Source organism: Solanum dulcamara, chromosome 3, assembly GCF_947179165.1.
Source record: "Solanum dulcamara chromosome 3, daSolDulc1.2, whole genome shotgun sequence".
NCBI lineage: Eukaryota > Viridiplantae > Streptophyta > Magnoliopsida > Solanales > Solanaceae > Solanum > Solanum dulcamara.
The window spans coordinates 80,129,646-80,191,640 of NC_077239.1; the positions used below are offsets into that span (position 1 = coordinate 80,129,646).

Genomic DNA, 61,995 nt, shown 5'->3' on the forward strand with positions numbered 1-61,995 from the left:
TTAAAAAAATAAAATAAAATAAAGGTATATGAAATGTGTTATATATTGGATTAACTATGCGTTTACATTAATTCAATGAATATATGATACATATTATTACTAAATCATATTTCCTCTATCCCAATTTACATATCACAGTTTGAAAGTTGGAAACTGGAAATTTTGAGAATCAATCAAAAAAAATTTATTAATTTTTTTTATATGTCTTTTAAATATTTTAAGTTGTTAATTTAACTATTTCTGACTGCAATCAGAAAACATTATGGTCAGGCATATTTGCCTTTCGATGATTGATAATTAGTTATACAACCCATATGAAGAAGGAATATAATTGATAGTATTATTTATCCCCCGTCATTTATAAGTTATTATAGGTTTTGTCATAAAGATATTCCCCTCTTTTCTACCAAACACCTCTTTCTATTGTGATCTGTAATACTTTTTACGTTATTTTTAAATATACAAATTTTATTTTTAAGAATATAAAGTTTCTATATATAAATTTATGGTCAAAGTTTAAAAGTCTGAATCTCAGAATTTAAATTGTGTCACATAAATTAAGTCAAAAAGAGTAAATAATTAGGGGAAGAATGTGGAATTTGGGTTGTGCACTCTCTCTCTCTTTAATTTGATTCATGATCTATATCTTTAATTTTTGGGTGTGTGTATGTTATATATCTTTATAATCGGGACCTCTCATGCGAAATTGCATCCTTGAGTTGTGAGATGTGTCTTTACCATTTATCCGACATTATAAAATATTTTAATCCCATCACAAAAAGAAATTAAAGTATGTTTATATGATTCTATGGATATTACTTGATTTTCAAATCAACCCAATTTTTATCGCCCAGTCAAAAAAAAAACATGAGTCATTAACAAAAATATTTGAGTCAAGTGATCAATCATTTTTATAATCCCTATGTCATCTTCCCATAAAAAAATACTACTACTATTCCAGGAGGAAGATGCTGTCGAGAACAATTAGTGAAAGACATATTAATCTGTTGTAACGATCCGAACGTCGTTAGTTAAGATTAGAAGAAATCGCAAGAAATTTTACTCAACTGGTCTCACCATCCCTCCAGAGCGGGACTAGCTTGGCAGCGCCGCCATAGCGAGAGGATGTGGGTTAGAACTTAAGTCGCGATTTTCTTATTTCCCCCCACTTTCCCCAAGTGTAAGTTAGAGGCGAGGGGTACTGCAAAAACCTCCAAAGGCTGCTCCAAACTTGAGAAGAAGAGGGGGAGGAATTTCAGCACCAGAAGGCTTTCAACCGGTGAAATTCAATCCTGCCTTGCTCGTAGAACATCTGGAACCAAAGATTTGAGCAGCATTGTCCCTCCACAGTTGCTTGGCGCCCAAGTAGGCTAGGATTCTCTTTTTTGAGTAGTAAATCTATACCTATTGTGTAGTATAGAAGAAAACTTAATGAGAAATCGTATAACTAAGTTGTGGTCATGGGTCATAGACAAAAATTCGGTTGTGTTAGGGTTTAATTCGAATATAACATGGGTAAAAAGGTGTTGTAATTATGGGGAAGTTTATTGGTTGTGATATTATTGTATATTGACGGTTATTTTATAACGAACATAGTATTATGTACAGAGATATAAAGCAGGTAGGTATTAAAGATAAACCTTAAGGGTTTGGTAGTGTAGGCGATGGCTTGTTTCTCAGAATTGTCTTATTGTAACACCCCATAAATATTATTGATTCATGGATCCTTTCTTTCATGAAGTTCAAATAAATTATCAAAGTTTTCTATTTAATTCAAGCATGAAACTTTATGGATTTTTCATATCATAATTCCAAATGCATAGATTATTAAATATATAAAATTTAATTACCTATCTTATATTAACTTATATTGGCTTTTAAATGCATTAAATTATTGATTTATCAAAAGTCCTTATATGAAGGCATGAAAAGATTTTGATCATGTTCTAAAGTATTTTGATCATGTTCTAAAAGTATTTTGATCATGTTCTCTCATGCCTAAAGATTTTGATCATGTTCTAAAGTATTTTGATCATGTTCTAAAAGTATTTTGATCATGTTCTAAAGAATTTTGATCATGTTCTAAAGTATTTTGATCATGTTCTAAAAGTATTTTGATTATGTTCTTTCATGTCTAAAGTAATTTGGGTATAACTTTTCATAGGATGGTCCAAATTAGGTGATTCAAATTTCTGAATAACCACAATATCATTACCTACAACTTTCATGAGAACATATCTTAAGATTCGGATTTTAAGTAGATCAAATAAATTGATCTTTGCAAGACATAGTGTTGTGACGGAATGGAGTGTTTGTAGAATAAAATTCATATCTCGATATAGAATGCTCCAAATTGGATGATTCTTGAACTAACTGAAACTAGACTTCTATATCTACAATTCTTATGAAGACACCAAATTCTAATAAGGAATTTATCTTATTCAAACGCAGCTTTGAAAATAGATATTCCGTTAAAAGAGATTTCATCTCACCTACCATAGAAAGATCTAGAACCATTTGACATCATCCATGACATCAAAATTCTCCATTGAATTTTCAAGATCATCCTTTATGATTATGTTTATTTATTGTTAGGTCCCTCCTTCACACCTATAAATACCCACCTTATTTCCTCATTTCATTCACCAAGCTTTCTTAAGCAACTCTTCTCTCTATATACTTCTTTACTCCTTCTCAAATATAGTTTTAGTTTTAGTAGTATAATGATACTACTCTAGTGATTCTTATACTCCGGGTAGTACACAAAATAAACCGGCGAGAAGAAAAGGCTAGGGGTCCAAGAGTGTTCCAATTCGTAGTAAAGCTTCCGATTTAAGGTATGTAAGGCTTTCATAGCATTGGATTGAGTTCGTCCATGCGCCCAATATTTAAATTTATTATAATTGAGTTATAGTTGAGTTTTATCCAAATCTTGAATTCTAAATAAATTAATTCTTTTTCTATTGAGTTTGATATATTTATGCATTAATATTATTATTATTGTTATCTCTCATATTATTGGAATTATTGTTCATGGCTACTTTCCCATGAATCCTAATTGATTTGATATTCATGAATATTTTTACACATGTTTTGAGTAAAGATGTTGGCTTTTTAATATTTTCATTGATAAAAAGAGTGATATGAATTAATACTATATATGTATTTTATTGAGTTTTGAAAGAGCAAAAGAATTGAGCTTAAATGATGTTTTTTGAGTAAATGATGTTTTGAGCAAGATGTTTTGATGAGATGTAAATGATGTTTTCGAAGTATAATAATTGATGAAGAGGTAATGAGATGAGTTTGATGATTTAAATTAAAGTCCAATGAGACTAGATGATGAGTTTAATATGAGCACATATTTTGGGAGTAGTATTGAGCACCGAGTTGGGTAAGAGTTTAATTGACTCAAACCCCAGAACTACGTAGCCAGCGTAGGATGGAGGCTATGCCTCTTAAGTCCCAAAAAGAGGACTTTGATGAGTGGATCCAAGATGGTGATGTCCTTTACCCTGACAAGGTATTGGATGGATGTGGCAACGACATCGCTTCGTTGTATCATCGCTAGCTCATAAGTGATGGTTGTCGGTTAGAGAAACTCCCAATTGAGTAAGCATTGCTTGTTACTATTATTTTTATTATTATATTTTAAACTTGCATTACATATTGATGTTGAGATGATGTTGAGTTCTGAGCTGAGTTTTCTTGAGAGAAGTTTCTTGATATTTGTCCTTACCTTCCTGCCATTTTACATACTCGTACATTCCACGTACTGACGTCATTCGACCTGCATCGTTTTATGATGCAGATACAGGTGTTAGAGATCCTCAACAGGCGCTTCGTTGAAGATCATTATTTTTCAGCTATTTGGTGAGTCATTCTTATATTCGGAGGAACTCTTTATCCTTTAAGTATTGTTGAGTATTATGTTTCTTTTAAGGTAGCCATGGATATGTCATTGGCACCATCTAAGAGTATTAGAGGCTTCATAGACAGGGTTTAATGATGTAATTGGAGTAGTTTTCCTTTGAAACTACTTCTTCTAAAAAAAATTCTTCTTTCATTAGATGTTGTTAGTGGAGAGCCCATATAAGTATTCTTATTAAGTCTTCCGCTGATGAATGAATAAGTGATGAGACCAAGTGGTTCTCTCAGAGGCCAGAGATGGTTTCTGAGTGCCGGCCACGCCTAAGGTACCCTCTCGGGGCGTGACACTTATGTTGTATTTGAGTTACTTATGATATGCCTAGATGTGTACAGATAAGAGAAACATATTAGTATCTATACAAATGATCACTTGTTGACTTATTTGTGATGAACCTGTTCTGTTGATATAATGTAATCCATTGTTGATTGTTTTGGTTGGTTTGCATAATTGGATCGGGTGTTATGTTTTGACATATATATGAATTGGGTGTCACATTTCGATACTTATATGAACCATTTCACATTTCGACACATTCTTGGATCACGTGTCATGTTTTCACACAAATATAATTGAATTGGGCCCTTGAGAGGGCCAAATATGTGTGTGTTGATGGTCCCATGAGAGGACCTGATTATAATTGTATTTTCATGTAATAACAATGTTAGTGATAAATGAACCATGGATGAAGGACCTATGAAGGGACTCTTGAGTTGTGAGGTGTGTTAGTTATAGAAATATGTGAGTATGTATAAATTCATTATGGTAAAAGAATGTGTCGTATTAGACTTGGTGTGAAATATGTGTTATATGAAGTATTCTATGATCATAGGCTTAGAGGTGGAAGTTGCTTGATCACAGACAGTTTTATTATTGAGGTGTCCATGAGTAACTGTGGTAATAGTAGTGGTTGCCTATGACTGGGTTAGTATGGAAGTGTGGTTGTGGAATGGCTATGCCCTATGTGGTGGGACAATTGGACTAGAACTAGTGGTGGCTGGGTGAAATCATTGAGTAGTTAAGGTTGTTAGGCGGGAACTGTTGGGGTGATAGAACAATAGTAAGATGGGCCCATAACCCACATGTCATAAATTGTAACTAGAATGAGTAGTGAATCTTTGGAGCGTAGAGTGATAAATACCTTAAGGGTGAGAGTAAGGAGTGTACCTATTGAATAGGGTGGATGAGATAATAAAGTTTAATTATTATGATCTCTCTTATTTTTCTATTCATATACTATGCGGTAGATATCAGATTGTACGATAATGCCTACCAGTACGTATTATTTGTACTGATACTACTCTTACTATGCCACTTGGTATAGTCTGGTTGCAGGGCTAGTGGAGTTTCTTAGGCGAAGGCGAAGTTGATCTTCCGAAAGCTCCCACTTTTCCTTTCCCGTGGTTGGAGCTGTGTCTTTCACTTATATTGTATCATATTTCTGTAGAGCTCTTGTACCTATTTAGACTAGTATCCTTATACTTTGTGGTCACATTTCGACACATAAATAGGATTAGGTGTCATACTTTGACACATATGTTGGATCGAATGTCACGTTCCAACACATATATTGTTTAGGTATGAGTTCTATAAGAGAACCATTATGTGGCTATCATCTGTGAATTGATCTTAACTATATAGATGATGATAGAGAAACATGCCAGATTATAATTGAGCATGCACATTCTGTGTAATAATTGATATGAAAGGACCGAAGGTCCAAGTGTTACCATTGACTGTTGTATCTGAGATTTACACAGTGAAATTGTATAATACCCTTGAAATAAAAAAGTGAATTCAATACACAAATTTCAAATTTCAAATTGACGAGTGAAAAAAAAAAGAACTTCGAAGGACCTAAAACTACTATTAATTATTTTTTACTCATTTGTGGGTATGGGTTAAATTAATTGTTACAAAGTGTTTGAGCATACCATTACTTGCTTTTTCTTACTCCTACTATAGAGTATGAGTTGGGTCTTTGATTTCGGGTGGACCATCAAATTTTTGACAACCATATTTGACACCCCAAGTTATGTCCAAACTTAGCCCAAAATTTCATAAATAACAATAATTCTGAGGCGTAATGATTAAATATAACGATAGTTTGGCTAATTGCGATTCATAACTATTATTGTGGAGTTGTATATATTTATTTGGAGTTTTGTATTTGTTCATTTTGTATCTATTTGGTCAACCTATTAACACATAAAATTATGTTGAATGCATCGCATTGAGAATTGGAGAGTGTAATTACCCATGCCAATTGCAGCCAATTAAGAAATTATCCATGCCAATTGCAGCCAATTATCTGCTGATCAAGAAATTTTATCAATCAAATATGCCAAACTGTGTAATTATAGCAAATCACACCAAATTTAATTTTTAGAGTGACTTTCCAAATAGGCTCTTAGTCTAAAATCACAAAATCCAAAAAATCTTTTTATATTTTTAAATTTTGTGTTAAGTCAAAATAAGACAAGTAAATTAAAACAGAATGAATATAATTCTTAATTAATCATTTATATATGGATGTACAATTTAAAAAGCATCTTCAAAAATGAAAAGTGGTACTCATTTTTAAATATAGCAAGCAAGACCTCCTTTCTAATGCGTTGGAGAAGCTGGTATTTTGGCAACATTATAGCAATGATTTTTATTCTAAAAATAATTATTAAATATTTAACTTTCATTAATTTGAAGGACGATTACCATACGTTTTAATTAATTGAGAGTTTAATATGCTCAATCAAACAATATAAGGACTAAAATTGCTATTTACCCTACAAAGAAATCACAAAAGTTGCTTGTGTAAAACATTTAGAACTCAAATGTTTGCAGAAGGGTAATTATGGAAATTCACATTCCCTTGCCGCCCTTTTCATCTTCCCATTTCCCGCCAAAATATAGCAAGAACACTTTAGAGAGAGAAAGAGTCAGAGATCGCAGAAGCAATGGATATGGAGTTTCCAGATGCAGCAGAGCTCGAATGGCTCGAAGCCAACGCTACTTACCCTGATGAAGAAGACGATGACCTCGAATTCGAAGACGATTTTCTTCAACAACCTCCATCACCACCCGTATCTGAACAGATTGCATCCCAACCCGACCCGAAACCTACTCTCTCACTTCCCACGAAACCCTCACTACCGAAGCCCCAACTTCAGATCAACTCTAGGAAACGGTTCCTGCCCGATGATCCAGACTCGTCGTCGGATGATAGAAATGTAGTAGTCATCACTGAGGAGAAGAGGAGTAGAGTTGAGAGATTGGAGCAGGAGGATAATGATGAGAATTGGCTTAGGTATTCACCTCCGAAGCAGCCTGAGGAGGAACCCATGGTGGTTGAACCTGAACCGGAACCGGAAGAGAAGATTTTAGCTAAGTATGCTTTGGAGATTGATGGAGATTGTACACCAGTGACTGGTTTGGATGGTGAGAGGGTTTATGCTAAGATATGTAGAGTTGAAAATGAAAGGGTTAAGAAACTAGAGATTAAGGGATATTCTACTGGTGAGTTCACTTTCTATTGTTATCTGTAAATGTGACATTTTTCTTTATACCATGTCAGGTTAGCATCAAAATTTCTTTATTTTTTCCCCAATGGTTTAGATGCACCTGTAGTTTAGTATTACTTTGTGCCGTGATTGTTGGATGTCTGAGTCATGGCATAATGGTTAAAGAAACATAGATTTTGGGTTAGAGTTTCTGCTGTAGGTTTGTGAGGGAGTAAGCAAAGAGAGTTGCCAAACACAAAAGAAAGTGTGGATAAGTGAATGTGACTATGGTTAGAATTTTTATGAAAAGGAAAGGAATCGAAGTGTGTTAGAATCCCACATTGGTTGGGAATGGACCGGTGGTATGCTTATATTGACTTTGGCAATCATCCGTATGAACTAGCTTTTGGGGTTGAGTTAAGCCCAAATGTCATATCGTATCAAAACCAAGATCATCCTTGTTTGGGCTCCCAACTTCTCCATTTTGGCTTGGGTGTGAAAGGGGGTGTTAGAGTAGGTTAGAGTTCCACATTGGCTTGGCTGAGCAATCGACTGATGGTCTACTTATATGGACGTAGACAATCCTCCCTCATGAGTTAGATTTTGGGTTGAGTTAGGCCAACATGTCATATCTTTACAAAGTGTAAATCGATTGGTTTTCATTCCCATACTCCCTTTGTGCTTACTTTTACTAACTTTTAACTTTTTACCTGGTTCCTTCATAGTTGTCCTAGTGTAATTAGATGATTACAAATGCTGGAGTTAATCAAGCATTTCATTACCTACTGTAAAAGCTTATGAATGTGAAAGTACTACTCCAAATCATCTTTGTTCTCTGCATAATAAGCCTCCTCTACATTTTGTTGGCATGCTCTGTGCTGTTTTTTCCATGTTTTGTTACTCAAAACTCCAAATTTTATCTCTGAATATCTAAGAGAGTGCAAATGTTATTCAGGTCTTATTCAGGAACCTGTCAGGGTCCTAATGCAAAGAGTGGAACACGACCAATTCACGAAGGTGCGGTTTCTATTTGGCCATCCATGCTCCACTATCATTCTACTCAATTTATCAACTATGCCTCAATTCATAAGCTAAATTTACGGAGTGATCCTGTCGAATTGAAACAGAAGAAAGATGAGAGGAGAAAATAATTTGAAATTCTCTTTGACATTTACAGATTCCTCCGAGGTCCATGATTAGAGAATAATGAATTCATACTTATCAACGGAATAAGTAATAACAAGTAGTTAATAAATGGAAAAGGAACACGGTCAGTTCACAAGAGTTGAGTTATTGATAAGGTTTCCTGAATCTCTGAAAATATAGCAACAGTCCTGAATTGTCTTGCATATTAAAATGGAGGAAAACAATTTGCTACTATAAACTCCTTTTAAGAAGATGAAAAGAAGGTATTTGTCCGATCCTGTCAATTATAGTTCTTTTGAAGTCCTGCACTGTTTTCCTTCTTTCTTTCGTTCTCCTTGGACTATTTTATTTTCGGTTCTTTCTTTCTGCCCGCGTTATTTGAGAGTCAGTGTACTAAATATACTTACATACTTCCTCATTTCATCTCGACTCCACTTTTGAAGAAAATATCTTAGTTCCCCAAGCCCTTTTTCTTAATAGGAGGGATAATATCTTTGACGGTTCACTGGTTGTCTCTGTACCTCATTTTCCCTCCCCAGTTTTCCTTTGGATGAATTGGAGATTTTGTGAAATGAAGCATAACCTTGTAGCTAAAGTTTCCAACAATTTTGTAAGTGCTTTTTACTTTTTTATGTATAAGTTCTTTGTTCCTCCTTGAAACCTTTCCTCCTTTGTCTTGAAGGCCCTGGAAGCTAGTTCTGAAGATCTAAGTGAAGTTAATCTTCCAATAGGAACTGTGGTGAATGAGCAACTTTGGGTGGATAAATATGCCCCTAGTTCATTTACAGAGCTTCTCAGTGATGAGCAAACAAATCGTCAGGTACTGCATTTATTAGCAATTTATTTATTCTTATAATGGTTTCTATTTAATACAACAAACAACATATCTAGTGTAGTCCCACAAAATGGGGTCTGGGGAGGGTAGAGTGTACGGAGATCGTACCCCTCCCTTAGAGGTAGAGATGCTGTTTCTAATAGACACTCGGTTCAAGAAAAACAGTCCAAAGCACATGGTTTCTACGTATTATATTTCATTTAAAAATTTAAGGTATTTTCACCTATCAAATCTTTTTAGGTGTTTTCTTAGAGATATTCTTATTTTGGGGTCTTGACTTTCTGGTCACTCTCCTGTAGGTACTAATGTGGTTGAAGCAATGGGATTCCTGTGTTTTTGGGGTTGAAATTAAGAGTACTACAGATGATGTCTTGTCTTCTCTGAAACGGCATTCGTTGGCTGTCCAACATCCAAGACGTTCTTCCAAGAGTTCTTTTGGAAATAGTAGAGAACCCAGAATAGACCATGAGAAAGCTCATAATGATTTGCATCCAGAGAGTAGTGATTCGGACAGAATAAAGGACCTTTGGGACAAGAAGCACAGAAAAGGTGGTCCTCCAGAACAGAAGGTCTGTCAAACTGGCCCTTTTTCCACTTTCTTTCGTTGATGCTCGAACCCCTAACCTTGTAGTTGTAGGTGGGTGATCCTTGCCAGGCTATCCCTCCCTTGTCAATCTTATAGTTTGTGTTTTAATTGCTTGCCTTGCTCTGATTTTCTTGTTTAAGCACATGATCAAAGAGTTGATTGTTGTCTCTTTTTTTTTTTCATTTTGCACAATATTATTGTAGGCACTGTTTATCTCTTTTCTTTTGAAATATTCATCTTCTCAAATATTAGCACCCAAGGGTGAGGCCTAGTGGTCAATGACGTGGCTGAGAGCCATGAAGTCTCAAGCAACAGAGACAAAAATATTAGGTGATTCTTTCCATCTGTCCTATCCTTGGTGGACAGAGTTACCAGGTATCTGTTGATGGTGGGAGGTGACAGATATCCTATATAATTAGTCGTGGTGCGCGAAAAAGCTGGTCTAGACACAGAAAAAGAATGTAATATTAGTAACTATAAAATGCAGTCAACAAACAATGAAACCAAAGATTGTAAAATCCTTAGGGGTCATTTGGTTTGAAGGCAAGTTATGATGAGATTAGTTATGCAAGGATAAGTTTTGTTGGAATTAGATTAGTGTTCCAGATGCCCCATGATCTCTCATTATGCACTTTCATAATTTTGCATCGGTGGTCATATCCCCATTATCTGAAGTTTGCTACTATTCTCCCCAATCCTTTATAGTACATATTGCACATATGGAAATAATGTTAGTTTTATACTCATCGCCTGCTTGTTCACTGTTTTTTAGTTCCTTGTTTCTTTCTTATTTTTATTTTAATTTTACTAAATTGTGAGAACCCAATCGCTTGCAGATTCTTTTGCTTTGCGGTCCTCCTGGGCTTGGGAAAACAACACTAGCACATGTTGCTGCTCAGCATTGTGGGTATCGAGTGGTTGAGGTCTTGCAATCCACTCATTCCAAACAGTCCCATATAGTTGTTCATTTAAACTTTTATCTCCTTTTTATCTTATTATCACAATCATTGTCAAAGAGGTCTGGTGAGAGATTGTTAGCACATTACAAGTCACATTGATGAATTATTTTGTTACCATGAAGGATCTGAAAAGGTTATTTAACTTGCTCTACTCTTTAGTATGTACTAGAATAACAGTACTTGACTCCACGCTTAAAATTCTACATATATCTAAATCCCTGGGAGCTAGTAGTTTGTCTCTTATTTTGAATAATTTTTTTTCCGTGAATTGCATGTTCTTTAAAATCAGTTCAGATGAAAAAACAAATGTGCAATTCAATTCGACCTACATATTAGAAGCCTGAAACCGACGGACACCCTACCCTGTACCTACATTCTAGTGTATGCTTGACTTCTCTCGAGTTTCATGGAGAAGTTGATGACAAAACTTGATTTCCCTGCTCAGTATGAGCTACACAAACTCAAAATGCCTTCAAACCTACCACCAACCTTGAATATCCTCCAAATCAAATTAATATGGAGTAATAGGTATCTGTTTATCTGTTGATTGAAATGCTTCCTTTGCAGATTAATGCAAGTGATGATCGATCATCCGCCAGTATTGAAGCTAAAATACATGATGTGGTTGAAATGAACTCTGTAAATGCTGATTCAAAGCCCAAATGTTTGGTCAGTTTTAAGTTCTGTTTTTGGGTTTTAAATCTTCCTCTGATGATTAAAACCCAAATATTTTGTCAGAATATAGTTGTGATTTTCGGTTTCAAATATTTATCAGTGGAATCTACAATTTTTTTCTGAACCATGGTTCATCTTTTGCTGTTCTAGGTTATTGATGAAATAGATGGGGCTCTTAATGATGGAAAGGGAGCTGTTGAGGTCATCCTTAAATTGGTAATATTCGTATTTGCTTTTGATTTGTTTCACCCTGGTAATTTTAGTAATCCCAGTATGACTGGTAATAAATTATAGCTGTAGGAAAACTATATGTGAGTCTTTTGTAATGCTACGGTAATATTACTGGCTCCATCATTTGAGCTAAGATTTGTTAATAATTTTAATTTGGACATTGATAGATCGATTTCAAGGTCTTATGTACCTACTGCTGATTAATTTTCAATGGAGTGTATATTTTGCCATTTTTCTATTTTACAGCTTGAATGATACATATATGTTCAACTTTATAAATCAACTAGTCACTCCAAAAGTGGGAGTCGGACTGTCCTTTTTCTAGCCCTAGCTTGTTTTATTAGTTCACACAGCTTATGGCTCACAATTCCTTAAAACGCCTTGGGAGAAACTTCCACTTGGTACTTGCTTACCACAGCAAGTTGGTCTGCTGGAACTTCTTTACTTCATAGAAAGATAATATCAGTAATATGGAGTACTCTGGCACCATATGTTTTTCATAGTAATTATGAAGTGAATTTCAACCTTTGGTTGGACCTCTTATTTTGACAGTATGTATGTTTCTGATAGAATAACAGTGTGTGCTTTATCAATGCAGGTTTCTGCTGAAAGAAGATTTCGTGCAGGCAAAGAAAATGAACCTGAGGGAGGAAATGCTGGGCAGAAGTCGTCAAAAAAGAGGCATCAAAAGACATCTTTGCTAAGACCTGTAAGAGTGAAGTTGTCGAAAAATGTTCATTTGTATATTAACTTGGCTGTATTCATGGCATTCTCAAATCTCAACTTGTGTGTTTAATTTGCAGGTTATTTGCATTTGTAATGACCTTTATGCTCCTGCCTTAAGGCCTTTGCGTCAGGTAGCAAAGTAAGTATTGCTTAAATTTTGCAAGACATCAGATTGAAGTGCATAGATTAGCATCTAGAGATCTAAATACTAGGTCCATGAAGAAAGCCGTAGACTCAACAATCACTTTTATATGACATTGCTGGTTTCACATGGATTGTATAGAACTTGATTTTAAGTTTGTTAGGTTTATTATTGCTATGCACTCGCGTGCCTACCTCAGTTGTTCTATTCTAGGTCTATGCTTCAGTTGGTTCGATTTTTTGGTTTTGGTTCTGTTGGGGCTTTAAGCACAAATTAAGTGTGGGCTTTAATGGAGAAAGACACAAATAGAAAACAAATATAAATATATATATGTTTAGTCCAAGACTAATAAGTATAAGCATGAACAACAAATATATGGACAAAAAAATTGTAAAATTTCTACGATAAAGTGAAATACCAATTGTTTAGTGTCTCCTCTTCAGGGAACACCCATTCACAAGGCAAAGTTTGTCTTATACCTTAGTGACTTCACTGAAGTGCACATTAAGCGAGGCGAAGCGCTCAACATGTTTTGAGCCTTGCTTCAGCTCTTAAGCGTGCTTTAAGAGCGTCTTTGACAACACTGGCTTGTATACTACTGGTGAGCTCATCCATAACTAGGGCAAATAGAATGGGTCAAGCTTGATCCATAGTGTAAGCCCACGGTTAAAGAGAACTCATGTTGTATCTCTGTCCACTGTTTTCTCACGCGTGACCGCTCCCTCGTACATATCCTTTTATGTTATTTGTATATTTGACATGAACTCTTTCTTCCCAAGTATCCAAAGTACTTACTTACCCAATTATTGTATGCCTTCTCTAGGTAGATGAATATCAGTGGGAGATTCTTCTTCATATCCCTAGAAATTTCCGTCAATCTTCTTAACAGACTAATAGCCTTTTTTGTAGATCTACCAGACATAAATGCAGTTGGTTCTATGTCACCCTTGTAATGTCCATAAGTCTATATTCTACCACTCTTTCCCAGAATTTCATGCATGACTAAGTTAATACATCCACAATAATTTGCCTAACTTTGAATGTCACATTTATCCTTATATATTGACATCTATTCACTTAGTAAATGGAATAGTTTGGTGATCCATACCACTTGTACCTCTTCAAGGTACTTCCAAACTTCTATTGGGATATTATCTGCCGAATAATCTTTCTAATTCATATTCTTTCCAGTATCTTTTATTTCACTATACCTAATTTTACTTGTGCAGCTAAGGTTTTTGTCTGTTGTGGATGTATGAAGATCTATCAAGTTATCTTTGTGATTTGTGTTAAGCAATTGTTTGAAGTAGCTTCTCCATCTCTCTTTGATCTTAAACTTGTGGAGATCTTTAGTTCACTTAACTTGGTTCAAGTATTTACTACTCCTCTCCAATAACTTGTATTTCTTTTTTCCTATCTGCATCCTAGCTTTTGTTACAGGTTGCTTAGGTTCTGTTCCGTTAATAGTCGGCTTAGTTCCTTGAGTTCCGTTAATAGTCAGCTTATCTCCTCTATTTGTTCTCTTATACTATTCAAAAGCTTTCTATCTTCTGTTGATGATAACTTACTGCACCACTCCTGTTTTCATTCAATAGCTCATTGCTCCTTCTCATTCCACCACCATGATTCTTGTGGCCGAGGTCATAGGTTTCTCGACATGTGTCTTGATCTAAAAGGTTTCTAGACATGCTTAATTATATGTGTTAGTTTGTAAGTCCCCATGCAACTCCCTTCAATAGCTTGTCATTAAATGCTTTTGGTTTTACCTTTTAATGTCTATCATCAAATTCTTATGCCACTTTTCTTCCTTATCGCTTCATTCCTTTGCTTCATATCTAGGACCAACAATCTATGTCAGGCAATTAGGGCTTCTCTGGGTATTACTTTATAGTCCTTGTATGTGATCCTTTCACTGTTTCTGGTATTGGATGAAGTCTATTTGTGTATTGTAAAGAAAAGACACCTGGGCTTAACTCAACCCCAAAAGCTAGCTCAATGAGGGGAGGATTGCCCAAGTCCATAGAAATAAACCACCAGTCCATTCCCCAACCAATGTGAGACTTTTTTTACCCACTCTAACACCCCCTTCACGCCCAGGCCTTACTGGGCGTGGACTGAGAGCCTAAACGGGGATGGGCCTGGATCTTTTACCATGTAAATATATGGCACCTGGGCCTAACTCAACCCCAAAAGCTAGCTCATGAGGGAAGGATTGCCCAAGGCTATATAAATCCCCAACCAATGTGGGACTTTTTTACCCACTATAACATGTATGATCCAGATTCCCTTTTTAGTCAAATGTTAACACTATATGTTGGACACTTTTCACATCTTACCTATATTATAGCTAATTACATAACTAACAAAGTACTTATTTATGTGGTTGGAATTGCAGGGTTCATGTATTTGTCCAACCAACAGTAAGTCGTGTTGTTAACAGGTACTTACTGCTAAATTATCAGACGAATCCCCTGGAATCTGTTTTCCATTTTCTGTATGATTAACTGCTTGGTAGAGTATAGGGAAAACCTACAGGGAGACTGGATTAACATCCAAGCATAAGCCATCTTTCAGATTTAAGTAATGCAATGCTCCAACCGATTTGTGTGATTTCAAATCCTTAGGAGATTTGTAACTTGTAACTCACCAAAATCCTAATAATTCTCCCAAGTTGACTAGATAAAATAATTAAAATTCAATGATTGTTTGTCATACAGTCACAAAAAGCAAGGATTTTGAGTCAGATAAAATTGAGGATAATATCTGAATGTTACACAAAGCTTAGACATTAACAAAAGGATTTGCATCTGATTTAATTTTATGGCCTATTGAAGGATTTCAAGTTTCACTCAAATAGAGTTTAAAGATACCGCAGATTAAGGGGGATAATTAAAATTCAAAATTGCAAATCAGAATGTTTTTTCTGCTATATTACAGTTTTTATTTTGGGAGTCCTATATTTTATATGGCTTCTTAGCCTATCATATTGACAATCGAGAACTCTATTTTCCATTTGGTGTAGATGTCTCAAAAGTCATGCTATATTAATGACCTGTATAACTATTCCTGTTGATGCGATTGGAAAGTTATATCTAAGCTGACAAGATGATTGACAGAATCTGATAAAGCATCAAACACATTCTGCCCATTCACTTCTGCTTTGTGTTCGTATTTTCTTGGATATGATCAAATGGGTGATTGACATTTCCATATTATAGCTCAAAAAGTATTGACACTTTCATGTACTCCTGAATCCTTTATGTTTTAAGAAGTATGCACATAATGGAAGAAGCACGAATCTTGTTCCAGTTTTCAGTTGTTAGGACCTTGCTTTAATTTAGACTTATCATAGAACAATGTGTTTATTTAGCAGAGATAGTATCTTCACAAGATATTTCCAAGTCTAACAAAGCCTAATTTATTGCATAATTGTAGGCTCAAATACATATGTAACATAGAAAGAGTGAAGACTAGTTCCATTGCTCTTACTGCTCTAGCAGAGTATACTGGTGAGTGCCATTCTTTCGTTTTGGTTGAAGACATCACTTATTAAATCTGAATTTCTCTGATGAAATGTGGTGTAATCATCTGAAACTAAAATTATTTGTGTCGTGAACTTGAAATTTTAGTAGTAGCATAGGAACTTTTAGTAAAATATTTCATGTGCTTTGTCACCAAAATTCTGTTAAAAGGAACAATGTAAGCCATGTTTCTTATGCTATTTATGCTATAATTGATATATGCTTAGTTCAAAGCATGCAAAAGTAACACATCTAAAGTGCTAGAACCAAACGTTTATCTTACTGATTGTCAGGGCAGTTAAGCACATTTACCTGCCTATTGGCCGGCCTTTAGAACTGCAAATATCGTTTAGCTGTTGCAAGATAAAGTAGTCATTAGAACCAAATTGAAATGATCATGCTAGGCTGCAATTTCTTCAAAACAAAAAGTTTTTTTGGAGTACTGGATGCATGATAAATTATTGTAAGTGGAGAGGCTTCCAAAAGGACTATTGAAACGATGTATACACTTGTCTACTCACATATGCAAATACCTGCATACACTATCTTTTTTTAAGAATGGTAACTTTACTTCTGTATATCCACAAGTATACTACAACAAAGTGTTGTCCCCCATCACAAAAGTTGTCACTTTACAAAATCCTGATAATTCTAGTTACAGCCAGTCAATTGCATTAAAAGCATCTTCTGTACTATCTATAACTACTTGTTTACACCAAAAATAATAAAAGTCTAAGCAGTCTGTCTTGATCTTGTGTATATTGCTCTTTTTGCCTGCAAAACACCTCTGGTTCCTCTCTTTCCAAATAGTACACTGTCTGAAATTTACCTACCAACCTCTTTTGGGGCTGTATTCAGGGATTAAATGTATATGTTTGATGTTAATTAGTTTGAGAAAGATTAGCAGAAGAGAAAATGGTTAAGGAGGCAGAGTTACTCACATTAGCAGTCTTAGTATTGCCCCTTCCTATCAGCCAACGTGGCTTGGTATGAAGGGTCTGAAGAAACTAACTCAAAATTTTCTGGAAAATGGTTATTTTGGTCTGCTCATGAGTTAGATGGATAACAGGTGGAGGAACTTGAGTCTTTCATCCTTCTTTTTAGGATGGCTGCTATGTCAAGATTAGTGGTTATCTCTGGACTGGTTGTCTTTTTAAGAGATATGTTTCCTGCAGAATTTTAGTTTGTTGCGTATAGTGCCTTGATATGCAGTTATGTCCAACTGTAATGATGGGTGACCGCAGATGTCACTAGCGTAACAAATAATGATTAGTCCACACAGATTGTGCTCGATCATACTTCGATATAAGCTCCAGTTAGATGGGAGGGAACATGCAGTTTGTTTGGTAAAGACAATGAGAAGGGAGTCTCTTCAGTTATGTGTTTTTGCCCTTCTAAATGGTTTTTCTTATAAGGTAATACTTTTAATAACAATTGAGGGAAATATACGAGTCATATACCTAAAGGAGAGAACCTACGTCAAAACAAACTATGATTCAGTGGGATTCAGTGTGTTATACCACCCTTATGAGATGATTTATTTGATGGGAGTTGATAAAACAAAGATAAGGGGAACCTGTGCCTCACCATATTCTATGATAGAATTCTTAGGTGCTTTGAAAACGTGAAGACACCAAACACATGCTTATAACAAATACTTAATTACACCTAATGATGTATGGAAGAATGTGCAACAAGGCTGAAGAGATTTTGCAATTTTTAGCACACCTTAGTTTTTGCTGTTTGTTATCTATTCCTTCTTTGCCTTTGTACCTAGCTGTACATTTTGTACGCATCATCTTGGTTCTCTCTCTACAGATGTTATTCTTACTTTACTGATCATATCATAAAAACAATTTGTTGTTCTTGAGGGGGAAATAATATAGATTGCAATTTTTTTTTTGTATTAATGAGAAGTCTTCATATTGGATCTTTATTCAGCTGCTGTAATTGCTTATTTATCCAATGTGCTGCATTGTTCCTTCTTTTTGTGCTTTGAATTATTACCTCTAAGTATGTTTTCCTGTTAATCATCAACTTGAACTTGATTTCTGAAATTATTTTTTCCAGACTGTGACATAAGATCGTGCCTGAACACCCTTCAGTTTCTTAACAAGAAGAAGGAGACTCTTAATGTGGTATTGCTTTATAGTTACCATGCATTTCTTTTTGTGGTATTAGTCTAATAGAGGGAAGAGGTTAAGAATTCGTTGAAAATCATACTATTATGACCTGGAAGATCAGTTTGCCTGCAACTAGCTTTCCATCAAGGATGTTTTCTTTTTCATTACATCGGGGCTAGGGGATTTCCATGTGAGGAATCGAACCCTCACCAACAACGTAAAAGTTTGGGTAGCCAACCAACTGCGCTACTAAGATTTCCCCCAAGGATGAGGTTGAAAGTGCTTATCAGATAAAAAATTGCTTCTATCAACCCTGACTCACATTATGTGAACAATATGTAACATCTGCTAACTATCTAAGTCTGAATATGTTTGTTTTTCTGACTTATCCAACCCTTCACTTATCATGTGAATTCTAGGAATACTAGTTCATGGTTTTTATCCACCACCATAGTTAATTTCTATGGAGCCATTGCGACATCTTTAAGGACTGTTTTGTAGAGCATAATATTTTGCTTTAACTTCTGAAAAATGTCAAATTCAAGTAGAAAAGAAGTTTTACTTTCAAGGAAGATTACCAGCTACATTATATCATGACTAAATTTGCAATTGACTTAAGATGAACTTCACTGTCTAAATGTTAAATGTGTTATATATGCTTTTCTTTTGTACATCCTTCTATTTTCTGTTTGATGAGTGATACATTCTTTCTAAACTTAGTTGGAGCTCAGTTCTCAAGTTGTTGGACGGAAAGATGCAACAAGAAGTGCTTTTGATATTTGGAAAGAAGTAAGCAAACTGCCTAAATCTTCAAGTTCTACTTCCATCTAACTTCTAACTGTATTATTTTTGTCTTTTTCCCTTTGTGATCAATCTTTTGACCCTCCGCATTCTTCTTCTTATTGTTTGATATTTGAAGATTTTGCAAAAGAGGAAAGTAAAGCAAACAAAGAAATCCTTTAATTGCTTCAGCAGTGTGTCCAATGACTTTGAGACACTGCACTCTCTAATATCTCATCGGTAGGTGAAAAATTGGAATACCGTTGTTTGAAGTTCTGGACTATCTAGTTTAATCTTTCATGATTCTTCAGGGGTGACTATGATTTAATTTTTGATGGGATCCATGAGAACATTTTGCAACTCCATTATACGGACCCCGTGATGCAAAAGACAGTAAGTGCATTGAGTACCCGTTACCACAATTTTTTTTCTTTGTTCTTTTTATTTCATCTGATCTTCCGCGTCTAGTTTGTCAATATCTCATATATGCTAATTACTTATCTTGAAGGTCCAATGCTCAGATATTCTTGGTTGCTCAGATATATTTCATCAATACACCATGCGCACTCAACATCTCTCCCTTCAAGGTAAATGAAATACTACCATCTGCTTTCTTGAAACTTATAATTCTTTTAAGCCTTATTTTATTATTTTTCTCTCTGCAGTTTATCAGTCTCCTCTTGCAATGTCTATACATGGTCTCGTAGCTCAAATTGGAAAACCAACTATTGAATGGCCTAAGTCTTTCCAAAGGTTCTGCTAGCTTTCCCTGGATACTCATCCTGAATATTAATAGTGGTGACTGTTGTTTCTCACCATAAACTGCAGATACCGAACAATGTCAATAGAAAAGAAGGAAATCTTACACTCATGGAAGAACAAGATACCACCATGCATCTCTAGGCATCTGTCAACTAAATGCTTTGTGGAAGACTTGATTTCTCCATTCCTACATATTCTGTCCCCATCAACACTGAAACCGGTAATTCTTGTTGAAGTATCTGTTGGTCGAGTTGCACTCGGGTTTTCTTTTTCTATTTAATATACACATAAAGCACATTTGGATTTGACTATCATATAGTGTTGCCTAGGGTTTTTCCAGTAATGCATCTTTGGAAAAGGATTTTACCCAGGCGTTGTCTACTTATCATTTGTAAAGGTTGCAAGTGTATAAACCTGGTGAATTTGAGTTCTGAAAAGATATTCACCATAATGGGAAAGAAAGCATTTCGCTCATTAGAAATGATTTTGTGGTTACTGCCTCTTTAGGTTATCATTCTTCTGCTTAATTTCTTTATTTATGCTTAGGCTGGTGTTATTATGGAAGCTAGGCCGAGTTGGTTATCTTTTGTGAATGTTGCAGTGAGAACTTGGGTTCACCTATTGGTGAGAATTGGAACTGATATATTCTTGCTTTTGCAGGTAGCATTGCATTTACTCTCAGAGAAAGAAAAAGCTGATTTGGCTCAGTTAGTAAATACCATGGTGTCCTATGCCACGACGTACAAGAACATAAAATCTGATCCTTCTCTGGTTATGCATCGTGGTGCTTCAGATGCATCAATGCTTTCATTGGATCCCCCAATTGGTGAATTTATAAACTTCAAGGTTAGCATGGTCAACTGCACCCATAGAAGGAAACTAGATTTGAATAGTCTTTATATTCCATCATTGTATGTAACTGACATGAGCTTAAGATTTCATCTGTTCTCTTTGATTTGGTGTTTTTGGACAGGGTTATGATTCCTCTCATATTGTTCTGGCATCGGCTGTGAAAGTTTTCTTGGTACATGAGGTAAGTAGAGTACTCTCAACTCTCTGCTCGTGAATTTTAATGCACTCTGTAGCAGAAAAACAAAACGAGGTTGATACACTTTCGACATGTATATAGATCCCAAACTAGTCCTGCATCAGTGAACATCGGTTGGATCTCTAGGAAGTAATTCCTCCATATATATGTGTATTGAGGTGTATGACCATCCCATCTAAAAGCTTTAGCTGTTAGACAGAGCACATCTTTAATTACTTGATTTATATTATGTCTCAACACAGCCCTCACTCATGGGCCAGATTCTATTTTTGGTCTTTAGATGGTGGTGAGATTTGAACCCAGAAACTTTGCTTGCTCTAGTACCATGTTGAAGCGTATGACCTATCTCATCAAAAAACTTAACCTGTCAAAGAGAGCACACTTTTATTTACTTAATTTTTATTATGTCTCAACAATACACACACACACGTAGGTGGACACCAACATTTACATGTGGTATACTATGCTGGATATTCTCAGCGTAGATTATAGTCGTTGGATGGCTTCGTCACAACCCGAATCATGGGTCCAACGAGCCTAGCTCTTGCCAAGCAAACCTTTTTTTTTTAAATGTCTCTCTCTTCCTCTTTTTCATTTATGTGCATGTCTGTCTATCTAGTTTCCATGTGTCATTCTTCCTTGTCCAATTAGTATTCCCGTGTGATTCTCCAGAGATTCTATTTCTAGATTATGTTGCTTTTATGGTGCATTATGAGTCATGTATATGTCGAACATTATTTTAGGCGGAAAAGCAAAAAATTTTGCAAGGAAATAGCAACCTTCACTCACCACCCACAGGTGCAGAAAGCCAGGACGTTTTGAGGTGCGAGAATAGCAGTACAATGTCTAAAGCATCAGCTTCTTCAGATAAAACAATACATTTCAGAGATCCTTCTAGACAAAAGCAATATGATTTGCCTAGCGCTTCTAATCAGAATAAAAGATCTGTTGGAGGTACCACAGCTAGCGGGAAAGTAGGCTTGCCTGAAATAAAGAAGAAACCATTTGTTGATTCTCGTTCCTTTTTTGACAGGTATTGTTAGCCTTACATTCCCCTATCTTCTGTTGGAATCAATTATGTGAAAATTTATTGAATCACTATCAACTTTAGTTTGATTATGTTATGGTAAATTTGAGGCAGGATAGGCTTTCCTCTCGTTTCTGTTATATACATGTTTTAAAGAACAAAACCAGTCAGGTAGTTAGACTAACAAATCTAGAGTGGAAAACAATGAAAACCATGTAAAATGATCATATTTAAGAGAAATATCTAACCCAAAAATACCAAGTGAGGCATTTCCTTAGCATGTGATTCCTAGAAATAGTCACCCATTGGTTACCAAACTCGTCTTCTTTCGATTATCTCATGTGCAGTTCAAATAAGTGAGAAGCAAGCAGAAGTATTCGAGCCTATACTTATTAGTAAAAACAAAGCCTGAGTACCTTATGCATGAGGGGACAAGCCTATCCTTTGGAAACTATGGTTGAGGGATAAGAGGAGGCAAGCCTTAATTGTATGGACGAAGTTGTGATATCTATGATGTCTAGCTTGCTTATACATGGAAATATCATAAAAAAAATTTCTTAAAATCTTTTGCTATTTTTATGTACTGTGGTTGATCTCTTCACCTGCACAGTTTTCTTCTTTCCAATAAGCTTAAATGATCAATATCTTTTTGCAATATGTTATGGATCATACCTCTTTGCATCAGCTGGACCATTTGGTTGGAAAGAAATAAGAGATGTTTTGAAAATCAATAGAGTCAGTTAGCTATTGTTAAAAATAGGAGCCTTCAAAATCTTTATTTCTGGTGTAGGGGTAATATGATAGAAAGTGAGGGGGACAGTTGATGGATTTTATAGGAGCTTTGAGAGTGTAATTGTATAAATTTGTTGCAACTTGTTTGCTTCACCTTCTTGGTACTTGGTTAGTGTAATTTATATTACCTTGTCAAAAAAAAAGGTTTTTATGCCTCACTTCAGTAGGAGGTCATCGCTTTGAGTTAGATTCATCTCATGTTTGTCTTATCTTCAGTTTCATAGCGAAGTGAACTAATGATCTTATGGCCATTATTGGCAAATGACATTTATATCTTTGCTTTGGGTACTCATTAATTGCTTGAAGACCAATGCTTCCAACCCATGCTGTTGGGGGAGAAAGCACTACAATTAAAGTTTGATATGATAATAAAAAATGAAAATAAATTGGACACGAGAATTTTACGTGAAAACTCCTCAAATAGATAGAGGGAAAAACCCATGGGTAGAAGGATCTTACTATGATAATATGAGAGTACACTGCTCTCAAATACAAGGAGAAAACAATAATTAACACTTCTCTCTTGTAAAAGGAACAACTCACTAAAGAGGACACTCAAGACTACAATATTTATCTTGGTGTATAACTCTCTTTGTGTTCTTACTCTTTTGGATTGTATTTTTTTGTGGGATGATCTAAATGAGGGCAAGAGGCGCCCTCTATTTATAGAAAACTAGAAACGCGTAAAATCCGCGTATTGCACCTCCCTTTTTGACTACGCATTCAAAACACGTTTTGTTCTCTTTTTGACTATGCGTTCAAAGCGCATTTTGTAGTATTTGACTATCTTGCACATGCTACTTGATAAGCTTTTCAGAAATTATATAGTCAGCTGAGAAACATGTTCTGGCATTTCATTGATAGGTAGACGCATCTACTCATGATGATTTTCTGTTTATCAGGTTTAGGAAACCAGGGGACAAAGCCACTCCAGATAATGACCATGCTAAACTTAAGCAAAAACTGGAGGAGAGGGATTCACGGCCTTTGTTGTTTAAGTTTAACGAGGTATTTAATCAATCTATACTTACTTCCATGAACCCAAAACATGGTACTATTCTTTTCATATCCTTGAGCTCAAATAGAATTTCACGTTTTAACTTGTATTGCTTCCATTTAACTTGAGTAATGCTACTATATGATCACATTCTTATATGATCTTACATGATTCATACACACAATAGACTTGACTTTTGGATAGCGAAGAAAGTGAATGGCAGTTGATTTCGATGTTTTGTTTGTTCATTCTGTACAGGGGTACACCAATGCAGTCAAGAGACCAGTAAGAATTCGCGAATTTCTGAAGTGATATGTAAGTGCTATTATTATATTATACAAAGTGTTGCATTTTTTATTTATTAACATAGCAGTTAAAATGTAGATTTATATGCTTCTAGGATCGAAGAAAAAAGAACTACCACCATGTATTTCATTCCAAAAATAATTCGTCAATGCATTAAAGCCTGTACATTATAATGGAAAGATATCTTTATTAGTTTCTGATGCTCAAATTGTCCGCTGTTTCAGCGTTTTTTCAAACTTTATTATCAATATCATTTATGTTTATCTTTTTCCGTTAATTATTCTTACACGAGTCCCAACCTAAGTCTGTATTATTTTATGCTGGAATTTAACTCTTTCCTACCATAACCAAACTACACAACAAGTTGGTTATTTTTTCCTTATATTAAACCCTAAACCCTCCAAACAGTCTCCCTGTTTCAGCTCAAAGTCCAAAAATTTGATCAATGGCTAACTTGCCTACTGATATCACCATTAATATAGTCCTAAATCTCCCAAGGAAATCACTTGTAAGGTTCAAATCTGTTTGCAAATCATGACATTCTCTAATTGAAGATCATCAATTCATCAATCACCATTATCACCTGAACCAAATCTTAAAGGCATTCAAAAAGGAACGAGACTGCTCGGTTGACGATCCGTTTATTTATCCTCCTTCCGAAATCAGTCCTGAATTGAGTATAAAATTCGTTAATTCTAACATCAATGAAGTTTTTCTTCTAGCTGTACCATTGCCTGACAAAATCGTTTTCTGGAACCAAGAGGTCCTCAGTGAATCAGCATCAATCTCCCTTCCAATCCAAAATACGAAATCGTTTACTCTAGGAAAACGGATTTATTTGGTTAAAACTTCAATGGTACCTTTCATAGCTACATCTTGGAAAAGGATGGACTATATTGAAGTTTGTAGTATGAGGAAGGAGTCGACGAGCTATTCGTGGATAAAAATGATGAAAATTGAAGAACCAGGTCCTTTGTTCCTTAAACAGTGTAAAGGTAATACTAGAGGTTTTTTGTTTTCAAGGACCGATAAAAATGGATGTGTGCTTTATGATTATTCAACACGAAAGTTGAATGAATTTGCTGATGGAATAATTGAATCAAAACGAAAGTTGAAAGAATTTACAATTGCTGGACCTCAAGTTTCACTTTTCATCGATCGAACATATGCAGAGGCTTTAATTTCTCCTATTGCTATTCTATATTAGAAGTTTAATTATTTTCCTTCTTCTTTTTAGTCATTATGAAAACTTTGTTGAACGTTAGGTTCATCTGCTACGATCTGTCATTAGTCTCTTTAACCAAGTATTCAAAAGCTGCTTAATTTGAAAAGTACTTTCGCGTGTGTTTTGAAAAAAACATTTTTGAAAAAGTACCAATAGTAGCTCGTAACCTGTCGAGTCATCCATTGGATTGTAAATGATAAACATTGATTCAAACAAACATTCACCTTTATTAGACATCCAAAAAGGTTAAATAAACTAATGAGACACAGGAGATTTAGGATGACCGCTTCCTAAAACCAGCAAAACCAGATCAATGGAGATGATACTTCTCCAAGAATCACTATTTAGACTATATATATTACGACCTTAATCATAAAAACTTTGTTTTCGAAACCTACCACTACCTTATAATCATCATGAAGCTCATCATAGCTTCAAGAAAACTAAACTTTCCACATACAAAGCCTCAATATCCATAAGTCCTGGAAGTTCTTTCAGGTCAAATTCAGTATATTCATTTTTTCGCACGTCATACTCAATAAATTGACCCTCATACTTTCTCCATAATACATTGCCGTTCTCCTTAACATACATGACGACACCTGACGAGTACGAAATTGGCTTTCCAATCACTGAGGGTAAAGTAGGAAACTTGGTGAAGTAATTCCAGTTCAACAAGGCAGTTTTCCCGTCTTTCTCCAGTGACCAAATCAATATTTCCTTGCCAACAGTCGCGAGAAGAGAGAGGCGATCACCCAATGCATGTAATGTCAAATGTTTCCCAAATGTGCTTGGCAATGGCGTTACAATAAGTTTTTCATCTGCCAGATGGAAAGATACAATCAAGCGTTCTGCCCCATTGTGTATCATTCTGTGAATGACACCGTTTAATGAAACTGGATCATAGTGTAGGTACCCCAGAGAATCAGCACGGGGAACCGGGGAAATATTGTGAATTGTTCTCCAAGATTGATTTTTAACAAATATATTTCTACAATTGGAGGCTTCACATTATTCTTGATCAACGAATGTACACAAAACTTTGTAATCCTCGGCCACAAAATCATATCCAAAACCAAATATTGGAGATATCGATTAAGGCTTATTCTTTCGAATCAGAAGAGAATTTCGAATGAGTTTGTATTTTCAAATAATAGGATTCCATAATGTCATACAAATGTCAGGATTGTATGACATTATAAACACCAAACCACAGACACACAACTTTTGAATCAGAACTAATTGATGCTTCCGTTGACTAGATTTTAAGTTGGCTTATTCCTCTTTGATGACTAACATCAACAAAGACAAATTTTTGACGATTAATATCGGTAGTAACATTCCCCTATTATCCAATGGGTTGCTGCTCAAAAATCCCGAATTTGCCTATTGATATTATCAACTCCATTAAGAGCTTCCTGTCAAATCTCTTTTTACGGTTCAAACTTCCTGCAAATCATGGTGTTGTACCATCCATGACCCTGATTTCATCAAGTTGTATCTATGTAGATCATCTACAAATATTAATCGTCAAAAATTTCTTACGGCAAAAATTTGGTTTTGCCTATGATTTCGTGGCGGAGGATTAAAAGGTCTTATGTGTTCATTATCAAATACTTAAGGGAACATAGATTCAAAAAAATACTATGTTAAAGTTCACTATATTTATATTCATAATTTCAAGTGATTTGGAGTTATGGAGAAAATTCTACCATTAAAGGAAATTAAAGTTTTGAAACTTTGATGAAATTTTAAGTGTCTTGTTGGGTTAGATTGAATTCGAGCTTAAAAGATATTGAGTTTTGATATCTAGTTCGGAAGGATGCTACTATTGAAATTTGAGGTGATTCCATGAAAAATTGAAGAAGTTGAAAATTTGGAGTTCTTGAAGAATAAGAAGCAAAAAGAGTATTTGATTCAAAACTCCAATAGAAAAGTGTTAAAAGTTGTTTGGATGGTTTTGCAAAATTGAAGTTAAAAAATATTGACATAGATGAACTTTCTTTCTCAAACGGCAATGGCATAAATGAGCCAAACTTTTAACGGACGACATAAATGCTTTTTCTTAAAGTTTGATGGTATATTTGAGCCTTTTATTGTTTTTTTACTCAAAAGGTCATTTAAGTTTAAAAATAAATACATTTGTCCATTTTTAATGAAATTTTTTAAACCAAAAAGAGATAAAATAAAAAAATATTAAACTCAACACATTTTAACCAAAACATCATGTCCAACCCAATACCGCAACCATAAAATCCCTTTATATGCTAAGCAAAATGTCAAAGAAATATGTAATTAAGAGCCCGTTTGGATGGGATTATAAGTTGGTCAAATCGACTTATAAGTCTTTTTTAGCTTATTGTGTTATTTGTCTAATGCTAACTTTAAGTCACAAAGTTCTTAAAGTCAGACAAAAATAAAAAGTTAGAATTCCTAACTTTTTTTTTTCTAAATGTTTAAAGCCATTTTCTTTGACCATGGAAATTACTTTTATATCCCTTATATTTTAACTAAATTTCCAAACTATCTTTTTTATTCTTTTAACCCTAAAATTCACATCATTTTCCCCGCATAAGTACTTTTATCCAAACACTCAACTGTTTATTTATAAAAATAACTTTCAACACTTTAAAATTCTAAAAACACTTCATACATAAAAGTTATTTTTTTTAAGCCCCGTCCAAACGGACTCTAAATATGAAAGTAGCAAATTGGATATAATTTTATGAGTGTATTTTCCTAAAGAAAAAGACAAATAATATAGCTGTATTATTGAGCCACTTTATAGATGCCACTAAAAGCAACTTGCTACTACTATTCATCTCTTGTTAGTATAGAGAGATAAGAGGGAAACTCTCCCTTCTTCCTTCTTTCTTCAAACCTTCATCCATTTCATTTCAATAAACTTTTTTCAACAGAAAATGGCTGAAAATGAAATTGAGGAAATGTTAGATCACCTGAGAAGGATCAAGAGTGGAGGTGATCTGGATATTGAACAAATTAAGATACTTGAAATGATGCTAAGAGTTTTTAGAACCTTTATAAAGTATCATCATGTACTTTTGCCGGATCTCTTGGTGGAGCTCACAAAAAAGGCAAAATCAACTGTGAGAATGCTTCCTTGGGTATTTGATGAGATTCCAGATGAATGTAAAACTAACCTTAATTTGGAAAGGCTAGAAACACATTTGTTGGAATTCTTTGAAGGTAATACCAGTTCAAGTTACAGTTATGAGTCGAATGATGTTGATCTGTCGAAATATATGGATTGCCTCGGAAAGAATCTAAATGATGTACTGATGTTCCTCCTGGAAAGGGGGTCTGACCCTCTTGAAGAAAACTTTACCATACACCGATTCATAAAGAAACTGAAAATTGTCCAAAAGAAAATGAGATTTTTGAGATACTTATATGCCACAGAGATAATTGGTTATGTCAACCAAGAGAAGTTGGAATGTTTGGAGACTCGAATTCAGTTCATGGCTAACAATGTGGAACACCTTTGTCTTGCTGTTGCTGATGAGTTCATCACATATGAGTATGATAACTTGAATTATAAACCTTCTTATCTATTAAGCTTGATTGTGTTAGTGGAGCTGGAAATGAAGAAGATTTTTCTCAGTGAACTAAAGGCTTCAAAGTTTACTCAATCAACAACTTTCAAGGACAAGAAATTACCAAAAGGATTTTCACATCATCTCCACAGTCTGCTGATGTATCTCAGAAACAAAAAGCTCGAGAACTTCCCTAATAATGTCTCTGCTCAAAATATTGATGTGGTAATAGAGTTCTTATTGGGTTTCCTGGATCCTAATGTGCCAAATCATGTTATTAATGGTAGCTGGTTGAATGAGGTCTTGGTGAAGGTTGGAGATATAGCAGGTGATGTTCTATATGTGATTCAAAAGCTTCTTCCTAGCTCTATAAACAAAGATGACACTAACAAAATAAGTCTCTGCTCAATACAGATACTGGAGAAAACTAAAGATCTGAAGGCACAAGTGGAGACTTACTACAGATCCTTAAAATTTACTCCATCTCAGTTCCCCACCTCTGGTGGTTTGAGCTTTCTGGATTCTCTTTTAAGGAAACTGAATGAGATGTCAAAATCTAAATCTGGTTTGGATTTCCCGATGAAACCTCTTTTAGGTAATTCGGAGAAAGATCTATCATCTCTTACATCCATTTTAGAGAAGGAGCTGTCATCATTATCATCCATTTTCAGAGATGTCGCAAAGGTGCACCATGAACATAAAATTCCTAAAGATCTTCAGAGACGTACCATCAATTTGGCATATGAAGCTGAGGTTGCCATTGACTCTATTCTTGCTCAGTATAATGTGTTTTGGCATATTTTTTGCTCACTTCCTACAATCTTAAAAGAGATCAAGCAAATTAATGCGGAGGTGACTGAGATGTGGTCGGTGGACGTTGCTCTTAAGGCTCACTATGTGGTAGCGCCATCTAAACATCTACCAACTCGACACAGCAATCCTGTAAATGATGAGGAGATAGTGGGTTTTGATATAACAACAGAAAAACTAATTCAGTATCTGACTCGAGGGACAAGTGAGCTAGATGTCATCCCTATTGTTGGGATGGGGGGACAAGGTAAAACAACTTGTGCTAGAAAGTTGTATAATACTGACATCATTGTTTCTTGGTTCGATGTTCGAGCATGGTGCATCGTTTCCCAAACATATAATCGGAGAGAGCTATTACAAGATATTTTTAGTCAAGTTACCGGTTGCGAGGACAAGGGAGATAAGGATGATGTTCTTGCCGACATGTTGAGGAAACACTTAATAGGAAAGAGATACCTCATTGTATTGGATGATATGTGGGATTGTATGGCATGGGATGAGTCCCTATTAATTTCAAGTTATCCTCAAGTATGAGTCCTAGCAATGAAGCAGAGAGGATGGAGATGTCTCGAGTACCGTATGCATCAGCAGTGGGAAGTTTAATGTTCGCCATGGTATGTACAAGACCTGACATTGCACAAGCAGTGGGAGTGGTTAGTCGATACATGTCTAATCCTGGAAGAGAGCATTGGAATACTTTTAAGAGGATCCTAAGATACATCAAGGGTACCTCAGATGTTACAATGTGTTATGGAGGATCTGACTTTACTGTTAAAGGTTATGTTGATTCAGATTATGCAGGTGATCTTGATAAAAGCAAGTCCACCACAGGTTATGTGTTTACTCTTGCTGGAGGAGCTGTAAGCTGGGTTTCAAAACTGCAGTCTATCGTGGCTACATCTACGACGGAAGCAGAATATGTAGCAGCTACACAAGCTAGCAAAGAGGCAATATGGATGCAGATGTTATTGGAGGAGCTCGGGCACAAACAAGAGAAGATTGCTCTATTTTGTGACAGTCAGAGCGCTTTGCATCTTGCAAAGAATCCGGCATTTCATTCAAGGACAAAGCACATACGAGTTCAGTATCACTTTGTTCGTGAGAAGGTGGAAGAAGGCAGTGTGGATATTCAGAAAATTCACACTAATGACAACCTAGCAGATATGTTTACGAAGCCGATCAACAGTAATAAGTTCATATGGTGTCTATCTTCTATTGGCCTAGCAGAAACGTAACATTGCAGTAATTGGGTAGAAAGGATGGTGTGAAGACTTAATTGATTCTCAATTAAATCTTCAAGTGGGAGAATGTGGTCAAAAGTTGCTGCTAGGAGAATAGTCAAAGTTGCGAAAAGCAACTTTTGACAAAATCAAAAGTTGCTGCTAGGAGGAAGAATTGTCAAAGTTGCCAAAAACAACTTTTGACAGAAAAACTGGCAACACGTTTACAAAGCGCGTAAAAATTTCTTTTACGCGTTTTGTTCCTCTTATAAATAGAGGGCATTCTGCCCTCATTTAAATCATCCCAGAAAGAGAAAGTAAGAATACAAAGAGAGTTTTACACCAAGATAAATATTGTAGTCTTGAGTGTCCTCTTTAGTAGTTGTTCCTTTTACAAGAGAGAAGTGTTAATTGTTGTTTTCTCCTTGTATTTGAGAGCTGTGTACTCCACAAAATATAGTGAGATTCTTCTACCCCGTGGTTTTTCCCTTCTATCATTTAGAGGGGTTTCCACGTAAAATTCTCGTGTCCAATTTATTTTCAATATTTTTCATCATATCAAACTTTAGTTGTGGTGCTTCCTCACCCCAACAGACAAAGCCTCAATATCCATAAGTCCTGGAAGTTCTTTCAGGTCAAATTCAGTATATTCATTTTTTCGCACGTCATACTCAATAAATTGACCCTCATACTTTCTCCATAATACATTGCCGTTCTCCTTAACATACATGACGACACCTGACGAGTACGAAATTGGCTTTCCAATCACTGAGGGTAAAGTAGGAAACTTGGTGAAGTAATTCCAGTTCAACAAGGCAGTTTTCCCGTCTTTCTCCAGTGACCAAATCAATATTTCCTTGCCAATCACCCAATGCATGTAATGTCAAATGTTTCCCAAATGTGTTTGGCACTGGCGTTACAATAAATTTTTCATCTGCTAGATGGAAAGATACAATCAAGCGTTCTGCCCCATTGTGTATCATTCTGTGAATGACACCGTTTAATGAAACTGGATCATAGTGTAGGTACCCCAGAGAATCAGCACGGGGAACAGCGGAAATATTGTGAATTGTTCTCCAAGATTGATTTTTAACAAATATATTTCAACAATTGGAGGCTTCACATTATTCTTGATCAACGAATGTACACAAAACTTTGTAATCCTCGGCCACAAAATCATATCCAAAACCAAATATTGGAGATATCGAACAAGGCTTATTCTTTCGAATCAGAAGAGAATTTCGAATGAGTTTGTATTTTCAAATAATACGATTCCATAATGTCATACAAATGTCAGGATTGTATGACATTATAAACACCAAACCACAGACACACAACTTTTGAATCAGAACTAATTGATGCTTCCGTTGAGTAGATTTTAAGTTGGCTTATTCCTCTTTGATGACTAACATCAACAAAGACAAATTTTTGACGATTAATATCGGTAGTAACATTCCCCTATTATCCAATGGGTTGCTGCTCAAAAATCCCGAATTTGCCTATTGATATTATCAACTCCATTAAGAGCTTCCTGTCAAATCTCTTTTACAGTTCAAACTTCCTGCAAATCATGATATTGTACCCATCCATGACCCCGATTTCATCAAGTTGCATCTATGTAAATCATCTACAAATATTAATCGTCAAAAATTTCTTACGGCCAGAATTTGGTTTTGCCTATGATTTCGTGGTGGAGGATTAAAAGGTCTTATATGTTCATTATCAAAATACTTAATGGAACGTAGACTCAAAAAATACTATGTTAAAGTTCACTATATCTATATTCATAATTTCAAGTGATTTTGAGTTATGGAGAAAATTCTACCATGGAAGGAAATTAAAGTTTTGAAAATTGATGAAATTTTAAGTGTCTCTTGTTGGGTTAGATTGATTTCAAGCTTTAAAGATATTGAGTTTTGATATCTAGTTCGGAAGGATGCTACTACTGAAATTTGAGGTGATTCCATGAAAAATTGAAGAAGTTGAAAATTTGGAGTTCTTGAAGAATAAGAAGCAAAAAGAGTATTTGATTCAAAACTCCAGTGTTAAAAGTTGTTTAGATGGTTTTGCAAAATTAGAGTTAAAAAATAATGAAATAGATGAACCTTTTTTTCTCAAATGGCAATGGCATAGATGAGCCAAACTTTTAACGGATGACATACAGTGGCGGAACCAGAATTTTTAACTAGCCGAAAGGGGTTCAGCATCTACTATTTATACATAAAAAAATATTTTAACTATGTATAATATAATTTTTCGTCGAATGGGTTCGAATGATCCCCTGGACACCATGTGGGTCCGCCGCTGATGACATATATGAGCTTTTTCTCGTTTGATGACGTATTTGAGTCTTTTTCTTCTTTGTTTTTTTACTCAAAAGGTCATTCAAATTTAAAAGTAAATACATTTGTCCATTTTTTGATGAATTTTTTTCAAACCAAAAAGAGATAAAATAAAAAAATATTAAACTCAACACATTTTAACCAAAACATCATGTCCGACCCAATACCGCAACCATAAAACCCCTTTATATGCTAAAGCAAATGTCAAAGAAGTATATAATTAAGTATGAAAGTAACAAGTTGGATATAATTTTATGAGTGTATTTTCCTAAAGAAAAAGACAAATAATATAGCGGTATTATTGAGCCACTTGACAGATACGACCAAAGCAACTTGCTACTACAATTCATCTCTTGTTAGTATAGAGAGATAAGAGGAAAACACTCCCTTCTTCCTTCTTTCTTTAAACCTTCATCCATTTCATTTCAATAAACTTTTTTCAACAGAAAATGGCTGAAAATGAAATTGAGGAAATGTTAGATCACCTGAGAAGGATCAAGAGTGGAGGTGATCTGGATATTGAACAAATTAAGATACTTGAAATGATGCTAAGAGTTTTTAGAACCTTTATAAAGTATCATCATTTACTTTTGCCGGATCTCTTAGTGGAGCTCACAAAAAAGGCAAAATCAACTGTGAGAATGCTTCCTTGGGTATTTGATGAGATTCCAGATGAATGTAAAACTAACCTTAATTTGGAAAGGCTAGAAACACATTTGTTGGAATTCTTTGAAAGTAATACCAGTTCAAGTTACAGTTATGAGTCGAATGATGTTGATCTGTCGAAATATATGGATTGCCTCGGAAAGAATCTAAATGATGTACTGATGTACCTCCTGGAAAGGGGGTCTGACCCTCTTGAAGAAAACTTTACCATACACCGATTCATAAAGCAATTGAAAATTGTTCAAAAGAAAATGAGATTTTTGAGACTCTTATATGCCACAGAGATAATTGGTTATGCCAACCAAGAGAAGCTGGAATGTTTGGAGACTCGAATTCAGTTCATGGCTAACAACGTGGAACACCTTTGTCTTGCTGTTGCTGTTGATGATGAGTTCATCACATATGAGTATGATAACTTGAATTATAAACCTTCTTATCTATTAAGCTTGATTGTGTTAGTGGAGCTGGAAATGAAGAAGATATTTCTCAGTGAACTAAAGGCTTCAAAGTTTACTCAATCAACAACTTTCAAGGACAAGAAATTACCAAAAGGATTTTCACATCATCTCCACAGTCTGCTGATGTATCTCAGAAACAAAAAGCTCGAGAACTTCCCTAATAATGTCTCTGCTCAAAATATTGATGTGGTAATAGACTTCTTATTGGGTTTCCTGGATCCTAATGTGCCAAATCATGTTATTAATGGTAGCTGGTTGAATGAGGTCTTGGTGAAGGTTGGAGATATAGCAGGTGATGTTCTATATGTGATTCAAAAGCTTCTTCCTAGCTCTATAAAAAAAGATGACACAAGCAAAATAAGTCTCTGCTCAATACAGATACTGGAGAAAACTAAAGATCTGAAGGCACAAGTGGAGACTTACTACAGATCCTTAAAATTTACTCCATCTCAGTTCCCCACCTCTGGTGGTTTGAGCTTTCTGGATTCTCTTTTAAGGAAACTGAATGAGATGTCGAAATCTAAATCTGGTTTGGATTTCCCGATGAAACCTCTTTTAGGTAATTCGGAGAAAGATCTATCATCTCTTACATCCATTTTAGAGAAGGAGCTGTCATCATTATCATCCATTTTCAGAGATGTCGCAAAGGTGCACCATGAACATAAAATTCCTAAAGATCTTCAGAGACGTACCATCAATTTGGCATATGAAGCTGAGGTTGCCATTGACTCTATTCTTGCTCAGTATAATGTGTTTTGGCATATTTTTTGCTCACTTCCTACAATCTTAAAAGAGATCAAGCAAATTAATGCGGAGGTGACTGAGATGTGGTCGGTGGACGTTGCTCTTAAGGCTCACTATGTGGTAGCGCCATCTAAACATCTACCAACTCGACACAGCAATCCTGTAAATGATGAGGAGATAGTGGGTTTTGATATAACAACAGAAAAACTAATTCAGTATCTGACTCGAGGGACAAGTGAGCTAGATGTCATCCCTATTGTTGGGATGGGGGGACAAGGTAAAACAACTTGTGCTAGAAAGTTGTATAATACTGACATCATTGTTTCTTGGTTCGATGTTCGAGCATGGTGCATCGTTTCCCAAACATATAATCGGAGAGAGCTATTACAAGATATTTTTAGTCAAGTTACCGGTTGCGAGGACAAGGGAGATAAGGATGATGTTCTTGCCGACATGTTGAGGAAACACTTAATAGGAAAGAGATACCTCATTGTATTGGATGATATGTGGGATTGTATGGCATGGGATGACTTAAGGCTTTATTTTCCAGATGTTGGAAATAGAAGCAGAATTGTAGTAACAACTCGACTTGAGAAAGTGGGTGAGCAAGTCAAGTACCATACTGATCCTTATTCTCTTCCATTCCTCACAACAGAAGAGAGTTGCCAATTGTTGCAGAAAAGAGTGTTTCAAAAGGAAGATTGCCCGCCTGAACTACAAGATGTGAGTCAAGCAGTTGCTGAAAAATGCAAAGGATTGCCTCTAGTGGTTGTCTTGGTAGCTGGAATTATCAAAAAAAGGAAAATGGAAGAATCTTGGTGGAATGAGGTGAAAGATGCTTTATTTGACTATCTTGATCGTGAGTCCGAAGAATATACTCGGGCAACTATGCAGTTGAGTTTTGATAACTTACCAGATTGTTTAAAGCTTTGCCTTCTTTATATGGGAATGTTTCCAGAGGACACAAGAATTCCAGCGTCTAAATTGATATGTCTATGGACTGCGGAAGGATTCGTGCAAGACATTGAATCTGGTGAAGATTACTTGATGGATCTCATTAGCAGTAACGTGATACTGGTTTCAAAGAGAAGTTATAATGGTAAAGTCAAATACTGTCAGGTTCATGATGTAGTGCTTCACTTTTGCTTGGAGAAGAGTAGAGAAGAAAAGTTTATGCTGGCAGTGAAGGGGCATGCTAGCCAGTTTCAACCTTTGGATTGGAAGGGAAGTCGAGTGAGCTTCACTAGTTTCAGTGAAGAGCTTTCCTCCAAGTTTGCATCTCTGGGCTCCAAAACAGCAAAGCCTTTCCACCTACCCTTGAGGTCACTGATAACGACCAATCGAGGAAACACTTTTGATGAGATTCCCTTCTGTCAGATTAGTGAATTGAGACTTCTTAAGGTCTTGGATTTGAGTTCTCATTTTGTGGATACTTTGTCGTCAGCTACTTTCAAACCACTAAATCTCCTGAAGTACCTCGCGGTTCGGGCAGATAAATTTGAGTTTCATCCAGAATCACATCTGCCCTGTCTAGAAACTTTAGTTGTGACTAGTATGGATCAGGTACTATTACCAGTGTCTTTTTGGGAAATGGAAAAATTAAGGCATGTTGAGATCGTTGTAGCTGAATTTGATTTGGAAGAGGATAAGCATGGGATCTTTGAGGGATCCTCTAAATTGGAAAATTTGAGGACATTAGGGAGTGTTGGATTTCCATTTGAGGAAGTTGATAGGGTGGATGTGTTATCAACGAGGTGTCCTAATCTTCAAGAACTTGCAATCAGCTTTTTGGGAGATCATGATTCTGCAGAGCCTTTTTGTCTCACATTGGAAAATCTTACCCAGCTTCAAATACTTGGTCTTTTCTTTTATTTTCCCATGATTATATCAGGGTTACAGCTGCCTTCAAATTTAAAGAAGTTGGTACTATTAGGGAGTCATATGGAAAGCGCTATTCCCTTCATTGCGGGACTACCAAGCCTGGAGTATCTCAGATTAGAAGATTTGGAATCTATTGAATTAAAAGAGTGGTGCCTTGGAGATATTACTTTCCATAAACTTAAGTTGTTGAAACTGGTGAACTTGGATATCTCAAGGTGGGATGCCTCGGAGGAATCCTTTCCCCTGCTTGAAACACTTGTTATACAAAATTGTTGCAAGCTGGAGGAGATCCCCCTTAGCTTTGCAGATATTCCAACACTGAAACAGATTAAGTTGATGTGGTGCGACAACAAAGCTCTTGAGGCTTCAGCTGTGAGAATTAAGGAAGAAGTCGAAGCTATTGAAGGATGCGACCGTATTGACATCACTGCCCAAGTAAGTAGAAACAAACTCCTATATGTTCTGTTTTTGAGTATCAACGTTCGTCTAATGTGCAAACTATATGTTCAAAATGCAGGATAATTGTGCAGGGAATATAAGGCGGCTGTGAACCAAGTATGTGCCTGTCAACAATGGTATTGTTTTTATGTTAATTGAGCTCTCAAACTCATGAGGATTTGTTTGAATTTGACTACTGCAGCAAAAGCACAGACAGTCTATTGTGCGGCTTGCTGAAACGCCCATGCATCCTCTTATATTGTAACACTAGTATCGATTGCTAAGTTTGTTTTCATTGATCAACTCTGTTTATGTATGATTCGAGACCAATATATATATCAGATGGTCTTTTACTGTTCCCTTTTGTATCACTGTCTGATCATTATTTCAATCATAACATTTGTTCCATGATATAACTAACTTCTCAATATTGAAACATCTTTAATGAAATGATCAAGCGTCACTTTCGCTATTTTTGTGTAAGCGCAAAGTTTTCCTTGTTCTTCTATGCCAACTTTTAAACGCTCTCCTACGCCATTGTCCATAAACACCCGTCGATATGCCATAACAATTTTTTTTGGTGTTGATAATTTGATCATGAAAAAGACAATTCGAACTTTTAAATGTATGTTCCTTGGTTATTCTCAAGTTCAAAAGCGATATTATTGCTATTTAACAATACTTTCAGACAAGAATGAGTTGCTCGGATGATAAGCATCCTTACTTCCAACTCGAAGATTGTGAGTTTGAATCACCAAAGAAGCAAAAAGGTGAGAGTTTCTAAGAAAGGGTAAAAATAAAATAAAAAATCGACACTTTCTTCGAATGGAAAAACAAAACTCCAAATGAAACAAATTAGAGGTAATATATTCTATGTATACATACATTTAACCATACCCGATGGCCACTGAATAGAAGCAAGATAAGATAGGCTTATAACTTTTTTCCACCCATAAGTACATACTAATTGATATAAATGAAGTACATTTCTGTCGGATTAAGTTTACAAATAACGCCTTATAAGAATTAGTCTTGATATTTTGTCCTCGTATTTTGCTTTGTTTTTTTGTGGGGCCAAAACTTTCAAATAGCAAGTTGACATTTTATAAAATTATAAAGTACCGACTAGCCAATAAAATAATGAATAAAGGAAAGGGAGGGGTTTTTCCTTTATTTAACGTATAACTTACATAAATCTCATAGTGTTAGGAGCCAATTATATTATATTTCTATTCTTTTTTAAATTACAAAAATTTCTTGAAAATGATGTATTTCTGATACATCACTATATTGTCTTGACACATAGCTCGTCAATACATTACCTTATTTACTGTTGCGCTAAAAGGGGAAAAGATATCAAATTAAATATCAGTTTCACAAATTACGCAAAAAGAATTTCTGATACATATGGATGATACACTATCTTTTAGTATTGTGATTACCTAGTTAGTCGAAGAGGGATGCCTATTCGACTTTAAAATCGAATGCTCATAAAAGGGAGGAGAGGGTCAAGTTGTTGGTGGCTTCGGTAAGGACTTTGGATCGAGATTCATGGGTAACTTCATTGTTGAAAGTGAAGAAAAGCTACCAAAGTTAATAAAGAGCAAAGGAGAAAGTGTAGAAGGATTTCTTCATCATTTTTTTTTTGCTTTCAGCAGATCATATTTTTGATTTTTTTTTTGATTTTTTGTTCATCTGTTTGTGATACATATTGGTTCAGATTTTTAATGTATCTAGTTGTTTTTGTTTCTTAAATTAATGTATAATGCCTTTTTTCAACATTATGATACATTACATTTTTATTATTCACAATATATCATGTTCGAATATTAGTTTTGATACATAACCTTAATTTATTGAACCACAAATTAGTATGTATCTTGTTCATAGTTATGTATCAAATACATAACTATTACCAGATAAATACACCCACACTTATTCAACTAGAAAGTTATGTATATGTAGACATTATCAAATGTTATTGTTTGATACATAAACATTAATATTTTTATAACAATATCAGTTTGTATCATAGTCATAGTTATGTATATGACACAACATTGATAGAGAAATTGGTTGATTTTTATTTCTGTTGTTAATCTTTTTCTGATACATATGAGTTCTAGTTTATTTTCATATCTAAACTTGTGTGTCTCGTTCCTTTAATTATATAACTGATGCATAATTATTACAAATTGTATAATTTATCATGTATCGGTTGTTGTTATGTATCTGCAGTCTTTAATTTTTGTTGACAAATTGTTATGTATCATGTATCGATTGTTATGTATCTGCACATTACCCAATAAATACACTTGATACATAAACCTCAATGTTCTATAGCTAAAGCATTGTATATCAAATTAATTGATACGTACATGATACATAATATATAACAAAATTCAACAATTTTAAAATTTATTACATGTATTATGTACATATCAACTCACTATTGTGTTATGTATCACACACAAAAAAAATGCTATTGAAACCAATTGCATATATAATGTATCTTTTATAAAATACAGTATGTCTCAAACAAAATGATATACATAAATAGTAATGTATCATGCACTAATTTTTTGGGCATGATACATAAATTCGAATTTATACTAAATGTATCTGATACATAGTGACTACCACATAGTATGTATTTAACAATTTTTTAAGATGAAAAAACTAAAAAAAAATTAAAAAATCAAAAACTTGAAGTGATGGAAAGAGATCTCTTTAACACCCCAAAATTTTTCGTCAAGACTCGAACCATTCTTCATATGTGTATTGGCTCGAACTCGATGAATTCTAATTGCATATATGAGTTAGGATCAATTCCTAAGTATTTAAAGCTCATTAGATGTGGTTTAGGGTCATAAGGAATCTCTAACACCAAGCCAAGTACAAAAAAATTCTATCGGCTAAGTTTCGTATGAGTCCATATAAGGGTCAACTTCAAACAATCATATCTTCTAGAATATAATGAATTGGGTGGTCCATGACCTATCAAATTAAAGGTCTTTGAATCTTCTTTCCAACACTTCCAAAATTGCATATTTTCGAGTTTGAAGTAAAAGGTTATGTCCAGTTAACAAGAAGGGTATGCGACCAGTCCGCGTCGCGGACTTGGCCAATTTTAGTTCAACTTAAAATTTGGGGGAAAAAATGAATTTGGTATAGTATAATAATGATAGTGCAGATTCCTCAGTTGTGAATGTGTTTATCATAAACTGAAGGAGTTCATAAAATGACACATCCAAAAAATCGTAAAACAAAGAGAAGCAAAAATGAAAGAGTAGCATAGACTTAACAAGGTGTGTCACATAAAACATTAACTGATATACCAATCAAACCAAGTATGAGTAATACTTTGGATGACAAAGTTGGGAAAAATTAACTCTATAGGCTACAATCAATGAAATAGGATTTACCTGATTAGACACACAAATCATACCACACGACCACTTCTTAAAACTTAAAAGTAATGAAGTACACTACAAAAATAAATTTTTGGAGCAAAGATGTCGAACCGTGACTTCCATTGGCAACTGAGTATCGATGCGATGAACATAATACAGATCAATGCAGTCGATATCCAGTCTCTTCAAGCTGGCCTCACAACAAGCCCTTACATATGCAGGTTCACCACAAATGTCCCTATTTCCATCTTCGAAACGTATACCAAACTTGGTAGCTATTTGTACTTTCTCTCTTATTCCTTTAATAGGAATAAATCACCTAATTTTTGCCTCCACTACAATTTGAACCTGAAACCACCATAGTTCTCAACTCACTTCATCGACCACTGGGACATACTTTTTCTAGAGGATCATTAAATAGATTTCATTTGAACTTTTAAAAAACTAAAGGTATCTAACTCTACCCCAATTAAACCTGAAAACTCATAGAATTTATCATAAACTTCCATTTTTGCTCAGTGAACAAATAAAACACTACAGGATCAGACAGGTACAACAAAGTGAGAAGAAAGTACAACTAATCCATGAAGCAATTGCAATTACTCTTAACCCAAAAAAAAAAAATCTTCACCTTGCCAATGAGGATTTCAATAGTGAGAGGTCCATAGACATCGTAAGTATCAAGGAAGGTCACTCCAGTATCAATGGCGTGATGTAGTAGTTTGATCATCGGAAGTAGTTTCTTCAGATTCAATCTGTAAGATTGTTTTATTGATAAAAGCAACACACATCAGCCATATTGATCATATATATTGTTTTATTTGTTAATTATAACATGTTGTATCAGAAGAGATTTTGAGCGATAAGGATAAGTTGGCATACTGGATTGAGAACCATGAGGTTGAAGTTCAAATCAAACACTAGGTGATTTCTTCCTATTTGTCTAAATGTAGATGGATAGAGTTACCCGGTACCTATAAGTCAAACAGTTTTTCCTCTGTACCAAACACACTCATTATCTGACAAATTTTCTGCTATCAATGAATCAAAGACTCTTATAGACTGATTTAAGGCTCAACAAGAACATGAACATTGTTGAACTCCAAGCTAGTTGGGATCGGATGTATGAGTTCTCAATATCATAAACGAGTTGTTTGGAGTAACGTGTACCTCGATGAGTATGTCCAGATGAAATTTGTATCAATTAGGAACTAATATTGTAACAATTACTACGCTCTTTTCGCACAATTCATACAGTGTGTTTGTATATATATTGATGACAAAAGAAGTGCACTATCCATTTTGTGCAAATTAGTGATATAGCTTATTTGGCTAATTAAACTTCTAAAAACAGCTTATTTGACAGCGGAAGTACCTGAGAAGCCTTTAAACTAGATTTGGATTGTCAGCTAGACCTTTCTGCTCACGATTTTGTCAACTGAACACTTAAACTCAATAAAATTCAATATTTTAAACTCCTCTGATAATTGACTAAACTTATGTGGTAAATAGTTATTTCGTGACAACTGGTGAAAATTCTCAAAAGATTGTGGTAATAAGCCCATTCTTCACCAACCTCAGCCCATAAGACTAATTCAACTATTTAAAGGTAGGCCCATTACAACTCAAAATATACCAGGACTTCCTATCTTATTATTTCTTACTAGAATCTGTTTGAACTTCTAGAAATTTATGTATAATAATATCTTAACGAAAAATTCCATTTTTCCACGAAGTAAGTGTAAGTTCTGCATGCATTTTACTTTCTTTAGATTCTATCTGTGAGATTTCGTTAGGTATGTTATTGTTGTTATCTTAGAGAAAAATTGGCGGTGAAAAAAAGAAGAAAGAAATTTAGCCTTAATTATTACTCCCTCCGTTTTAATTTGTTTGTCTGGTTGTGGCTTGACACAGAGTTTAAGAAAGTAAAAAATAATTTTGAATCTTGTGGTCTTAAACTAAATTTACGTAGAATGTACTAAAATATCTTTAATTTTGATATATTAAATGTATCAGGTAAAAAATTAAAATTAAAGAATTGTCAAAAAAAGAAAAGAAACATTTTTTTAAAACATACCACAAAATGTATCTAATTAATTAATTTTATTAACAATAATACTAATAATCCACTAAATTGTATCTAATTGATTGTGCCTTACGCATTCATAAATTTAATGATTCATTTGTCTTTCTTGGACGTAACAAATCACTAATAATAAATATACCTATCGAAATAGGTATTCGTCCAAAATGCATATTTTATAATAAAAGATTAATAGATATTGGGTAGGATACTTTTTCTCTTTTAGATAAGGGACCCGCAATAGCTATTTTTTTAATATTATAAATAAAACTTTTGTCTTATGTGATAGCTCGCAAATCAAAAAAAAAAACCGTATTAATTAACTTCAGTGAGACAAATTCGATCCAAAAAATAAATCTCTTACTTTTGTTGATAAAAAATTTTAAAATTAAAACTTCTAATATAAAAATCTCAAGCCTCAATCACTGGGCACCCCATTAAGGTACTATTTTATATCCACTCAAATTTCTAGTCCTAAAAGTTATAGAGAGTGGACAAGTATGATCTAGTTTATTTTTAATATTATAGAGTTGATCATCATATTCTAGATATGCACAGTCCGCAAAATAATTTTTGATGTTGACAATAGTAAAAGACAATAATGTACCGTGTGATATGGACATAGGGCCAATAACGGATAAAAAGGTGATCAATTAAATATTTTTTATAATTTAGAATAATGTTATTTTATATAATATTATGAACATGTAGAATAATGTCTTGAATTACAGAGTCCTTTTTAGACTTATAATCTGCCTAACCACGCTTTTGGGAAATGAAAGTCCTTATTTTATTTTTAAAAAAATATTTATTTTAGAAAGTTAAGATATTTAGCTAAGATTGTTTTTTTAAAAAAATTTCTAAATAATTATTTGTTTTGTTTAGTTGTAGAAGATGTCTTCACAAGCTGAGCTAAAATTAAAAAAAATGTCCAGAAGTATTTTTTAAACTTTGATTTAGCTCAAATTATTGATCTAATAGTGATAAAAGTGTTTGCCAATTTGATTGGTCAAATAAAAATTATTACTCTTCATAAGTGCTTTTTTTTTTTAATAATAAACCACTTCTGACACAAAAATATATTCTTTCTGTTCATTATCTTTTATATTAAAAAAAGATTTTTACTTTTAACATATCAAGATACGATAATTATTTTTTCTATTTTACACTCAATATTAATTACTTGTTCTGCAAATTAATTATATACATATTATAGTAAAATATTCAAATCAATAGCTGGTGTGCAAAGTTTGAATGAGTAAAAATGAAAGGAAGGAAGTATTTAAGTATGTAATAAATGATCATTAATTTAGTGTAACTAAAGGATGATAATTTCACGTGGTAGCTAGTTTATTTTTAATTGGGATAGTTGAGTCACATCTCACAAGAACATCCATTTTGTTAATGTCCAAATCACATTAATTTATTGAGAATAGTCTTCTTGGTTATTAAAGAAAAAAAGAATAGCACACTAAAGTTGAAAAAAATCCTCATTTGACCCCTTAACGAAGAACAACAAACCTAGAAATCAATAAATTATTTTCAAAATTCTTTCTTATTTAAAAATTATCTATAACTACCTGTCACTTTGAAATTTGAATGAAAACCACACACTTCATTTATTTTTTACACATAGAAGATCTGAAAGTAATACATATTTTATGTTTCTTAATTTATATGACTATTTTTTTTAGTTAGTTTTAAAAAAGGATATATTTTTAAATTTAATAATATTTTAATTTTAAAATATTTATTTTATCTTTGATAAAATGATTTATTGTCACACAAACATTGATGATTTATTTTAGCTACACATTTCAAAAAAATTATTTTAAAATTTTATATGTGTTAAATTAAACTACATCACATAAATCAAGATGAAAAAATTATAAAATTTGAAAAAAAAATTTCTTCAATTCAAAGTAGAAGTTGTCATATGAGACCATTTTCAAGATCATTGTCTTGACTTCTTTTTTTTTGTAGTTTTATAAACCATTTATTGGTTCTCTTTGCCCAATATTGGGATAAAATTAGTCTTGATAGAACCAAAATCACATTCATCCACCACTAGGAGTACTATTCTTCTTTCTCTCTTTTTTTTTCTTGGTCATAATGGATTTTAATAATTTGTAGTTATATATTTAAAATTAGAATGGGTTTCTTAAATAAATATATCATCGGTTTAAAAAACTTCAACTAAATGATTGCATGTATATGTAATGTATTTGTAAATATATAGCTATATATATATGATGTATAACTACATCCATATCTATTGTTATACAATATTTTATTCATTAGATTACAACTGTTTATCTTACTCAATGAGCTAATTTTTCTTTCTTTTAATTTCAACCAGCTCAAATCTCTTCTAAGCACTCCCAAAATTTAGATATGAGCTTCTCTCGATATTTCAAATATTTTGATATATAATTCACTCAAAAACAATTCAAGCTAGGACAGATCCATCTTTCAAAATTTGACATTTGAAGTTCTTCAATGAAAGATTTTAACGAACATCAACTCAAATTGTCCTCTTAATATTTTAAATTTTAGAGATAAGCTCCTCTCGATATTTTGACTTTTTTATGTATAATTTGGCAAAATCGAACAAGAGTGTTGGGTTGCACCAATGTCATAGCTGAAGTATTCAAAATTGGTACCTAGTCAGCTACTGTATCAAAAATAAGGGGGAAATAAAATGTGATAGTTAAAAATAGTAGAATTTTGATTTTGCATAAAAGCTTAGTTAAAATTTCTGACTTGCAAAAAAAATCTACAAGACGTTCTTAAACAGTATTATTATGCTAATAATATACTAATGGTGTGGCATGTATTTAGACTTTGGGACCATTTGTTTTTTAGTCAACTATTGCATATAGTATTGTCACGATCCGAATCTAGGTGTGATGGCACTCATCTCAATTCATCGAGATAAGTCAGCCTAAAACTCAACGAAAAATAAATGCGGAAGTAATTGAGCTAAAACAAGGTTTAACTTAGTCAAAAATAAATAAATAATCTCAAAATCCCCCAAGACTGGTTGTCACGTGTACAGGCCACTAATACATTACCAAAATACGAAAGAAAATACAGTCACAATTTCTTTGTCTCTAGAATAGGACTAAAACATAATAAAAGAGTAAGAGGTGTCCGCTAGATGAATGTAACAGCTACATCAACACTCGAAATGATAGCCTCGGGTGTAGTAGAAAATCGTAGGAGATCGAGCAGGTCTATGCTTACAACCTACACATGGTGTAGAAGCAAGGGGTGAGTACCAAACAACACGGTACTCAACAAGTAGATAACTAAAACTAAACAAAGCTCAATAGATACAAGTACTCCTGTCATTCCAACCGAACCTCCTTAACTACAACCTGCATAAAACCAGCCCAACTCTACACTCTACACAATAATAATAATATAGTCCACGAATACTCATCAGTAGTCTCATCAAGTGAATCATATCAAGTCAAGTTTAACATATATAGAGCAATAAGTGGCAAACACGAATTCACGATATCAACAAAATGCGATGCAATGCAATGAGATGATGCATGTATGTCTTATCGGTACACATCCGCTGAATTACAGTCCGGAACCCATGGGGGACATTTCTGTCCATGTTACCTGCCACTAGGGATGGGCGTTCGGTATTCGGTTCGGTATTTTCAAAGTTCGGGTTCTGTAATTCGGTAATCGGTAATTCAAAGTATATACCAAATACCAAACTTTCAAACTTCGGTTCGGTAATTCGGTAATCGATAAATCAAACTTCGGTTCGGTACGGTATTCGGTAATACCATATTTTTTTAATAGTTAATATACAATAAAAATTTATCCGCATTTAATATTTACATTAACCCAAAGAATACATATCTTAACTTACATTTTTATTACTACACCATAATTAAGTAATATATGCATTTTAACTTGCCGAATATCGAAATCGAAATTTCTCGTAAGCCACATTCTACGAAGGAGAAATGATACATCGTAAACAAAGAGAAAATAATTTATGAATCGATACAGAATAAAAAAAATATTACCATGTAATAAAAATAATAAAAAAGAGTGAAAACAAAAATCTCTAATATATCATACATAATTTTTATACATATGTTTTTCTTTGAATTATACAAAAAATCTACATCACTGCACTAATTATTAATTAGTTCCTGCAAAGATATGAAAGAGTTGAAATCTTTCGTTTTCAATGTAACTACCAAAACAATTTATGTAGATAACTAACGTGGGAATCATGCAAAGTGAAATTAGAATTCTTAATCAATTGTATAAATTTGAAATTAGAATTTATAATTTTTACATGTACATGAATTAAATTTTAGCAGTTATCCATAATGTACGTGTAAGTGTGCATATAATATACGGTAAACGTGGAAAAGTTGAAATGAAAATGGTAAGGGAAATGAAAAAATTAGATAGTTTCCTCTTACTATACTCTTATTTTTTTGGTAATTTTTTTTTCCAGTTTTTTTGTAAAAATAAAAAATAAAATAAAAAATTAAAAAGTTCGGTATTCGGAAAATCCCGAATACCGAAATCGAAATACCGAATACCGAATACCGAAACCGAAATACCAAAATATCAATTTCGGTACCGAATACCGAACCGAAATACCAAATTACCGAATACCGAAATACCGAAATAGCCGGTTCGGTTCGGTAATTCGGTTTTCGATATTTTATGCCCAGCCCTACCTGCCACGGAGTGTGTGGCCCGTCCCCTCAATATACATATCCTGCAACGGAGCATGTGGCCCGACCCCTTCGTTTCATAATACCTTCCACGGAGCGTGTGGCCCGGCCCCTTTGTTTCATATCATTTTCAGTCTCAGCACAGTATGTCAGAACCAATGCAATCAATTCATATTCATATGATTCACGATAATAACATGACAACAACAATAATTTTTCCTATATCATATCAACATAGTCATTTCACATTTTCAAAATAAATACATAATCTCATAACATCAATTTCATCAATACATGTCATTAGATCGCCATTTTATACCCCTCGTCTCCATTTTTAAGGTCAATCATACAGTCAATAACCCAGTCCAATTCTCATTACTCCCCAATGCACATAACAAGGAAATACAAGCATCTACAAGCTTAAACTGAGGTTTAGAAATTCACTTGCCTCAAATAATCAAGCAATTACTTTGAAACTTGAGCCTTCCCTTTTCGTTGGGCCTCCAAATAAGTATAATCTAATCAAATAAATAACCATAATAAGATTTCGAAACTAACAACACATATATTATTATATGTCTAGCTTAGACCCAAAAACTCACTCAAATTCTATAGTCATTTTTCTACATCTCAAGTCTAGGATTAAGCCTCAATTTCTTCCAAAAATATAAATCTAATTATATTCATATAATATAATACACCTATTATTTAATCACATATTTCAATATACCAAAACTTAATTTCTAATCTAATAACAAAATAATAATAATTTAAAGTGAAGCCACTGGTTACGAAACAAGTGGCAGAACCCATGATCTAAAATATCTCCACCCTTTTTAATCTAATACCCAATCATACTTGACATGCCTTTCAACTATTGGCACCATAATAATTACTCCTTTTAACATTGTCATATTGTCAACCCAACAATTGTAATTACAATCCAAACCTTCCCCACTTCTCTGTCAATAATGACAATGGTTTTAAGAGGATGAAACACAATATACAACTGAAAATGGGTAAGGAAATTTACGGACAGAATAAGGGAAATAATAAAGAAAGAGACCCAAATGCACAATTCCCTATAAGCATGTCATTTTAATGGTTACCTCTCATTATTTACTAAATGGTTGACTAGTCATTACAATCCATTAATATATCACCATTAATTGCTAGAATTCCATGGAAAGGTGTATCTATCTATTTGGTACCTGAAGCAGTTTTCTCATGAGGCTCTTCGGTCTTCTTCCGCCGCGATGGTTCTTGTAATTTATTTTTTCTAAATTAATTAGGTTCTAGAAGTGATAATTCTGTTATTTTAATAAATAAAGTATTTTAGAGTATTAAATAATTTAACATTTTAATTCATTAATTAAATTATTTATTACCCATCAACTAGTTAATCAAAGTTATTGAATAGTTTAAAATTTTTAATTTAAATTTATGAAAGGGATCTTTTATAAAAAAAGGAGGACTCGTATTCGAAATGGCGCTTGACAAATAAATTATAACAGTAACATATTTATAATATTGTACTGTATATATTATTATTGTTGGCAGCTTTTATAGGTTAATTTTATTGGTCAAATTGACTAGTAGAAGCTTGTATATATATATATCCAAAAAGACCAACAAAAATAAAAATAAAAACTAAAAGGCTGTGACAAGATTCCAACTATTGTTCTTATGTTTTACATTACTTAGCCTCTATATAAAATTAAAAATAATTTTATTTTATTTGTTCAATTTAAAAAATAAAAAAAATTCTATTATAGTTTTTTCTATCTACCCCTAGTATAAAATAGTTACTTAAAGTAATTATAATAGATAATATTTAGAGTTTTGAAATATTATTAATAAAATATACTTATAATAAAAAAATAAAAAAATTATATCAAATCAATATTAATTAAATAATGGGTCAAAATCAACCCCCCGCCACTACGGAGTTTGGTTTAAAAATCAAACTCTCCCCCCCCCCCCAACTTTCAACAATAATCATTTTCCTCCCTTTATTTCATGAAATGTCCATTTTGTCCTTGATTTTCTATCTTTTATTATCCATTTATACAAATAAAAATAATAGGTAATATAATAGCTTTTAAATATATTTCAAAAATAATACAAAAATATTAATAAAAATAAAGTTATATCCTATAAATGTATTGTAAATAACATTTTATTTTTTAATTTGAAAAATACTTTGTTATTGACAAACAAAAATCGTTTATCTATTTAGACATTTAAGAATAAGAGAGAATTGAAACATGCATTTATATACATATACATATTAAATGCATGTAATATTAAAATAATAATCATAAATAATAACATAAATTTTAATTACAAACTGATAAAAAAATTATTCTACTTATAATTTTAATGTGTTTAAATAAAAATCTATAAATACTTAGATTAAGAAAGATAAATAGTATACATTAGAGTTTTGATTATTATTAAATTTTTCACTTTTTACTCTATTCATTTATTTTATTATAGAACGTCAATAATTTATATATTCAATTAGAATTTTTTTACTTTAATTTTTTCGAATAGAAAAAATAATTTTTGTTTTTAATAGAAAACTTGTTACCTAGAATAAAAAATAAAAAATCATGATTTTAAAAAGTAAAAAAAAAAAGACAAAAGTTAATAATACAAAGAATAAAATAGATATTTTGAAACATTAATTAAAATAAAGGGAAGAAATAATTATTATTGAAAGTTGAAGAGGGGAGTTTAATTTTTAAACTAAATTTCGAAGGGGAAAAATGATTTTGACCCATTAAATAATAGCATGAAACTACTGGGATATATATGAGCGGCCAAAAATCAAGTCCTCATATATAAAGCAATAAAAAGGATTGTTATGAATAGTCAACTTAATTGTGAATATCTTGACTCTTATAATTACACCATTTCAAATTATATTTCATATTTTTCTTACACGTTTTGTAATAAAATATTAATTAAATTTCTTTATATCTTAAAATTCAACATCTCTTTATTAAAAATTTACTTTGTTTATGTGTTATCTCTTCATAATTAAAAAAATATACGTTTGTGTTCTTTAGACTTTTAACAACAACTACTACTAAAAATGATATGAATATTTCTTTTTACTTTATCTTGCATTTCTATAATAGTAATTAATTTGAGATAACTATTTAATTAAAAGAAACCAATTTTATAAATTTTATTTACGGATCAATTGTAGGATTTTACATTATTTTCGATAAACAAAATGTCATATAACAACAAGAATATTTGTTTCTAATGGAGGCAAGAAGGATTCTAGACCAAATGTTTCACTGAAAAAAAGAGAGAAAGAAAACAAGAGCATGCTATGGAATTCTTCGTTTATTTATCGCTAAAAACCTGTTATTAACAATATATTTTTTGATAGTTTATATTAAATAAAATTAACATAAAATTTGAACCGTTTAGCAACAGAAATTATTCATCACTAATTTTATTTTCTTAGTATTCATACTCACTAATTAATAAACGAAAGCATTTATTGATAAAAATTTATTTGCATAGCATATTTATGTCCAATCAATGTGTCTATATATATGTGTGTATTTTCATACAATAATTCTTCACTCAGTCCGATTGGGACTTGAATTTGGTGATTAATATAATATCTTATCCAAAAAATGAACTTGTAGGTAATATATTATAAGACTGATATGATTCGAATGAGGCTCTCTTACTTCATCAAAAAATAAGAGGGATCAATAATTTCTATTCTTTTACTATCTGTAATTACAATATTATCAACATAGACAATAAAGATATAGGTCTCTGCTCTGTCATTTTGAATAGACCCTATATAAGATGTTTAAAATGAACAAATTTTAATTAAGATATCTATCTAAAAAATTAATATCAATTTTAAAAGATCATGAATAAATTCAACCTATAAAATAAGAAGTAAGCACATGTAATTAGGAAAAAATATAGCTCAAGAATCCCTTCACTCTATTTGCCAGATCATTGATATAAAAAAATATCCAAATATTAAATCTGACTCTAGAAAGGAAAAAAAAAAATTAGAAATATCGAGGCTTACATTTAATTCAATGAATTGGCGTGTTTGAGTGACAACATAAAACGTAAGTAACGCTATTAGCGTACCGTTTTTATAATATACCGCGAGATATTTTTTTTATAAAAAATGTAGTAATATTTTTCTTTTAAAACCTAGTAAAATATATTATATTTGTGCATATATATTAATGTCTAATTTAAATTGAAATCGTGTGAATACATATTTGATTTTAATTGTATGTGAAGACATGAGTTGTATCGTGCATATGTGACTAACTAGTTTCAACGTATGTATTTTAAAACTTCATGTGTGAGGTCAATTGTATGTAAAGAATATGTAAAGCGTATGGGAGAAATAACATCTAAAATTAAATATATATATCATACTGTTATAAATTAACTCGACAATTAATAAAGAAAAGGAGAGTAAGAGAATTTAGAGAGTAGAATTGATTTTTTTGTTTTCGTTTCTATGTCTATCTTCTCAATGCCAAGGATGACATTTATAGAAGATGAGAAAGCAGTGCAACAATAACAATCTCAAGTGGGCAACTTGCCCACTCCCACTTGAGAAAGAGACATCCATCTAATAAGTTGCCCACTCCCACTTGAGAAAGAAACATCCACCATCTAATACTCCCCCCTTGGATGTCAAAAAATATATATATTATAGTTAAAGAATAATTATACATAGTTATCTTGAACATCTTATAGATGTTGTGCCTCGTTAAAACCTTATTAGGAAAAACCCAGTGGGAAAAAGCCTAATGAAGGAAAAAGAGTACACACATCTGATAATACGCCTTGAGTGCTGCCTCATTAAAAACCTTATCAGGAAAACCCAGTGGGACAAAACCTTGACTAAGGGAAAAAAAGTACAGCGCGTATTTTGCTCCCCCTGATGAAAATATCACTTAATATTTCGAAGACGACGCATTCCAATTTTGTATCTCATTTTCTCAAAGGTTGAAGTTGGCAATGCTTTGGTGAACATATCCGCCAAATTTTCACTTGAACGAATTTGTTGGACATCTATTTCACCCTTCTTTTGAAGATCATGAGTGAAAAAGAATTTTGGTGAAATATGTTTTGTTCTGTCTCCTTTGATGTATCCTCCCTTCAGTTGAGCTATACATGCAACATTGTCTTCATACAATATTGTTGGAGCGTCTTTTGTCAAAGAAAGACCACATGTTTCTTGAATGTGTTCAGTTATTAATCTTAACCAAACACATTCTCGACTTGCTTCATGAATGGCTATTATCTCTGCATGATTTGAGGAAGTGGCAACCATAGTTTGCTTTGTTGAACGCTATGATATAGTTGTACCACCACATGTAAATAAATAGCCTGTTTGCGATCGACCTTTATGGGGATCAGATAAATATCCCGCATCTGCATAACCGATCAATTGTGACATGGAATCATTTGAGTAAAACAATCTCATATCAATGGTACCTCGAAGGTATCTGAATATATGCTTAATTCCATTCCAGTGTCTGCGTGTTGGTGAAGAACTAAATCTTGCTAACAAGTTTACTGAGAAAGCTATATCTGGTCTAGAATTGTTGGCAAGATACATTAATGCACCAATTGCACTAAGGTATGGTATTTCAGCACCAATAAGTTCTTCAACATTTTCATAAGGCCGAAACGGATCTGTATTAATATCAAGAGATCTCACAACCATTGGAGTACTCAATGGGTGTGCTTTATCCATATAAAATCTCTTTAAAATATTTTCAGTAGATGTTGACTGATGGACAAATATCCCATTTGTAAAATGTTCAATTTGTAGACCAAGATAAAATTTTGTCTTTCCAAGGTCTTTCATTTCAAACTCTTTTTTCAGGCATTTTACTGCCTTTGAAAGTTCTTCCGGAGTTCCAATAATATTCAAATCATCAACATATACTGCTATTATGACAAATTCAGATTCAGACCTTCTCATAAAGACACAAGGGCAAATTGGATCATTTTTATATCCTTCTTTTAGCAAATATTCGCTAAGACGATTGTACCACATTCGCCCTGATTGTTTCAACCCGTACAAAGATTTCTGAAGCTTTATTGAACAATTTTCTCGAGAATCCTTGTATGCTTCAGGCACTTTGAACCCTTCGGAAATTTTCATAAAAATGTCGTGGTCCAATGAGCCATATAAATAGGCAGTGACCACGTCCATTAAGTGCATTTCAAGCTTTTCATGAACTGCCAAATTCATTAGATACCTGAAAGTAATTGCATCCACCACGGGGGAATATGTTTCCATATAGTCAATGCCAGGTCTTTGCGAAAAACCTTGGGCTACAAGTCGTGCTTTATATCTTACGACTTCACCCTTTTCATTTCGTTTACGCACAAAAACCCATTTGTGCCCTACTGGCTTGACACCTTCAGGTGTTTGAACTATTGATCCAAAAACTTCACGTTTTTCAAGTGAAGTTAACTCTGCTTGAATTGCATCCTTTCATCTTGGCCAATCATTTCTCTGTCTGCATTCATCGACAGATTTTGGTTCAAGATCCTTATCTTGTTGCATTATTTCAATGGCAACATTATAAGCAAAAACATTATCGACCACAATATCATTTCGGTTCCACCGTTTTCCTGTCGAGACATAACTTATTGAGATTTCTTCATTCTCATTATTTTCAGGTACTTGGACCTCCTCGGTGGTATCACCATTTGTTGTGTCTCTGGGCTCTTCTTGAGCACTCGCCTCCAAATTATGATCATCTTGATCATTTATTCCTTTTCTTTTTCGAGGATTTTTATCTTTGGAACCAAATGGTCTTCCACGTTTTAAGCGTGGTCTAGACTCATTTGCCTGAATAAGTTGTCCTACCGGGACATCAACTCGAACTTGAGCATTAGCAGCTGGGATATGCGATTTAGTAACCCGTGGAAGGTTAGTAAATGCATCCGGCAGTTGATTTGCAATATTCTGCAAATAAATCATCTTTTGAACTTCTTGCTCACATTGATTTGTTCGAGGATCTAAATGAGATAGTGACAATGAATTCCAATCTATCTCATTTTTCAACTGCTTATGTTCTCCCCCTAATGTTGGGTATACTGATTCATCAAAATGACAATCAGCGAATCTTGCCGTAAATAAATCTCCAGTCATAGGTTCCATATATTTTATAATAGAAGGAGATTCATACCCAACATATATTCCCAACCTTCTTTGGGGACCCATCTTTGTGCGGTGCGGTGGAGCAATTGGGACATATACCGCACACCCAAATATTCTAAGATGGGATATATTTGGCTCCCTTCCAAACGCCAACTGTAATGGGGAAAATTCATGATAATTTGTTGGCCTTACGCGTACAAGTGCTGCTGCATGCAAAATAGCATGCCCCCATACTGAAATAGGAAGTTTTGTCCTCATTAGCAATGGTCTAGCTATCCATTGGAGGCGTTTAATCAATGATTCTGCTAGACCATTTTGAGTATGTACATGAGCGACCGGATGCTCAACTTTTATTCCAATCGACATACAATAATCATTAAATGATTGAGATGTGAATTCACCAGCATTATCAAGACGAATTGTCTTTATTGCATAATCTGGAAATTGTGCTCTTAACCTTATAATTTGAGCTAACAATCTCGCAAAAGCCATGTTGCGAGTTGATAATAAGCACACATGTGACCATCTTGTAGATGCATCTATCAAGACCATATAATATTTAAATGGTCCACATGAAGGGTGAATTGGCCCACATATATCACCCTGTATACGTTCCAGAAATGCAGGGGATTCAATCCCAACCTTAGTTGCTGATGGTTTGATAATCAGTTTTCCTTGGGAACAAGCAACACAAGAGAATTCCTTAAATTGAAGAATTTTCTGATTCTTCAAAGTGTGTCCATGTGAATTCTCAATAATTCTGCGCATCATATTATAACCGGGATGGCCCAACCGGTCATGCCAAATGATAAAATCATTAGAATCAGTAAACCTTTTGTTTACAATGGCATGTGATTCAACAGTACCAATATTTATATGGTACAACCCAGAAGAAAGTGCAGGTAATTTTTCGTGCACAATTTTCTTCGCCATATTTATTGTAGTAATATAAAGGTATTCAACCTTTCCTTCATTTGCAGTCTCAATATGATAGCCATTTTGGCGAATAACCTTGAGACTTAACAAGTTTCTTTGAGACTTACTACAATATAATGCATTATCAATTACCAATATCGTTCCTCCAGGTAGTAATAAGGCTGCTTTTCCATTGCCTTCAATTAATTTTGTACTACCAGATATTGTATTGACATAGGCCCTTTTCATAATCAAATGACAAAAATATTTCTTTTTTTTTAATATCGTATGAGTTGTGGCACTATCCAAAATGCACATATCTTCATTATTTATCTTGAATCCAATTGAAGACTGATAAATTTATTTATCTTCATAAAATAAAAATGCATTGTAAGAAATAAGTAACAATTTTGCTAGAAAAACATAAGTCCTTTTTTTTATTATTATTTTTTTTTTAAAAAAGTTAAATTATGGTAATTTAGAATTTAAAAATTATATGATTCAATTATGATGAATGTTACAATAATTTAGTTTATGGAATTATATACTTATTAACCTTAAATAAATATTATACACAAGTATTAAATATAAAATATTATAAAACACTAATATAATATTATTCATCATGTATAGATAATTTGTTTATTGACAAAAATAATACAATCATTATATATTATTAATGTCTAAAACATTAACAAGAATAAACAGTTAGTATAATGACATTAAATAAGGCGAATATTATTTTTAGTAACAATATGATATTAAGATTAAATAATAGCACACTAATAGTAATTAATTACAACATTGTAAAATAGCACAATGTAATAAACAATATACAATTATAAAAATGTGACCTTGATTATTATTTTTTTTTCTTCAAATACATAAACGTAAAAACACAATAATTCGAAGTACATGATAACATATTAAAAAAAACATGAAATTAAACATCAATTAAGATCCTTAAAAAAATCTTCAACCTCCAAATGAGTAATATCATTGAGGTCATTAAAATCATCATCCCTTAAGGCCAGATTTGTTTCAATATTATCATTATTCAAAGGCCTTGCCTCAACATTATTTTCGAACGCCAAGTGTGACTCTATCCGAGCATTAGAAGAAGAGGCACAACCTCTATTTGCCTTTCTTTTAAAAGAATTTTGATAAAGTCTTACAAAATGCCCAGGCGTCCGACATTCATTTTTCCAGTGGCCTTTCATGCCACAACGATGACAGTTACTTTTTGAAGGGCCATTTTGAGAACTGATATTGTTCTCCCTTTTATGTTGACCACCACCACGACGATTATTATATCGTCCTCTGCCATTACCACGCCCACGCACATTATTGTGACCTTGATATTTATTATGTCTTCTTTTAGACTGACCATGTGCTTTTACCATATTTGCCTCCGGTAACGGAGCAGTTCCAGTGGGACGGGCTTCATGATTTTTCATTAAAAGGGCATTATGTTGTTCAGCCACCAGAAGGCATGATATCAATTCAGAGTATTTTTTAAAACCCTTTTCACGGTATTGCTGCTGTAATATTACATTAGAGGCATGAAAAGTAGTTAGTGTCTTTTCTAACATGTCCTCATCATTTATATTTTCCCCACATAATTTTAATTGGGAAGTTATTCTAAATACAGCAGAATTATACTCAATTACGGTTTTAAAATCTTGAAACCGTAAGTGCATCCATTCATAACGAGCCCTTGGCAATACCGTTGCCCTGAGGTGGTCATACCTCCCTTTTAAGTCTTTCCACAATTCAAGTGGATCTTTCACTGTCAAGTATTCCATTTTTAGGCTTTCATCTAGATGATGACGAAGGAAAATCACAGCATTTGCTTTATCCTGACTTGATGCTGTATTTCCTTCAATTATAGCATCACCAAGACCCTTAGCGGTAAGGTGAATTTCAGCATCAAGTACCCATGACAAATAATTTTTACGAGAAATATCAAGTGCCACAAATTCCAATTTTGACAAATTTGACATGATGAAAATTAATTTGAAAGTAACAAAGATAACTTAAAAATTAAATTTCTTTAGTAGATATACCTGATATAGAAGTTAATTTTCTGAAAAATTAGAGCTTCGTGCTGATAACGTGTTATAAATTAACTCGACAATTAATAAAAAAAAGGAAAGTAAGAGAATTTAGAGAGTAGAATTGATTTTCTTGTTTTCGTTTCTATGTCTATCTTCTCAATGCCAAGAATGACATTTATAGAAGATGAGAAAGCAGTGCAACAATAACAATATCAAGTGGGCAACTTGCCCACTCCCACTTGAGAAAGAAACATCCACCATCTAATACATACGTATATGTCAGGTATTTGTTATTGTCTCTATTGTGAGAATGCTTAGTATTACTAAGATTTTTGAGCACATACACTGAAATTGTTACATCAGCTAAATTTTTCTAAAAATAAATAAATCTAATTCAGATTCATATAAGATTTACAGAATCAAAATTAATTCATCGTCCAACTATTTTAAATTCACATGAAATTTATGTTACTAAGATACTAAATGTTTTATTTTTGAACCTCCATGGTTAACTCACAATAGCTATTTTTTGAGTATGCATTGAATAAATTTATTTATGTATAATAGCTCACAAATTATATAGAAAATATAAATTACATTAAATAAATCATGTGCGACAAACTTGACTGAAAGACATTACCAGAGGAATAAGGATTTATATACTAATGTTGTACTATGTATTTAGATTGTCGACCATATGCTTCTTAGTAAATTATTGTAGACAACATGTAGGAAAAAAAATGAAGTATTGTATATAATTATGATTCTCTTAGAGCCCCAACTTGGATTAAGCACATGGACAGTGTATTTATTTTTCTCATCAGGAGATTATTAAAATTGTTTAACTTTATGGAGTATGAAATTTAATAATTAGTTAATCCCAAATTGACAAAGTTTAATAGTCAAAAATATTTGGCATCACTCAATACAAGTAACAACCACTACAAACAAAGAATATGAAATTCATCACTAACATTTCTCTAAATAGCTAACAATTTTTTATCTTTTTTGATAATCTATCCTTAAATTGGATTAATGGCATATTTTTCCCCTTTAGCTAGCCACAAAAGTTATCTCACTAATTTTGTAATAATTTTTTTTGTTTGTAGTGAACGCAACTCATCAAAGAGTAGAAAAAATACAAGTTGGCATACTTTGGGAATGTTTATTTTAATTTCTATTTTTGCCCTAATTAGTCTTGTTTGCTCTTTATTGAAAATAAAATAAGCACACAAATCTAAAGAGCAAAATGCTCACATTATATACATGTTTTAGGGTTTCTACATATCCCGTAAAAAAGAAATTAAAATGTTCATATAATAATACATGTTTTAAAACGTCAAGTTTTAAATATATACTCAATATAGAGTATGTGATATTTCTTTTAGCAAAACTTTTATTGCATTCATATGAATATATGGAAATTAAGTAAATCAAGATTAAAGAATAATAGGCTAATGCAATCAAGAAATGGAATCTCAAAATAGCAAAAAAGTAAATAAAAATATGATGATTTTTTTTAGATATTACGTAAATAACTATAAATAAAAATAGTTAATAATTTAAAATATTTAAAAAATATTACGGTCAACTTGGTTGACTCTCCATATTCCATTTGTGTTAGATAAGTTGAGTCGGAGAACCTCAAGCTAATTCGAACGGAGAACTTAAATTTTAATATATTTTTTTAGTGAAGTTTATTATAGCTAACTCATTGAAACTCTTTTGAGACATAGTATTTTAATTTTGTCAAATTTCTAATAATTTTTTCCTCTTATATGAAAACTTTATGTCTTCTGCAATACTTAATATTTATTTTAAAAATTATCTATAACCTAATATTTTTTAAAAAAAAACAAGGCCCCTCAAATTAGGAGGCCTAAGGCTATTACCTTTTTTATAGGCTTGTCGAGCCACCCCTGACTAATTTATGTATTCCGCATTACGTTAAACATACTCTAAATTATGATAAATAATAATTTAAAATTTTAAATTAATATAATTAAAAAATAAATTTATTTGACCCTCAAAATTTAATATATATATCATATAATATAAAATTAAAAATTTAATGTATATTTGATTTTATGCTAACACAAACTTCTGTAGCTAGTAGGGGTGTTCATGGTTCGGTTTGGATCGATTATTGATTAACACCATAACCAAATCAATTTAATCGGTTTTTAAATGTTTAAAATCATAACCAAACCAAGTAAAATAATAACCACCAATTTGGTTATTATCGGTTTGGTTCGATTTGATTTAGTTTTTCGGTTTATGACTAGTCGGAACAATTCAAATATTCTCTCTCTACATTCTTCAATTTTTTTATGAAGCTCTTTTTCGTCACAGACCACAAGAGCGAACTTTGCTGCATATTGAGGGAAAAACATGCTGATGGCAAATAAGGTGGACCAAACTTGCAACGCAGTTTAGATTTAAAATAACAAGTCAAACAAAGGTTTCAAAATACAAACAACTTTGTCCATTAAAATGAAAAAAATTACATAATTAAACTAAACTAACTAGAGAATCCATAATATAATCAAAAGTACTTCGACCATCTTAAATTAATAATTAAAAGGTATAAAATATCTTTAATTATTTATGAAAATCTAATATTATACATATAAATAATTATAAATTTTATGTATATACTTATCGATTTGGTTCGGTTATTTATTCAGTTATTTTTTACTATAACCATAACCAAATCAAATATTATCGATTTTTCAAATTTAAAACCAAACGAAACCAAATCTCAATTTTTTATTCAATTTGATTAAATTTTCGATTTGATTTTGATTTTAATCAAAACTGTGAACAACACTAATAGCTAGTCTATAAATAAAGATCTAGAAAAAAAATAAAATAAAGGCACAAGATTCCAAATACTAATGTCTGGTCAAATGTCAAGCCTTCAGAAGTCTATGAAAGGCATTGTCTTTTATTATGAATAATAATAACAATGAATATTCAACATTTAGTTGTGAAGGTAAGTATGAGTTGGTTGACCGCTGCAGAACTATCCATTTTGACCACGAATTCCACAATAATTGAAATTAAGTATTCGATGTCAGCTTATTCTCCATTTTTAAATTTTCAATAAATCTAATTAGGTGCTATTTCAAGTATGACGGAATGGAAATAAGATTGAAAAAACAAGAGAATGAAATACCACGATATAATTCAGTTTAGATGATCGATTATAATTTAAATATAGAAAGCAATAATGTCATAGAAATTCCGTACGTTTAACTTACTTATACTACTCCCTCCGTAAGCAATGATCACTAATTCCTATTATTATTTTTTTTATAGTGAATTCTTACTTTATATTTCCCACTCCGTTGATTTTTACTTTTTTAATATTTTAAAAATGAATGTTAGTTGTCGTCAAGAAAAATATAATTATTTTTTCATGTTTTATCCTTATTATTAATTAGTTATTTTTTAAATTATTTTTTAAGATTTAAAATTATAAATTAATTAATATGAATAAATTATTATTTCATTAAAATGCAGTACAAAATCTAAAGAAGAGAAGTAAAAATAAACGGAGAAAGTAATTACTTCCTTCGTTTCAATAACACTTTTTGAATTTCCAGATTTAAATATACATAATTTACAAATATATAAATTTTATTTTTTAAATAAATTAAAAATTTCATGTCTAATTTTTTAATCACATTTAAATTATTTAACTCTGGAAAAATAAAAAAAATGCCAAATATATTAAGACATATGAGTAATCAATAAACGGATTTAAGTGGTTTGTTGTTGAAAGTTGAAACATAGCAATTAAGATTTCAACACTTATAAGTTGAAATTTCAAAGTCTTATTTCTCAAGTCTGACTATTCATTTCTTAGCGTTAATTTTCCTTGACAATTGCTTTGTCCGGCATTAATGTTTCGCTTCTCAAAAGTTGATTCTTTCTTTTCTCTCGAAAGTTAAATCAATTAATTTTTATATTAAATAAATTAATTTAATATTTTAAAATTATAATTTAATTATTTAGAAACTATACAAAAAATATTATAAATTATAATTCTTCTCATATATCAATATAATAATAAAAGTTTTAAAAGATTGATCAAAGTTTAATAGTTGACTTGAACAAATTACAATAATTGTATTTATTTATCACGGTGAAATAATTGAGATCTTTTTATCCTTAGTTAGATGTCTCA

General features: G+C 33.0%; 3 protein-coding genes across 5 annotated transcripts; all 3 read left to right on the forward strand.

The window, feature by feature from the left end:
* Positions 1-6,844: 6,844 nt before the first annotated feature.
* Positions 6,845-24,822, forward strand: LOC129883244 (uncharacterized). 3 transcript variants are annotated; one of them, XM_055957868.1, is made up of 24 exons: positions 6,845-7,441; positions 8,381-8,442; positions 9,254-9,391; positions 9,706-9,975; positions 10,829-10,915; positions 11,519-11,620; positions 11,777-11,842; positions 12,456-12,566; positions 12,661-12,722; positions 15,121-15,165; positions 16,161-16,234; positions 18,317-18,384; positions 19,090-19,158; positions 19,289-19,389; positions 19,461-19,542; positions 19,658-19,736; positions 19,815-19,902; positions 19,978-20,131; positions 20,572-20,757; positions 20,885-20,944; positions 21,703-21,992; positions 23,681-23,786; positions 24,034-24,090; positions 24,804-24,822. In XM_055957868.1, exons 1-23 carry the CDS (start codon positions 6,883-6,885, stop codon positions 24,085-24,087), a joined length of 2,913 nt encoding a protein of 970 aa, XP_055813843.1. In that variant the 5' UTR covers positions 6,845-6,882; the 3' UTR covers positions 24,088-24,090; positions 24,804-24,822. The 3 variants fall into 3 exon arrangements, with proteins under 3 accessions (XP_055813843.1, XP_055813842.1, XP_055813841.1); XM_055957867.1 differs by lacking the exon at positions 24,804-24,822 and adding an exon at positions 24,176-24,289; XM_055957866.1 differs by lacking the exon at positions 24,804-24,822 and having other exon boundaries at positions 24,034-24,289.
* A 3,306-nt stretch (positions 24,823-28,128) lies between these two features.
* Positions 28,129-31,034, forward strand: LOC129883727 (uncharacterized). The gene is made up of 2 exons (XM_055958336.1): positions 28,129-30,170; positions 30,971-31,034. Exons 1-2 carry the CDS (start codon positions 28,228-28,230, stop codon positions 31,032-31,034), a joined length of 2,007 nt encoding a protein of 668 aa, XP_055814311.1. The 5' UTR covers positions 28,129-28,227.
* A 2,523-nt stretch (positions 31,035-33,557) lies between these two features.
* Positions 33,558-37,778, forward strand: LOC129883246 (putative late blight resistance protein homolog R1A-3). The gene is made up of 2 exons (XM_055957869.1): positions 33,558-37,416; positions 37,499-37,778. The coding sequence occupies exons 1-2, from the start codon at positions 33,682-33,684 to the stop codon at positions 37,529-37,531; spliced, it is 3,768 nt and encodes a 1,255-aa protein (XP_055813844.1). The 5' UTR covers positions 33,558-33,681; the 3' UTR covers positions 37,532-37,778.
* Positions 37,779-61,995: the final 24,217 nt, after the last annotated feature.

Coding starts and splice junctions, on each gene's coding strand:
- LOC129883246 (XM_055957869.1), top strand. CDS start 33,682: ATGGCTGAAAATGAAATTGAGGAAATGTTAGATCACCTGAGAAGGATC. Junction 37,417..37,498: donor GTATTGACATCACTGCCCAA/GTAAGTAGAAAC, acceptor TTCAAAATGCAG/GATAATTGTGCAGGGAATAT.
- LOC129883244 (XM_055957868.1), top strand. CDS start 6,883: ATGGATATGGAGTTTCCAGATGCAGCAGAGCTCGAATGGCTCGAAGCC. Junction 12,567..12,660: donor AGACATCTTTGCTAAGACCT/GTAAGAGTGAAG, acceptor TTTAATTTGCAG/GTTATTTGCATTTGTAATGA. Junction 16,235..18,316: donor TGCTCTAGCAGAGTATACTG/GTGAGTGCCATT, acceptor TATTTTTTCCAG/ACTGTGACATAAGATCGTGC.
- LOC129883727 (XM_055958336.1), top strand. CDS start 28,228: ATGGCTGAAAATGAAATTGAGGAAATGTTAGATCACCTGAGAAGGATC. Junction 30,171..30,970: donor GATTGTATGGCATGGGATGA/GTCCCTATTAAT, acceptor TAAATCTTCAAG/TGGGAGAATGTGGTCAAAAG.